Below are 72,089 nucleotides of genomic sequence, written 5' to 3' on the forward strand. Positions count from 1 at the left end.
CAATACAAACATGTTTACATTGACTAATAGAATAATCATATTATTGCTGCTTTTCCCTGGCAGATGGGTCACTGTGCACGCTGGGACTCGATTTCATCTCTTCCATCTGTTCAATCAGTCCCCTGTATTTACCGCCTATGTAAACTGCTTTGAGCAATTTCCTTTCCTGCAAATCAACCTCCCACTTCTTAGAATTTTCTACTAATGCGGCCCCTACTTTGTCCATACGGCTATCAATGATATCTGCTAATAAGCTATATAAAATGCTTTTCCATGTCCAATACAGTGCCAGGTTGTAGTTTCCAAAAAAACTTCAAACCTCTTCGATATTTTGATGTTGCAGACATTATACCCACACATTCTGCCAACTTTCTATAATCTGCCAGAAACCTGATTAGGGTTTTGCAATTTTTTCCGTCTTCCATAAGATCCTTTGCTTGCTTGATTGACTTTCGATTGGCTACAAACACGATCTCAGGCTTTGCTGTAGAAAGTTCACATTGGCCAAAACTTCTCTGTATTCAGAAATGAACTTGAAAATGAACCAGTGAAGTTTAGTTAAAATACTAGTGAGAACCAGCCGAATAGTCATCGCTCACCTCTTCTGAAGGTGTGTCGTCGTCCTCTTCACAGGTCTCGACCCCGTGAGGCGCGTGACCATTTCCAAAGGCACGTATATGGTGTCTCAACGAGCATTTGTGCTTGAAATCGGAATCACGTGCAGAACCAGTGACGGCAAAATGCCTTGCTGCATTTGCGCCACGCAAAGGGCTTTATGCAGTGCTTGCGCTTGTAGTGAGTCTGCTGCATTAGGAAGTCCCTGAGGGGTTTTGAACAGGGGTGGTGTATGTTGTTTTTCAACCCTGTGAACAGCAATAACTAGGGACTCATCTCATTCCAATCAAATTTTGAACAGTAATTATCTCATTCTAATCAAAATTTTGAACATATGTTATTTATTATTTAATGCGTTATTTATTATTTTAACATATGTTATATATGTTATATGTTATTTATTATTTAATGGGAAAAACAAGAGAATAGGTGAACATATGTTAAAAGGAGATGAAAAAAAGTAGACAATGCCTAGCCTGATAGATTTCAAAAAAGACACTTTTGGTGTAAATATATTTATTGTTAAAACTATTTTTTTTTTTTTTTTTTTTTTTTTTTTTGATTTGGCTTTTTAAGTAGATTTTATTGGTCAATTTTGTATAAAATCCAATAAAAATTTGTTGGAATTGAAAGTTTAAGTTATGTTACTCCTAAGAGGTCACAGGTTCAAAACCAGAAGGGGGTAGAGTATGTATGCCTTCGTAGACTTAGCAGTCAAATCGCTGCGCGGAGGTGGGTCCCTTGTCCCACAAACAAGGGGGTCTCATACACCAATTTGGTGTCTGGCTTGGCTGTGACCTTAAAAATGGATATTATTATTATTATTATTATTACTATATGAGTTTTCAATAGTATTTCAAGGCGTTCAATCCATTTATATATTGAAAAATGCAATTTAAAAAATGAAAAGTTACAATTTGAGGAAGAATTGTATCATTGCATTATTTTATTGGTGTGTTTTTTGCAGTAGCTCAGAAGATGTGCAATTCTTTCCATGCTCAATATGAAATTGAAACTAAGTGCACACATATGGTAAGTTACTCAAAATAGAAATAGGTAATTCATTTCATACTCAACATGGAGTGTATGTGTGTGTGTGTATATATATATATATATATATATATATATTGACTCTGAATTTATAAAGTGGTGAGAGTGATCAAAACTCTTCAAATTTTACACTTCAAGGGATTTGATTTTGACACTCAAATTAATACTAATTTATATTCAAACAAATCAATCTTCTTATTATTATCTCCCTTAAATTAAAAAATAATAATAACTAACTTTATATTCATAATGTTTATTAATAAATTGACAAATAAATAATATAATATAAAAAGAAGTCCACATGGGGTAGCTCAACCGGCAAGGGCCGTGGAAATGAAGTCTTACCGAACCGGAAGTCTTGGGTTTAAATCTTGGGCTACCCCTTCCCCGTAGAGGGGTACATAATGGACATGTAAATCGGAGAGTCCCGCCCCAGCTTACAAAAAAAATATATATATAATATAAAAAGAAGAAACATATATATGAATAATCTCGCTCTTTTTATATATAGATATATTATTAAAAATATAATTATATAATTAATTAAATAAATTATAAATCTATTTAAAAAGAAATATTAACTACTTTGCAGTGTTATTTTTATTTAATAATTTTTTAATTTTCATCTTCATTTACAATATAAAATCTAATTAATATTCTATTTATTTAAAAAACTATTTTACACAGTAATATTGACTTCAATCTAATTTTCATTCTTATATTAAAATGTAAAATAAATATTAACTTTCTATTTATTTAAGATACTATTTTATATGGATATCAATCTAATTTCCATTCTTATATTAAAATATAAATATTATTTTATATTAATATCAATCTAATTTTCATTCTTATATTAAAATGTAATATTTAATAATTTAATGATAATTAAATTCAAATGTCTATTTATATTAAAATGTAATATTTAATAATTTAATGATAATTAAATTCAAATGTCTATGATCAATATTGCACAACACATATCTCATAAATTTAATAATTTCCATCAACCTATTTTTAATTTACAATATAATAAATTTAATAATTTTCATCAACCTAATTTTAATTTACAATATAAACTCTAATTAATTTTTTATTTATTTAAAAAACTATTTTATTCACCTCAATCTAATTTTCATTAATATATTAAAATGTAAGTTTATTTTGTGCAGCGCATTTCAAATCGTATTGTTACTATTTATTAAGGTTGTGTTTTCTTTATTAATTTATATTTTTATTAAAATGAATTAATGTAATATCCTCTTTGTAAATATTTTATTTGCTATAGTTGAAAGGAAAAGAAACAAACTGATGGATGATGGTACTATATGCTGTATAAATTGATATTTTATTATGAGTAAATGAATGAAATGAATTCCTGGTCACAGGAATATTATGTAACTTCTGAGGAGGGAAGTTATGTTCTTTTTTCTTTTTTCTTTTTTTTAAACAAATAAAAAGAAACAGTTGAGAACCCTAACTACCTCCCTCTCCACGGTGGGTGACTTCCGAGGAAAGGAAGGAAAGGGGATATTGTGCGGTAGAAGACCGATAGAGGGAAGGAGAAAGGGAGCTTGCCAAGTCTGGTGAGGACCAGATGGTAAGGGCGCAGAGCGCAACCAAATGTCAAGCACTGTTTGTCCTTGAGTGAGCCAGGGAGAGATTGATCTCGAAGGACAGTCTCATGGTCGGGTGGTTGGCTAAGAAAGCAGAGGTGATTATTTCTTGGAATTACTTTTGGAAAGAAAAATCAGGTACGAAATGTTGACCTGAATTTCATTAATATTTATAGGGGACTGAAGAATTCTTTTTGTAAATCAGTCTTAATAGAGAACTTCAATTAATAGTTGTATTAAATTGAAAATTAACTTCTGTGAGTTAGTATCTTCAAGGTCATTAACTAGAGTCATAGTGAACCCGAGGGTTTAGACATTGGGGTCGTGGGCAGGGTTTACCATGTATAGAATCATAATAACATTCCAAAGTTTTCATATCTAATTAAAAGTGGTTACGGGTTTAGCAATAGCCAACGCCAGGTTTCCACAAGTGTAGGTACAAACAAAGTAAAAATTTGTGGTAAGGAACGTACCTCGATATATACATATATTGAAACACTGCCATGCAATGGAAACCAAACAGAAAAGATATTGTCCACATTAATAATTACATTTAAACAGTGTAGCAACAAAACTATGCATGACATAGAAAACCAGGAGGGTAGTAATTAATCCATTCTTGAAACTATTTCACTTGTAACATTGAACAACAATTGACGTTCTCAGAACCAAAGATATTTTCTATGAATGATATAAATAAAGACCTACTGCGAATAGATCCACGGTGTGCTGTAGCCAAGGCTGAGCTACAGTGCCGTGGGACCACCATTCAAGAGTAGCATTTGAACCTGACTAGGCTAGGCAACAACCCTTAGGCGGCCAGGACTCATACCTTGGTATTACAAACCCTCAGGTAAGATATTTTAAACAACAAACCCTAAGGAACCAAATAAAGGATCTAGCAGAGAGTTATTATGCCTATGGCACTAAGAGGGTTCGAGACCGAAACCCAATATATGATGCATTCACAGAACTGTGCAATTAAAGATAGATAATAAATCATAGTTTTAAAGTCTACCGCTGGTCGAACTCGACCTTCAAGGAAGAAAACTTCACTTTTCATCTATCACAAAATGTAGATTCAGAGCATGCAGCAAGAGAGAAGCATGTCGTTGCATGATTATGTACAGCTGTGCCGTAATTCCAAGGGCTAGTCAAGAACTAAAGCTATGGCTTATGCCAAAATTCCTATAACAAAGGAGATAGAATTATACATGAAAAACCCGAGCTTGGCCTTATGAACTTTCATATGTCTTGACAGAGCCACAATCAAAGGATACCCCTTTGCTAACCTTCCATATATGAATAAACGAAGAATTTCCATTCGAGGGCTCGGCCGAAGGAAATGTGCATACCTGTAACCCTGGACCCTGTGCAAGGAAGGTTATCCTTAGTTTAGAGTAGGCATCCAAACTGAAGCCAAACAACCATACCATGAAACAAAAGAAGAAGATTGCGTCAGTATGGTAAATTAGAAAAATTGTGACAGTTTAGAAGAGGAAAACATCTGCAATTAGTCGAAAGTTTACCTGAGTAGGGTGGAGCCATCGTATGCCAGACTCATCCTTCAGGGTTGCAACAGACTATCACCCTCGAGACCTGAACACTACAAACAAAGGAGGGACGAGGTCACAGTTAACACAGAACTAGGGCAATGCTAGCCTGGAAAAGGAAAAATCTCATAGAACAATTTCACCGCAAAATTTGATTACTTGAGGGGGGCCGTAGACCCGAAATCGCCAGCAGTGAACTAGAACTGAGAGGTCGACACTTTGGATAGCATGGATTGAGCTGACTAGAGCTGGCTCTGCGAGGAGCAACCTCTCCAAATGAGCTCCACCACCCTAGACCGATGCATAGGATGAAAACCCAGAAGTTTGCAATGGTCGATGGATAGCAGGGAGAGACCTCCACCGTCGATGATGGCGGGACTACCCACGGCGATGGGACTCAATCTTCCAGTCACGTACCGGACGGACAACCAGATTAATGGCGCCTTATCTCTGCCATGTGAAGGCGGATGAGCTATCAGACGTCTTGGTGTCGCATGGATAGCGATTGCATGTCACCCAAGCGACAGAGTAATGAGCCTCAAAGCTTTTACATTGGGACTGGGGAAAAACCATAATCGCATACAAACATGCACCAAAAATTAAACATTAGGATTTCCCATTAAGGTTAGAGTTATGTCAATGGGTCATGTGAGCTGGTGAGAGTAACACTTACCATAAAAAAAAAGTTTTTTTTACCCGGGTTAGAGTCGTTACAATTGGTATCAGAGCCCAGTTTCAAAAAATGTGGCCTTTGGGAGTGTATCCTCATATTAAAATAAGCAAGGATAGATAAAAGTAACAACATTTTATTCCAGCTTAATTTTACGAGTTATGTTGTTTTAAAAAAAAAAACAGTTAAAGAATTAATCATCCTTCTGTCACTTTCCTTAGGTTGAGTACAAGGAAACAACAGACTACCAAGATGAGAAGAGCAGATAATGTCTCACACAGGTTTCCGGTTGGTCAAGGGCCTCTAACAGGTCCTGAAAATAACCCAGAATTATGGGTGTAACTTGGAGAGTAGGCCCGCAGTACGAATCGCGCAATACTTGAGACCATATAGGAGTTGAAGAATTAAATGGCCCGTCTACGTGAAGATAATGCAAGGTTAACTTTAGAGTAGGAAAGGTTTATCAAAATCCTATCTGACAAGCAAAACCAGCAACCACTGAACCCAAGTGCGGGGCAGCAAATGGAATCTGAGGAGCAGGTTCACCATACAGGACCCAAAGGGACAGAAGGAAGGGAAGAAGAACAAGAGGAAAGATATGATAATTTTTCCGAGCAGCACACCTCCAAAAGGCAATGGATAGAGTTGCAAGGGGAATTCCGCAAGATTAAACCGCCGCATTTTGATGAAGAATTGGAGGAAGCTGCTGAAGCATGGTTGATTAATATGAATAAATATTTCCATCTATACGAGTATGACCACAACCTCAAAGTACGATTGGCCATTTTCCAATTGCAGGGAAAAGCCACCCTGTGGTGGGAAGAAGTTAAAATTGTAAAAGGTGTAAGCGAGTAGAATATTACTTGGGAAAAATTTCAGAGGTATTTTAAAGAAAGATACTTGACTGAGCGTTTATATGACGAAAAGGCTAGGGAATTCCATGACTTGCAATTGGGACAGCAAACTATGGATGAATTTACTACTCGCTTTACTTCCTTACTGCGTTATGTGCCTTATATTCGAGAGGAAAAGGCAAAAGTACATAGGTTTGTCAGTAGTTTACCCCTGAGCATGAGGGAAAGAATTGAGTTTGACAATCCAAAGACCATGGATGAATTAATACGTAAAGCCAGGATCTGTTACCAGCAAAGTAAACAAAAGGGAGAAATTTTGGGTAAGAAATGGAATGATAAGAGAAGTAGCAAAATGACTGTAAACAGTAAAGGGAATCGTGGTAGCAGTAACAAGAGTCTCGCTAAGGGACATAACAACATAAATTTACAGAACAATTCGTTGAGATCAAAGCCTGCTAATGAGTCCAGAATCAGCGAACAACCAGGAAAGATGGATAGTGATGGGACAGCTAGACCCCCAGTGCAATGTTGGGGCTGTGGTGGGCCTCACTACGTTAAAAACTGCCCACAGCGAAAGAGGACCGAACAGGTTTCCCAAATCCACGAAGCATCTACATTCGGTGACGTAGGACGCAGCCTACCAAGAATTAATGCGGCCCTAGAATATCGTCAGGCAGAGTACCAGCCGACCATGGTGGAATTCGAAGGTAAAATATCAGACCTTACTGTAACTGTTTTAATTGACCCCAGAGCCACATTAAGTTACATTAGTCCTAAGATTGTGGAGCAATGTAAATTGCAAACTGTTAAAGTAAGGAACCCATGGTTAGTACAACTGGCTACAGGGGCCAAGCAAAGAGTACTTGCTAAGGTCGATAACTGTCCCTTAAAGATAGCAGGACAGTCAATAAAGGCAGATTTCAATGTACTTCCCCTCGGTTCCTATGATGTCCTTATTGGTATGGATTGGCTAGAAAAACACTGGTCCCTAGTCAACTGCAAAACAAAGACTATCTATTATAGAGATGAACTTGGTGTGAGGCAGGAGCTACAGGGGATTAAGTGGTCAGTGTAGACTCGGCCAATAACTGCCTCTCAACTAGCGAAATGCATTAGAAAGGGGTGTCAGATGTAAGCCATCCAAGTGGGCTATGCTAACTCGAAAGATAAAATAGCCACATTGGACAACATCCCTGTGATACAAGAATTTGCTGATGTGTTTCCAGAGGAGATTCCCGGACTGCCACCTAAGAGGGATATAGACTTTACTATCGAGTTGATACCAGGGGCAGCACCGGTATCTCGGGCACCTTACAGAATGAGTACACCTAAGTTGACAGAGTTAAAAATGTAGTTATAGGAACTGCTAGACAAAAATTACATTCGCCCAAGTGTGTCTCCTTGGGGGGCTCCATTGTTGTTTGTTAAGAAAAAGGACGGGACCCTTCGCATGTGCATAGATTATCGTCAGTTGAATAAATTGACCATCAAAAACAAGTATCCTTTGCCCTGGATCGATGAACTCTTTGATCAAGTGAAAGGAGCAACAATATTTTCCAAGATCGATTTGCGATCAGGTTATCACCAAATCCGGATTAAGGAGGAAGACATAGCCAAGACTACTTTTAGAACAAGGTATGGACATTACGAGTTTGTGGTGCTACCCTTTGGGTTAACTAATGCCCCAACAACTTTTATGTGTTTAATGAACAACATATTTCATCAATATTTGGACAGATTTGTGTTGATCTTTATTGACGATATAATGATATATTCCCGTACCATGGAAGAGCATAAGGAGCACCTCAGATTAGTGTTGCAAACCCTCCGGGAACTCCAGTTATATGCCAAGTTTAGCAAGTGCGACTTCTTCAAGGAAGAAATACAGTACTTGGGCCATATAACCACGAAGGAAGGGATCGTAGTAGATCTCGAAAAGATAAGGACTATAATGGAATGGCGAGTACCAAAGGACATGGACGACATCAGATCTTTCATGGGATTAGCCGATTATTACAGATGATTTGTGGAGGGATTCTCAAGAGTAGCATATCCTATCACTTCCTTATAGAAAAAAGGGAGATCCTTCAGATGGACCCCGGAATGTCAAAGAAGTTTTGAGCAACTGAAGCACCTGCTCACCACTGCCCCCATTTTAAGGATAGCTAATTCTAACAAAGAGTATGTGGTGTGCACTGATGTAAGCAAAGAAGGTGTAGGAGGTGTGCTGATGCAAGAAGGGAAGGTAATTGCTTACAAATCTAGGAAACTGAAGGAACATGAGCATAAATATTCTGCCTATGATTTGGAATTGGCAGCCGTCATTCACGCCTTGAAAATGTGGCGACATTACCTTATGGGAAGGAAATTTTTATTATTAACAGACCACCACAGTCTAACCAATTATTTCAGTCAACCCACCCTAAATTCTAGGCAAGCACGGTGGGTGGATTTCCTAGGTGGTTTTGATTTTGAGATCAAACATTTGAAAGGAAAAGAGAATCGGGTGGCACACGCTCTAAGTCAAAAGTTACAAAGTTTATATGAAATTTCATCTAGCGAGTGGAGAAGCCCCTTTTTCGAGATGATTCAAAGGGCAGCAGAGCAGGATATGATGTATCAGCAAATAAAACAACAAGTACAACACTCTACCAACAGAGGAAAACGACAGGATTACATTGTGGATACAGTTGGAATGCTGTGTTACAAGGGAAGACTGTATGTGCCTAATCAAAACAACATTCAGAATTTAATTTTGGATGAATTTCATAGAATTCATTATGCTGGGCACCCAGGATATCAGAAAATGGTCATAGCACTTCAGAAAGAATACTATTGGCTGGGTATGAAGAAGAATGTGGCTGAGTATTTGGCATGGTGTCTGGAGTGCCAGTAGATTAAGGCAGAACATCAACACCCGGCGGGGTTGTTGCAGCCATTACCCATTCTGGAATGGAAGTGGGAAACCATTTCTATGGACTTTATAACAGGGCTGCTAGAGACAAGGAAGAATAATGATTCTATCATGGTGGTGGTAGACAAATTAAGTAAAGTAGTGAATTTTATACCCGTGCATTCCACCTATATGGCGGTACAGATTGCCCATATTTTTATGCAAAACATATTTAGATTGCATGGGCTACCCAGGACAAGAATCTCAGACCGTGATGTGAAGTTCATGTCAGTTTTCTGGAAAACATTATTTACAGAATTAAGGATGCAGCTGAATTTCAGTACAGCATATCACCCCCAAACCAATGGACAAACGGAGTGGGTAAACCAGGTGGTGGAAGACATGTTAAGGGCATATGTGATGCAGCAACCCACTAAGTGGGAGGAGTATCTACACTTGGTTGAATTTGCATACAATAACGGCTATCATACCTCCCTACAAATGAGCCCCTTTGAGGTTTTGTACGGGAGGAAGTGTCACACCCCCTCAAACTGGGGTGTACTAGAAGATAAATTAATGTTAGGGCCGGAAATGCTCAAGGAAATGGAGGATATGGTTAAAAAGGTACGGTATAACTTAAAAGATGCTCAGGATAGGCAGAAGAACTTTGCTGACCGGAAGAGGAGTTTTAAAGAATACCAAGTTGGTGATCATCTGTATGTGAGGATTCAGGCAAAAAAGAGTACATTGCAATGGAGCGGGAGTGCCAATTTGGCACCCTGATATTGTGGGACATTCCAGATTTTAGCAAGAATTAGGCCAATGGCTTACCAGCTTGCCTTGCCAAGTCACATATGAGTCCACAATGTCTTCCATGTCTCTGTATTAAAAAAATATGTGTATGATCCTAAACATGTGATCAAATGGCAGGATGTACATGTGATAATTATTTTCGGTAGACCAGCATAAAGATTTTCTTTTAAAAGAAACTAATTTAAGATGTTGCATGTTGCAGGTCGAACTGGAAGGAGAAATCTTGGTCGAGCCGGTGAACATTCTCTACCGGAGAGAAGTGCTACTGCGGAAGCCAGCTATTACCCAAATTAAAGTGCAATGGAAACACTTTGGGCTTGATGAGGCCACTTGGGAGGATGAAGAATTCATGAGACACGCTTACCCAAAGCTGTTTATAACTGAAGGACATCGGGACGATGTCCAACTTCAGGGGGGGAGATGTAATATCCCCAGGATTTTGTAAATATTTTATTTAGAATAGTTAAAAGGAAAAGAAACAAACTGATGAATGATGGTACTATATGTTGTATAAATTGATATTTTATTATGAGTAAATGAATGAAATGAGTTCCTGGTCACGGGAATATTATGTAACTTCTGAGGAGAGAAGTTATGTTGTTTTTTTTTTGTTCTTTTTTTTAAACAAATAAAAGAAACAGTTGACAACCCTAACTGCCTCCCTCTCCACCGTGGGTGACTTCCGAGGAAAGGAAGGAAAGGGGATACTATGCGGTAGAAGACCGACAGAGGGCAGGAGAAAGGGAGCTTGCCAAGTCTGGTGAGGACCGGATGGTAAGGGCGTAGAGCGAAACCAAATTTCAAGGACTGTTTGTCCTTGAGTGAGCCAGGGGGGAGATTGGTCTCGAAGGACAGTCTCATGGTCGGGTGGTTGGCTAACTGCAGAAAGCAGAGGTGATTATTTCTTGGAATTTCAGGTACGAAATGTTGATCTGAATTTCATTAATATTTACAGTGGACTGAAGAATTCTTTCTGTAATCAGTCTTAACAGAGAACTTCAATTAATAGTTGTATTAAATTGAAAATTAACTTCTGTGAGTTAGTATCTTCAAGGTCATTAATTAGAGTCATAGTGAACTTGAGGGTTTATACATTGGGGTCGTGGGCAGGGTTTACCATGTATAGAATCATAATAACATTCCAAAGTTTTCATATCTAATTAAAAGTGGTTACGGGTTTAGCAATAGCCAACGCTGAGTTTCCACAAGTGTAGGTACAAACAAAGTAAAAATCTGTGGTAAGGAACATACCTCGAGATATACATATATTGAAACAGTGCCATGCAATGGAAACCAAATAGAAAAGAGATTGTCCGCATTAATAATTACGTTAAACAGTGTAGCAACAAAACTATGCATGACATAGAAAACCAGGAGGGTAGTAATTAATCCATTCTTGAAACTATTTCACTTGTAACATTGAACAACAATTGACGTTCTTAGAACCAAAGATATTTTCTATGAATGATATAAATAAAGACCTACTGCGAATAGAGCCATGGTGCGCTGTAGCCAAGGCTGAGCTACAGTGTCGTGGGACCACCATTCAAGAGCAGCATCTGAGCTTGACTAGGCTAGGCAGCAACCCTTAGGCGGCCAGGACTCATACCTTGGTATTACAAACATTCAGGTAAGATATTTTAAATAAAAAACCCTAAGGAACCAAATAAAGAATCTAGCAGAGTGTTATTATGCTTGTGGCAGTAAGCGGGTTCGAGACTAAAACCCAATATATGATACATTCATAGAACTGTGCAATTACAGATAGATAATAAATCATAGTTTTAAATTCTACAGCTGGTCGAACCCGACCTTCAAGGAAGAAAACTTCACTTTTCATCTATCACAAAATGTAGATACAGAGCATGCAGCATAGGGACAGTAAAAGAACAAAACATCAATATCTGAATTCAATACCAGCGTATTTTAGTTACATTGCAGTAGCAAGAGAGAAGCATGCCGTGGCATGATTATGTACAGTCGTGCCATAATTCCAAGGGCTGGTCAAGAACTAAAGCTATGGCTTATGCCAAAATTCCTATAACAAAGGAGATAGAACTATACATGAAATACCTGAGCTCGGCCTTATGAACTTTCATATGTCTCAACAGAGCCACAGTCAAAGGATACCCCTTTGATAACCTTCCATATATGAATAAACGAAGACTTTCCATTCGAGGGCTCGGCCGAAGGAAATGTGCATAGCTGGAACCTTGGACTCTGTGTAAGGAAGGTTATCCTTAGTTTAGAGTAGGCATCCAACCTGAAGCCAAACAACCAGACCATGAAACAAAACAAGAAGATTGCATCAGTACGGTAAATTAGAAAAACTGTGACAGTTTAGAAGAGGAGAACATCTGCAATTAGTCGAAAGTTTACCTGAGTAGTGTGGAGCCATCGTATGCCAGACTCATCCTTCAGGGTTGCAACAGACTATCACCCTCGAGACTTGAACACTGCAAACAAAGGAGGGACGATGTCATAGTTAACGTGGAACTAGGGCAATGCTAGCCTAGAAAAGGAAAAATCGCATAGAACAATTTCATCGCAAAAGTTGATTACTTGAGGAGGGCAGTAGACCCGGAATCGCCAACAGTGAACCAGAACTGGGAGGTCGACACTCCGGCCGGCATGGCTTGAGCTGACCAGAGCTAGCTCCGCGAGGAGAAACCTCTCCAAATGAGCTCCACCACCCTAGATCGAGGCATAGGATGAAAACCGGAAGTTTGCGATGGTCGTTCGATAGCAGGGAGAGACCTTCGCCATCGATGATGGCGGGACTACCCACGGCGATGGGACTCAATCTGCCAGTCACATACTGGACAGATAGCTAGATTAATGGCACCTTATCTCTACCATGTGAAGGCGGATGAGCTACCAGACGTCCTAGTGCTGCGTGGACAGCGATATCATGTCACCCAAGCGACAGAGTAATGAGCCTCAAAGCTTTTACATTGGGACTGGGGAAAAGCCATAATCGCATATAAACATGCACCAAAAATTAAACATTAGGATTTCCCATTAAGGTTAGAGTTATGTCAACGGGTCATGTGAGCTGGTGATGGTAACACTTACCATAAAATTTATTTATTTTTTTACCCAGGTTGGAGTCGTTATAATTAATAATTTTTTTTTTTCTTATAAATTTATTTTTCTCTAATCAGTTCAGATTCACCATTACCAATTAAAGTTGAGATTTCGGTTGTCTTCCAATGGACCAAAATTTATAAAATTAAAGTTTTGTGTTCAGTAGGTTTATCAATTAGGTGGAATTATAATTTTTAACCATATTTTTATTAAAGTTAAAAAAAATTAACAAGAAAAAGATTAGGAAATTTTTTTTGGTAGAAATCACATAAGAGAAATTTTTGGCCAAAATGTTTTGAATCAAAAAGCGTGGTTCATCATCAAGACCAATGAAGAGGTAGACACTTTTAAACCAATACGCGTGGTTCATCATAAAAAAAATCAAAAAATTTGATTTTATCAACTTATTTATTTATCCCATTTTCATTAACAACTTAAGATGTACTTTAAATAAATTTTAATGCATATTTTTCAATCATTAACTTTACAACAACAACCCATCCTCGAAGTGTTGCTTCGATGACATCTTTTTTATGCTTAGCAACAACAACTAGGGTTTAACCTTAGCCATTTCAAGTAGATTTGAGCTTGATCAAGGTGATTTTTTCTAGTGTTTTAGAACCCTCATTAACCATGGAATGATTTTCGTCAGTGCTATTAGTGTTTAGAGCCTTTAGAAAACTCAAATTGGACCCTCCACGCCTTTGGGGGGTCACTGATGTGTTCATCCTTTGGATTTGTTTTGCAATAAATGTAGTTATTATTTTAGGGATTTGAAAAACAAATATGCTGATGCTAGTGCATAGATGGAGCACAAAGTTCGATGAATACTGGACCAAAAGCTTGATAATGTGATGGAATGATCACATGGTAATGTTGAGAGAAATTTTAATTTTTTTATTGATGTTTACATTAGGTGTTAGGTCCCTACAATACTAGTGATTATCCCATTACTATTGTAGTTGTATCCTTTATTAATACTGTTGTGCCCCTATTTTCCCCATATTGTTATTATTCAGCTCCATAGAATCCCTCTATTGTTATTTTTGTGCCTTTATATTATTATTGTTAGGTCAGCTGGGTTATATTGTGACTCCTTAGACTCCTATATATAGAAAGGAGGTTTTGTCATTTGAATCATGAAGGAATCATTCATTTGTGTAATGTAAAGGAGGTTTCCCCCTCGAAGAGGCTGAATTCTAAGGCGTTGATCTATCTTTTCTATCTTTTTGTGAGCTGGTTTCATAACATTTGGTATCAGAGCTTTGGATTCTAGGGTTTCGTTGCTCCAAATAGGTCATCGTGGCATTTTTGCTATAACTTTTTTCTGCGACGTTTCAGAAGTGAAAAAAACCCATTTAAGATGAATCACACTGAATCTCAGGTCCAAATTTCAGAGCTTTTCGCACTATATTTGCGGAGATATGATTTGAGGAAGTTGGTCTTTTTGCACACTCCTGAATTACATTCCAAACAGGTGACCTGGGGAAAATCGTCATAACTTTCTCTCTCAGCATCAGATTGAAATTTTGTAAGGAGGTACAGAAAGAGGATGGATTATAGTTTCTTGTATATATTTTTCAGAGCCAAAGGTCGAAACAGGGACACGTGGCATGTCGTACAATTTCGCTCTACTGAATTAGTCTATAATCAGGTCACTGTGGGAGATTTCGTATAAATCTTCCTTGGAGAATCTAATTTGGAACAGAATAGTGGAATTGGAAAGAGGACACAGAGGGTTACTACAGGTCACAATTTCAGAACTGGATGATCTGAAATTACAGAGATACATTAGAGGCAATATCGAGCTCCTACCAAGTGAAAAAAGGTGTGTAGATTTTTTTAAATTTTTGCTTAAGCTTGGTTTGAAAAATTATTTTGAAGGAATTAAAATGGCATAGTAGAGCATTATTATCAGTAACTGATGCCCCGAGGAAAGAAAATGCAAACACCTAGTAAGCAACCTGAAAGTTTTAGCATGACTTATGAAGAAGAGGAAGAAATACTACATGATATATCAAAATTACAAGACCAAGTGCAACAAATGTCACTCTCACAAAAGCTAACGGAAGCTAAGATAAATGGCGTGGAATCTAAGATAAAGGGCGTGGAAGCTTGGAAGCTAAGATGGATGATTTGAAGATAGATTTGAAGACAAACATGGCAGATTTGAAGACAGATTTGACAAATTTTCTACAAGAAATACTTACTAATGGTGAAAGGGTAGTAAAGGAAACTCATGATGCGAGCAAAAGGAATGTGAATCATGATTTCATAGACTCTAATGTTGGATCAAAGACCCACCATATTCCAAAAATCGATATGAGGAAGTTTGATGGCAAGGATCCTGCAACATGGATATTACAGATGGAGCAATTTTTTGATCTCAATAATGTGCAAAACACACAAAAGGTACGTATTGCAATTTTATATTTGGAACCAAATCAGTTTGTATGGCATCAATGGCTTTGCTCTCGTAAACAAATTATCACTTGGGAAATTTTTGCGGAAGAATTGATAGCACATTATGAGGATACAAAAAGAAACACTTTTTTTAGCCAATTGATAAGTCTCAAACAAAAGGTTCAATGATGGAGCACATTGAGGAGTTCCAAAAATTGAACATAAGGGTAAAAAATATTCCAGAGGAGCATAGGATTGATGTGTTCATAGGGACTTTAAAGGTTAATATCCAACATGATGTTCGCCTTTGGGAACCTGATTCATTAGAGAAGGAATTCAGGTTAGCAAGAAAAATGGAAAGCAAAATTATGGCAACCAATAAGCATACCACTCACAACTATAAAGATGGAAGTGTTGTTGTCCCTAGTCTTCCACAACCTATAAGGTTGACACCACAACGATTGGAAGAAAAAAGAGCAAAAGGGGTTTGTTACAGTTGTGATAGAAAATACACTAAAGGTCATAAGTGTGCTGAGAAGAAATTATTCTACATAGATTGTGAAGAGGAAGAATAAAAGGAGCAAGAAAGGTTAAAAGAAGAGGATATACTCCAGGAACAAAGCCTAGATAAAGAAGAAATGAATCCGACCATATCTAGTAATGCATTGGCGGGAATTACCACTCCTCAAACCATCAAGATAGAAGGACAAATCAAGAATAAAAAGGCAATAGTGTTGATTGATTCAGGAAGTACCCACAATTTTATTCATTGAAGGTAGCAAAATAATTGAATTGCTTCCTATATCTAGCACCAGAGTGTCAAGTGATGGTTGGAAATGGAGGAACAATAAATTGCACTGGAAAGTGCCATAATATCAAGCTATCCATGGGAGAATATGTATTGACTAGCCCAATGCTTTCCATTCCAATGGGAGGTGCTAATGTTGTACTAGAAGTGTAATGGCTACAATCCTTGGGTACAATAGCTTTTAATTTTCAAGAACCTTTCATGAAATTTTCTGTGGAAGGAAAGGAAGTTGAATTAAGGGGTATTATAGGGAAACCAGGAAAGATAATCAGCTCTAACGGTATGACAAAGCTTCTAAAAAGGGAACAAAGAGATGTAATTACACAATTATGTTCACTAGATGTTTCCAAATCAAAATCATCTATTTCTCTAGATCTCCAAAAATTCTTGGATAATCATTCCAAGGTATTTGAGACTCCCAAAGGTCTCCCACCTATTCATGGTCATGATCATGCTATTCATCTGATTCCAGGAAGTGTTCCTCCAAACATCAGGTCGTATAGATATCTCTATGCCCAAAAGAGTGAAATTGAACGTATGGTTGCAGAAATGCTAGAGGCTGGTATAATTCAACCTAGTCAAAGTTCTTTCTCTGCTCCAGTAGTATTGGTGCACAAGAAGGATGGATCATGGTGCATGTGTCCGGATTATAGGGAGCTCAACAAGTTCACTATTAAAGACAAGTTTCCCATTCTTGTCATTGATGAATTACAGAATTCATCAATGCCCCTCAAGCAAGCTAAGAAGGATAATAAATTATCACCAAAGTATTATGGTCTGTACAAGGTGTTGCAAAATATTGGTACTATGGCATACAAATTGGAGCTTCCTGTAGCCTCTCGAGTGCACCCAGTTTTCCATGTTTCATGTTTAAAGAAGGTTATAGGTGACAAGCTCCCAGTTCAAACAATATTTCCAACACTTGACGAGGAAGGAAAAATTATATTGGAACTGGAAGCAGTCACAAAAACAAGAACTCGACAGCTACGAAATCAATCAATTTCAGAGTATCTCATCAAGTGGAAGAACTTATCCGCTGAATATTCCACACGGGAGGATGATAATTTTATATAGAAGCATCCGGAACTACTCAAGTGTTGAGTACAACACTTTTTTGAAGGAAGGGGGCATGTTAGGTCCCAACAATACTAGTGATTACCCCATTACTATTGTAGTTGTATCCCTTATCAATATTGTCGTGCCCCTATTGTCCCCATATTGTTATTACTGTGCCCCATAGAATCCCTCTATTGTTATTTTTGTGCCTTTATATTATTATTGTGTGGTCGGCTGGGTTATATTGTGACTCCTTAGACTCCTATATATAGAAAGGAGGTTTTGTCATTTGAATCATGAAGGAATCATTCATTTGTGTAATGTAAAGGAGGTTTCCCCCTCAAAGTGAGCTTGTTTTTAGAATAAGTTGGAGGAAATATTTCCTAATGTAAACAATTTCAATTTCCCTAATTTTGTGAGAAGGGGAAATAAATCATCTCTTGTGACTCTTGGTTGTCCCATGTTGGCTTTCTTTTTAAAGGAAAGAGTGTTTGAGAAGAAGATGGAGCAAGTAGAGAAGAGGAAGGGAAGAGAAGATCCCGAGAGAGGAGAAGAGAGAGGGAGAGAAGAGAGGAACTTGTTCCTTTGTGCAACTATAGTACTTAGATTGTAAATCACAACACTTTCCATCTGTGTGAACCAGAAGTGGATTTCTGTGTGAATGGCAAAGGGGACTGTAAGTTCTTGTTGTTTGAATGAATCAAAATAGGGTGTTTGAAGCAAATTGCTATCTTATCATGAACTATGTTTAATTGTGGTTTGATTCATGTGTAGTTCTTATCTTTGAATTTTTGTTCTTATTCCATCAAGATATATTAAGAATGTTGAAGCCTCTATATAAATGGTGTGTTGCTCAAAATAGAAATGGATAATTCATTTTATACTCAACATGAAGTTATATATATATATATATATATATATATATATATATATATATATATATATATATATATATATAACCAACATAGAGCTATCTTAACTCCAGATTTATTAAGAGGTAGGAGAGATAAAAAATCTTCAAATTTTACAATTTAAGAAATTTGATCTCTTGACACGTGATAAATGTAGAATTAAGATAAATCTATACTAGTTTATTTTCAAACAAATTAATCTTCTTATTATTATCTCCCTTAAATTAAAAAAATAATAATAACTAACTTTATACCCATAATGTTTATTAATAAAATGACAAGTAAATAATATAATATATGAAAAGGAAAAACATATATGAACAATCTCTATCAAAAATATTTATAATAGCAATTGCATGAGATGTTCCCAAAAACTCTTCAAATTTTACACTTTAAGAAATTTGATCTCTTGAAATGTGATAAATCCCGAATTAAGATAAATCTATACTAGTTTTATTCAAACAAGTTAATATTCTTATTATTATCTCCCTTAAATTAAAAAAATAATAATAATTAACTTTATACCCATAATGTTTATTAATAAAATGACAAGTAAATAATATAATATACTAAAAAGAAAAATATATATGAATAATCTCTATTAGAAATATTTATACTAGCAATTGCACCAGATGTTGCAAAGGAAACACCGTAAGGCATAAATTCAAGAAACATTGTGACATATAAAGAATTATTGAAGATGAAAATTAGTAAACAAAATGTCTTTCAAAAGTAGAAGATAAAGAGAAAGCACTTACATAATGCCAAATTGACAGATTTTCCAACATAGATTGCCTCTTAATCTTCAAAGATGGTCTTTCAAGTTCCAATAGCAAATATTTGATAGATTTTGAAAAAATACAGGTAGTAGATGACATCAGATAAGCTAAATAAAATAATATTAATTCATGAAGAATATGATGGCTATCTTTCCAAATCTAAATTTGCATCACAACCTCACAAATTTCAGACATCATCACATAATAGATGAAAATGAGCCAAACATCAGCTCCCAATTATTCATAAGTTTTGGTGTAAAATCTGCAACTTCGAAAATATCAACATTCATCATTTTCACGAAGTGCCAACATATCACACTTCATTGACCAGAAAGTCGCAATCAATCACAATGTAAAACCCATTTGCCCTAGGCTGAAAGAACCAAACCAATATTGTAGAATAAATAGCATGACATTTATCCTCAGTGTTTATTTAATCAAGAGTTTCTGATGTACCTCAATAGCAATCAGATAAAATTAGATTGTAAGATGGATATTTCCTTTCTCATAGATAAGGAATAAAGAAGAATGGACAGACCAGAATGCACACTCTCATGGTGGAAGCACATCTAGATTAGAACCTTTCAAAAGTTCATTATTTACATGCAGTTGGAAATCTTAAATAGAGCACCCACATAGGAATTTCTTTAGAGAAGGAATGGATCAAGTCCAAGAAAATGTGTCTATGTGTAAACACAATGAAAAGAACATATGCCACTTACTGATATTCTGTCCTTACTAAAGGGAAGTCTGGATTGAAATGGATGGTTTGACAAGGATAAAGGACTATGGACAAGGGGGTTATGCTGAAGAGTGCTTTAAAAAGTGGTAGCAAAACTTGGATCTCAAGGACCTCAAAGGCCTTCCTCTAATAGTATCATGGGGAATTTGGAACGATAGAATTGTTGAAATCTTTGAAGACAGGTATAACTCTTTTTCAATGTGCCTTCCAAGACTAGTCAATCTTCTCAAACTTCAAATCTTTTTCATCAACACCTACACAGAAAAAGTTGATTCGTGCTTCTATGGGAAAATATGGAGCATCGGGATTATTTTGATGGATCTAGTCAAGGTACCCAAAAAAAGGGGAGCCAGAGGTGTTCTCTATCTCAAATTATCAATAAATTTCACTGTATCAGATTTAAAATAGATTTAGGTGAGGATCAAATAACTACACTAAGCTTATTGCCCTAACAATACTCTTAAAACTAGCAGCCCACTGTGGCATTTAAAAAATATAAGTGTTTGGTGACCCATTGTTGTTAGATAATGTACCCCAGGTCATATTCTACTAGGTCGAAGCACACATGGAAGATCTGGGCACCTTCTATTGCAACAACATTACACAAATCCATGCAGCATTAGAATCCGAATAGCATAATGATTTGTAGGTGAGGATGCATCAATAAATAGACAATAAGGGCACACCACAAATTTTAATATTCAAGCAGTAAGGGCACATGCATGGATGTATGCAACAACCATAAATAGAATAGGATAAGTTTATCATTAGACTTCAGGTTAAAGATAAAGTGCGAAAGTTAGATGAGGCAGTTATGTTTTATTTTTCGTAGTCTTTCTGAATTCATTTTTTACAAGTTAGATAGAGTGCCGAGCCAAATATCTATGTAATATATCTATTTTTATCAACCCTAGGTGTCACTTATAACAGAGAGTGAGAGTATGGATCAAAGTTGAAATCAATCACAATGTAAGACCCATTTTCCCTGGGCTGAAAGAACCAAACCAGTATTGTAGAATAAATAGAATGGTATTTACCCTCAGTGTTTATTTAATCGGGAGTTTCTGATGTACCCCAATAGAAATAAAATAAAATTGGTTTGCAAGATGGATGTTTCCTTTCTCCTGGATAAGTAATAAAGAAGAATGGATAGACCAAAATGCAAACTCTCATGGTGGAAGCACATCTAGATCATAACCCTTCAAAATTTCATTATTTACATGTAGTTGGAAATCTTCAATAGAGAATCCACATAAGAATTTCTTTAGAGAAGGAATGGATCAAGTCCAAGAAAATGTGTCTATTTTTAAAAGAGGTGAAAAGAACATAGGCCACTTACTGATATTATGTCCTTACTAAAGGGAAGTCTGGACTGAAATGGATGGTTTGACAAGGATAACTGACTGTGGACAAGGAGGTTATGCTGAAGAGTTCTTTAAAAATTGGTAGAGAAAATTAGATCTCAAAGACCTCAAAGACATTCCTCTAATAGTATCATGGGGAATATGGAAATATAGAAATGTTGAAATCTTTAAAGACATGTATATAACTCTTTTTCAATGTTCCTTCCAAGGTCAATCAATCTTCTCAAACTTCAAATATTTTTCATCAACCCCTACACAGAAAAAGATGTTTCTTGCTCCTATGAACAAATCTGGAACATGGGGATTACTTTGATGGATCTAGTCAAGGTACCCCAAAAAAGGGGAGCCAAAGGTGTTCTCTATCTCAAATTTCCAATAATAACTTCCACTGTATTAGATTTAAAATAGATTTAGGTGAGGATCAAATAGCTAAACCAAGCTTATTTCCCTAAAAATACTCTTAAAACTATCAACCCACAATGGCATTAAAAAAATAAAAGTGTTTGGTGAGTCATTGTTGTTAGATAGTGTACCCCAGATCATCTTCTACTAGGTTGGAGCACACATGGAAGATCTGGGCACCTTCTATTACAACAACATTACAAAATTCCATGCAGTGTTAAATTGCAAACAACATAATGATATGTAGGTGAGAATGCAACAATAAATAGACAGTAAGGGAACATCACAAATTTTAGTATTCCAGCAATAAGGGCACATGCATGCATGTATGCACCAGCCATAAATAGAATAGGATAAGTTTATCATTAGACTTCAGGTTAAAGATAAAGTGCTAAAGTTAGATGAGGCAATTTTGTTTCGCAGTCTTTTTGAATTCATTTTTTATCAGTTAGATAGTGTGCAGATCCATATATCTAAGCAATATATCTATTTTTATGAACCCTAGGTGTCACTTATAAGAGAGAGTGAGAGTATGGATCTATAATAGGGTTAGTTTCATTTCTTACACAAAATAATTTCTAGTGGATTTGTACTCAACAGTATTGGAATAACAGTAACGGGGGATTTTGACATTGATCTATGTGTTCCAATGTATGTATTCCAACTGTGTTATAGATTATAGTGAGATTCAGATTGCAGCTTTGATTAGCCTTTAAATTTAGACAGTGTTAGTTTCCATTAGAAGAATAATATGTTTACAATGTGTTAGACAAATTCAGAATGGTATTAGAGAGGTTTGTTGAAACCTTCTAAAGGTCCTTGAATAGATAGTAGTACTGCTACCTATGAAAGGGAGATGTCGCAACGCTCCAGGGGTTAGATGCTGGGATCCATGCTTAAGAAAAGCATACTGAAGTTGTGATCAGGTTGTCAGGTTCTTTATTAGGCTGCTGATTTGTTTTAAATTTTGTTTATGTGATATTCCAATGTAGAAGTATGGGTACAGTCAATATCAAATACAATGAAAAATTGGAAGGTCTCTCTTAACTTCATCCCATGGAAGTCTCACATAACCAGCCTAGATCCATATTGACTCTAGATCTACCAAGCACTGGGAGGGATCAAATATATTTTCACTCTTAAAGAGGTTTGTACCTCAAGAGATTCAATCCCTCTCAACACTTGATAAATATGGATTTAAGATGGATCATGACCATGGAGGCAGAAGAGCTTGGTATCCCAAAAATAGATATGTAGAAATAAAAAAGATCATGAAAAGAAGATTTAGATCAGGAAGATTTTGGAGGTGCAAGGGGTGCCTCTTTACCTTGAAGTTCAACTAGAAAGCATAGATGGATAATCTAGACATTACCAGAGGGAACATAGTAAGTTGGTGCTCCAACTATTTCCTTTCAAGTAAGCCACCCTCCTAAAAAGTTCCCTAGTTATGTTGCACTAATGTCTTCCATTATTGAAACAAAACCTTCTAGTAACAAAGAGGCAGTAAGGAAGAAAGTACTACAAAATGCTATGATGGAGGAATACATCTCCTTGTAAAGAATGATGGGTAGGAGGTAGTACCTGGACTAGTGTGGAAGTCAGTGTTTGGCTCTAGGCTGTTTTACAAGGTTAAGCACAAAATAGATAACACCATAGAAAAATGCAAAGCTTGGTTTGTGGCTATAAGGTTCTCCCATTAAAAAGGAGTTGTGAGGAGATTTTTTCTCTTGTTTCTAAATATACCTCTATCATATTTACTATGTCTTTCACAAAAATCTTCTAGTGGATTTTATATCAAATTTATGTAAAGACAACATTTCTTAATAGGTTGGCTGAGGAGGTATATGAATAAACCAACCAAGAAGCTTTTAGGTGAATAGACTTGAAACCCATATTTGCAAGTTGAAGAAGGCCTTTTATGGGTTGAAACAACCACCATTTGCATGGCACTCCAAGATCAATGAGTAACTTTCACATTTGGGTTTCACTAAGACAAATGTAGATTCTAATTTTTACTATTTGGTTGATCATTCTAATTTTCTTGTTTTAGTCCTATATGTAGACAATATTACACTCACAGGAAGTTCAAAGAGATTCACAAAATGGTTCAGGGAAAAATTGGCAAGAGAATTTTCCATGAAAGACATTGGCTTGATGCATTACTTGGTGGCTCTAGGGGTGTAGCAAAGTGTAGGTGAAGTGTTCCTTGGATAGAATAAGTATGTAATTGAAATTATTAGAATATTTCAAATGATGGATTGCAAAACCATGGCTACTCCCCTAGTATGCAATTGAAATTTTGAAGATATTTCAAAAGATGTACTGCCAACCCATGACTACTCCCCTGTAGTAAATCCGTTGTACTTTGTTGATTCTAGTTCATATTTGATAAACATTTGTGGACAGGGAACTGATAGGTTTCATCGTGTACTTAGTTAACACAAGGACTACCACTTGTTTTTTAGCCAACACTTTTAGTACATGGTGTAGCCTAGGCAAGTTCATCGGGTTACCACAAAACAAAACCTCTAATACTTGGAAGGGAGCATTGCATTTTGCACTGAGATATGTTAGTGATGGAGAGGTGGCATCGTAAGGTTTTCAAAATTATGATTGGGAAGATAGTGCTGGTGACACAAATAACACTTCAAGGTGCTCTTTCAGTTTAAGTTCAGCTACGATTTCCTGGTTTAATTGTTAACGAAGTACAAACTTATGCAACACTCAGTTCAACATAAGCAGAATATATGGCTACTAGTTCTTCTAGTTGTGAAACCAAACGGTTTTGGAAATTTACTAACATAGTTGAAAAATCAAACTTTGGATACTTTTGTAACAATCAAAATTGTATCAAACTCTCTAAAAATCTAGTTTTTCATGATCAATCTAGACACATTGAGATCAGATAGTATTTTATCAGAGAAAAGAGTTCATAAAGGAGCTATGGTTCTACAACACATTCCAACATATCAGTAGGTACCTAGTATTTTGACTAAACCTTTGGCCAAAGGGAAGTTAAAGATGACTTGGATTGGTGGAGAACACTTTTCTTGATAAGAGGGACTGTTAAATAGTCTTCCTTTGATCATCTTCTACTGGGTTGAAGCACAAATGGAAAATATGGGCACCTTCTGTTACAACAACATTACATAAAGCCATACAACGGTAAATTTCATACAACATAATGATCATATATGATCAATATATGAGGATGCAACATAAAAAGGCATTGTGGGCATATTACTAATTTTAGTATTCCAACAATGAGTGTGCATGCATGAATCAACTATAGATAGAATAACATGAGTTTATCCTTACTCTTCATTTTAGAGATAAGGCACTAAAGTTATATGAGGTAGTTCTATTATATTTTTAATAGTCTTTGTAAATTCATTTTTGTATCTGGTAAATAGAGTGTAGATCCTACTTGTAGCATAATCTCTTGCATGGAGATCCCAAGATCTAAGAAATAGATATATTTTTGTAAACCTAGACACCCACTAAGATCTATAAGAGAAAAGGTTAGGGTACATATCTGTATCAATATTAGAGAGTTTTAGTTTTATTTATGCTACAAAAAATTCTGCATATCAAATTTTCTAGCAGCTTTTTATTCAATGATAATGGAATAACATTAACAGGGGTTCTTGACAGTGATCTACATGTTTTGTGTATGTTTTCTAACTGTGTCTATTTATAGGCTCAAACGAGATTCAGATTATAATTTCTATTAGCCTTTAAATTCAGACTATGCTAGTTTCCTGTGGGAGAAGAATCTGTTTACCAAGTGTTACTAAATTTCATCAGTTGTTAGTAATTAATTGGATGAATGGAAGTAGTAGAAGATGAAATCAAACGTTCTGTCCATTTTTATTTCAGAGTACTTTGAAGATGTCTACAAAGAATTAAATGGTGAAGCAAAAAATTTGAGGAAGGACTATAGCTAGGTGAGGGTTCAAGGTTATGGAGGGAAATCAAGGATTGTCATATCTTATGGGAACATATTTCTCCATCCTTGAATGGGGAACTCTTATGAGAGTCGGTTTTTTTTAAGATGATCCGAGTACCTCAAAAGAAGATTTCTAAATTTTAGAGAAGATATAGGACCCTTCAATCCATATCAATGCTTTCCGCAGGCTCAGAAAAGAATGTATATTTTCATTTTGATATTTCTCGAAGCTTCAAGCATTTACATAATGTATTATTTATACTTAGATGAAATAAAAAACTAAAAATTTGAGGAAAAATATATCAATATCAATCGATATGTAAGCCAATAAATGCACCAAAAAAACACAGATCGAAAAAATATTGCAGTAGCAAAAGATGAAATCAAACGTTCTGTCAGTTTCCATCTCTTTCTTTGTAGGGGAGAATCTGAATCCCAAAGGCAAATGTAAGTCCACTTCTGCTTTTCTACTACCAATGTTTCTCAAGAGTCTCGATCCTTTGACCTGCTACTTCCATTTTTAATGTTTATCCCCTGCCCTGTGTCTGATAAATATATTTCACTCCGTCTTGTGGTGCAAGACATTCGAACCAAAATACGTTACTCTTGAGCTGCCTTTCTTCCTTGCATGCCTATTAAGATTAGCAAGACAGTATTTGTGCATGAGCCAATTAGTCTTTGAGCCTTTGGGTGCCTTCCCAACATAGAATACTAGAGCCTTCTTGACGCCTACGCTTTTCTTCCCTCCTTTAGAAGTGATGGGCTTATCAGCACCAGTAGCTTTCCAGTATCCAGAACCAACCACCCTATTGGGCCTTGACCCATTTGGGTACTTTCTATCCCTGGGAGTGAAGAAGTACCATTCCTTCTCTCCAAACATCGCTTTCTCTATAAACAAGAAAAGAATTGAACAAGCTCTTCGGTAAGCCCTGGATTCTTTTTATTTACACATTCTAGGAATTGGGCTATAAATCTTAGAGAGGAAAAATGAAAAATTACCTAGAAGCTACCATGGATCATATTTGTAGAGGTCCACATTTGTGTTTATTTGAATAGGGAGTGACTGCAAGGTCACTTTCTTGCATAAGTAATGCACCACCAACGCTTCCTCTATAGGAAAGAATCTGAATCCTGGAGGAAAATGTAAGTCTGCTTCTACATTTCTACTGCCCATGCTTCTCAGGAGTCTCAATCCTTTGACCTGCTACTACCTTTTTTAATGTTTATCCCCTACCTTGTGTCTGATAAATACATTTCACTCAGTCTTGAGGTGCAAGCCATAAACAATCTTGCAAGTTTTTCAAAGGATGACTGAGGCCATAGGGTAACAAATTGTAGCTCACAAATAACAATTTTTAATCAATCTGATGGTAGAAACTATTTCTATCGTCTAACATCAAAATCAATAACTCACACCTTTAAAGGTGGCATGAGAGGGGAGTTGGTCTTAGAGGGAAACACCTTACAATGTAATTATAAGAAAATTATATATATAGATAGATAATTAATTAATTAATTAAATAAACTATAAATCTATTTTAAAATAAATATTAACAGCTTTGCATGGTTATTCTTATTTAATAATTTTTAATTTTCATTTACAATATAAAATCTAGTTAATTTTCTATTTGTTTAAAAAACTATTTTACATAGTAATATTGACCTCAATCTCATTTTCATTCATATATTAAAATGTAAGTTTATTTTTTGCAGCGCATCTTCAAATCATACTGTTACTATTTATTAAGCATGTACTTTTTTATATCAATTTATACTTTTATTAAAATGAATTAATAGTACAAAAAATTTATTTTTTTTCTAATCAGGCAAGATTCACCTTCACCAATTAAAGTTGATGATTTTAGTTGTCTTCCAATGGACCAAAATTTATAAAATTAGAGTTTTATGGTTTTATAAAGTTTTATGGTTAAAATTCTTATCAATTAGGTGAAATTATAATTTTTAACAAAATTTTTATTAAAGTTGAAAAAAATTAACAATAAAAAATTAAGAAAAGTCTTCATGTAGAAATCACATAAGATAAATTTTTGGCCAACCATGGCAAAGGCTTAAATAGAGAGCAATATAGAGACCATAATTTCAAGTAATGACTATTTTTGAAAAATAATATTTAAATTATGATATTAATTTATTAATTTGTTAAAAACAAATATTATTAACGACTATATTAAACGACTAGTTTTTGAAAAATAATATTTAAATTATTTAATTTAAATCAAATATTATCAAAAAATCTATTAATGGGAAATATTCGAAAAATATAACTAACAAGAATAAAAAAGATTGATCTTATCCACTTATTTATTTGTCCCATTTTCATTAACAACCTAAAATGTACTTTAAATAAATCTTAATTAATAATTTTCAATCATTGAGAATGAAAAAATAAGAGGGGAGCACGAGCGATGGTAGTGTGAGAAGCTAGAGTTTCTATGGATCCAATATGACTAACCTGCAAACACACTAGACAAAGAAGGGACTGCAGTATCAAGTCTCAGCAGAACCGCTTACAACAACCATGATGTTATAGACAATTTTGTGCCTTACAGCAACAAGCATGAATTGTCAATAATCCAAGGGATCCAAAGTTCCCTAAACATGATGTTCCTACCCCTAGAGGAACAAGGTCAGCAAACCAACTGCTCTCAGATCAGTTCTCCACCTGAAAACACTCAAAAACAAGCAATCCTGAAATCAAAGCAGGTGCTCCACTAGGCTTCTGCGCTAAAACACAACTCCTCCATGGTGTACCTGCGTTGCAAAGCAGGTAGAACAAAGGCCACCTGCGTTGAGCGAGATTGGACAAGTGGCACACTGAGTCATTGCTCCAAAAATGACACTTGGATCAGGGATTTCGCCTTGTGATGAGTCAGAGGCTCTGTTTCTCCAAGTGGAAGCAAAGTTCTCCAAGTGGACTCAAGAACTGAAGATCAACTGAAGAGAGAGAGGACACAAGGCAGCTACACATCAGTTGCAAGCTGACTCATCCTTTCTCAATTCATCTATATATTGAGCTCTCTCCTATGAGCTCAGGAGGCTGGAATTTTGTGCAAAGTAATGATATGCTGTTGGTTTCACTATAGAGCTATTGGGTAATTGCTTGAGGGAGGTGAAGAGGAGAAATTCTTTCTGCTGGGAGGTGTTGCTGGATTGGGGCCTTCAATGGTTGTAACACTCTCAGAACCTTTACTTCTTCATTAATAAAAGATATTGAGGTTCTTCTATATGCTCTTGTTTCAATGATATATTGTGATAATTGTATATTTGGTTTACACTAATCCTTGAACCAGTTATGATTGCATGCTTCTTGTAGTTTCCTTCTTTGTTATTTTGCAGGATCTCATTGTAGCTGGGCCAGCAAAAGAGCAAGCAACCAAAGAGAAGGGTTTGGATTCGACATTAAGCGCAAGGCAACGGTTAGTGCATTTCCTCACTCTCTTTTGCTTTCATAAAGAAGTAAACCTTAAGTAGTTTTCTTTACAGTTGTTGCTGAGGTACTATCACCCTTAGAGTGGGATAGGGTCATCCGAATCAGATACTTTTCCCTACAACAAACTGGCGACTCCGCTGGGGATCGTATCTGTTTGATTGTGTTTGTAGTATTTTGCTATTCATTTCCTGAACAAAAGAGTACCAAATCGAAAAGCTTTTGACTATATCAAAAGCGAAGTAGAGGGCAGCTACTCTAGCTCATTTCTGAGCATGTTCATGATTTGAAGAGCTGATCTACAAGGATCCTTGTAAGCTCTTAGTGATAGCTTTTCACCTTCCTTGTCATCCCTTTGAGTGTGCTTGACTGATTGCTTCTGATTTGAGCAAAAACTGTGCATTTTTGAGAAAATTGTGACCCGGAAACTGGGAAAACGCAACTTTCGTTTTCCAAAGCAGGTAGTACACAGGCTACCTGCTTTGCAACGCAGGTCCCGAAGGGGCTACCTGCGCTGAGAGCCAGACTGGCTGTGCAGCACCTGCATTGGCCCAAATTTTCCTTGTGCTGTTGGGGTTTCCTCCCTTTCTCTTGCCTGTTTTCACTTAGATTTTGCTGTTAGTTGTCAGTCTTGTACCTGTTCTGAAACCAACATTACTTGCCATCATTCTGCCTCTGTTATATAACGAAATTGTACTTGTTCTTTTGTATTTCTTATTTCATTTACAATTTCCCATAACGAAGAGTAAACTAGTCTTGCTTTGGCCTCTTAGATCTGAACCTGTGTTAGGCATTTTGCTGGTCTAAAGAGTTAGCTTGTTTGCTGTCCATAGCTGATTAGTCATTTTACTTTCGTCATTATGGTTTGATTTCATGTATTTCCAGTGATTAAACAAGTAAATCTTAAGGTGTCTTTTGATTTTGGACAAGCTTGTTTACTTTTCGCTTTAAATCGAAATCAAAGTTATATAACAACTTTCTTTTTGTAACCCATCAACATTAAGAAAGGGAAAAGAAAATACATGCATTGTGCATTTTGCATTTGACTGTTTGTATGACGATTTAGGAAATTTTGCATTAGTGTGTGCTCTATGATCTGTGTGAAAAGATTTGCCTTTCTTTTCCCTCAGTAGTTAAGATTTTCAAAGTTGAAAGATTGAAAAGTTTGCTTCTCATCTTAGACTGCATTCAGGAATTTGTTATATACATCTCGTGGTGATCCTTAAAGGCAAACTGCTAAGCAAGATCAACATTAAAATAAATTCAATTTACATAACAACGCTTTGTAACATAACGCAAACATATAGAGGTCTAGGTAGAGACGTGTTCCGGCGTCGTTAAACATAGTGACTGTCGATCTCTACGAAGGTGGGTGATTCCTCCTGAGAGTCGGTGGCACTAATACGGACTTGTGCTCCCACGTACCGTCGCGTATATATTGGGAGACCCCTATAGGAACAAAGCCTTTATCCATAGGAAGCCGTGTCGGCCGCCCTACTGATCGCGATGCAGTGAACACAGCATTCACGAAGATTGACCACCCGTACCGTAAAACGTATTCTGTGGTTTCGCGAAAAGTTTGGCACACCCTCTGCCTAGAACTCCAGAGAAGTTTCTTTTGGCCTTTTTCAAACCCTATAACTGAAAAAGTCCATCTGAGCATTTGTCACTTCGGGCTCGTTAAAACATCGAAGGAGACTAGAGTCATCTTTAGCTTTTTCTCGACTCTTAAAACATGAAAAAGCAAGTTTGTGTCTAAAGCGTCGTTAATAAAATTTATTTTAATCGGAACATAATCACCTGTTATTCCCACGTTGATCTTTCAGTTGAAAAGTATGGAGCCCACCAACCAAGGAAGTAACCTTGGTGGAAGTCCAAATCCCTTCTCCTCTTGGGGAGATGTTGGTGCGCCTCATATGGCCACATTGTCACTTCCAGGATTGACAATTGGCCTACCTGTATGGCTCTTTTCAACTAATGTAGTTCAGATCGCCACTAATCCTGAGCAGTCGAATCAACAGTCAGACCAGTCTAGAACTACCCACCAGCCTTCCACTTCTTATAATTCTTCCTCTGATCCTTCATCTTCACAAGGTAGAGCCGGCAAAAGTCAGCCTCCGATGGAGAAGAAGGAAAAGAAGAAGAGAGAAAAGAAGCAGAAGGGGCCTATGGCGAAGGCGACTGGGGGCAAGCAAAAGACATCTGACAAAAATCCACACACTGCACCGACCGGGCCTAAATCGCCATGTGTCATTTGCAAAGGGACCCACTTCCATCGTGATTGTCCTTGTATTCCCCGGATACTAAGGGACTGGTCCCCAAGGTTGCACAATCCGGTAGCATCAACCTCTGGTAGTCATGTTGATTGCAGTCCGTCAACTAGCGAGAGTGAAGGACGAAGAGGGAGACCAAGATCACCCTGTATGTTGTATGAAGGCGATCATGCCATCCACCGATGTCCATTCTTAGATGAGGCAAAGAGAGTTTTGGAAGATCGTCTGGTTTCACCGTTACGACTTCCTCCTGGATACCAAAAACTCGTGCCTAATCCCTCGATAGTTGAAAATCCAGCTGGCCCGCTCAAATGGTCAGCTGAAGTGTCGGTCATTGAGAATGAACCTACTGAATCCAGACCAGACGAAAGTCTAAAGGTCGAAACGGCAGTTGACCCGGTTCTTCCTTCAGAAGTTTCATCCTCGAATGACACCGTCGTTGAAGATTCATCTTCGAATGACACTCTCACTAAAGAGAATAAGGATGACACCGCCCATATTCTTTTCATCAACACAGACTCTGATGAGCATCAGGGCAATGCGCCCATTCCTTTATCGCAGGAAGGAACATCGTCAGGGTCGTATCCGGCCGTATATTCGGTCCCACCACCAAGCAACCTAGTTGTATCCTTTGATTGGAATCAACTAGGCAGACCCCGGTTACCAGCCAGTATCCCATTCAGAATTATCGTCCAAATCTACAGAATGGTGATGGCTGGAACTATCATTGATGAAGGGGCATCTGTGAGTATCCTTTCCTCTATTGCTTGGAAAGCACTGGGTTTCCCGGCGCTTTTACCTGAGATGAGAAATCTATCAGGTTTTGATAAAGGAACCAGTCGCCCGTTAGGGATTCTCCCCAATGTTCCAATTACATTGAGGGGGAAGACAGTTCATATGAACGTCATGGTCGTCCAGGGACCCTTGGTTTATAACTTACTCCTTGGGCGAGACTATATATATTGCATGGAGGCAATAGTGTCCTCACTCTTTAGAGTCATGTGTTTTCCGCACGAAGGAAGAATGGTCAAGCTCGTAGACCAACTTTCATTTCCAGGATCACGCATCGCAAATAGTCAAATACCATCCCTTAATGGTCTATTCACTCAAGGAATGCCTCCACCCCCGGTTCTACTTCCCGATGAATGCGAGAAATTCGGAAAGAAAGAACTGGGACCCAGGGGGCATGCACCCTGGCCTGCTTTGGGCAGAGGAAACCTTGGGTATAAAGTTAATTTCCGCAGAAGAATGGACTAGTCCGTACCCCGTCCGAAAAAGGAAGAGAGGGTTGTTCTAGGATAAAATTCTTTTGTCAAAGTTATGTGAGCGAAAAGATCGACTCCCTTTGTCTAAAAAAGTAGGCTCTCCTAAGGAGGAGATCCATTTGTGGCGGCAAGTAGCCACCATCTTTGAATGTCAAGCCTCACCCATTAAAACATATGTTTTGAAGGATAAGTAGGGGCAGTCTTCAAAGAAAGAGATGAAATTGCTGCAACAAGTAGTCACCATCCTTAGCAACCTAATGATAGACATCGTCGAAAAGAGAGTTTTGTTTGCGGCAGCAAACAAAACCATTTTTCGGATAATAAGTAAGAGGAAAGAACCTTGAAATTATACTTTATACCTGGGGGCATGCGAACCTTTTGGAGTGCAAGCACGGGACGACTATTTATTTTTTAAATTTTTAGGTCCTCCCTTTAAACCTGTAGGTCTAACCCGTTAAACTCGTAGGATTAGCCGTTTCCAGCTTGCATAAAGAAAGGATGTGGGGAAAAAGTTAAAACTTTCTGAATTGGAGTAGCTAATGAGGTATAGCTCCTTAAATAAGAATACCTCACCTGAGGCATTCCTTGTATTAAGACTGGTATAATCGAGCAGTTTTAGCAATGTTCATGCTCGTTAAAAAATAAACGCAAAGAATCGAGCAGTTTTTGTACAGAGTTCATGCTCGTTAAAAAATAAACATAAATTGTGAGCAATCTTCCCCTACAGTTCAAGCTCACCCAGAAAAAATGAACCGGTAAATAACCTTGAGAAATGTAACCTTTGACTGCCATATTAAAGCCCTTGGTCGTGTTTTTGCAGTTTCACCTCCATCCGTTCATTTGGCTAATCGTTCATCTCCATATGTGTGTTTACCCATTTTGAGGAACAGCTGCGAAGAGTGATTTCACTTAGCCATCCTTATGACACTGCCGTGATTGGAAAATTCCAACCTGTACCTGGAATCTGCTGCTATCCCTGTTTATCACTCGTTCCTCAAAAGACGAGTCTTCTTTGAGCTCTTTTCACTGACTCGAAAAATATGAAAAGTTTGCCGAGTTTTGGCCTTCCATCTCGTTAAAAGGACCGGAAGAGCTATCCCTCCTCTAGATTTTAATCTTTTTGGACCTGAGGGATTATTGCACAAAAAGATCGAGCACTTGTTTTGTTCGGCTCGTTAAAGAAATCGAAAATTCATCCCTTCTGTATTGTTTTATACTTTTTCGGACTTAAGGGATTAGATGACGAAAAAGGAATTCTGGAGTTGACTTTACGTACCTTTTCAGACTCTCTAAAAATGAAAAGGACCGAGTTATCCTTGTCGTTAGACTCGTTAAAATTATTAAATAGCGACAAACTTGTCTTTAGACGAGAACGAGTTTCCCTATCGCTAGGCTCGTTAAAACATAGCGATGGGCTTGCCCGAAGGGCAGGTTATAGAACAAGCATATGTTATCCTCCTCAAGCTTGACAAAAATAAAGAGGTACTGGTCAGCAATGACTGGGGAAAAATTGGGAGAACCTCACAACTTTAATGGTAGCAAGTCACTCTTGAACATGACACTTTGTCCTCCGTATCACATCGGGTTGGGTTGTCTCATTCACCGGTCTCATCACCATGGTCCTCGCCACACCATCCACATTTGGGGTAATGCTACCAATCCATCACATCAGTGTCGTTATATGTTCAAGAGATGTTGTTCTGCAAAGAGTCAACCGTGTCCCATCCACTACCATACATTGTCCTTCATCCATTTCATGACCGCCACCCTGAATCATACATCACAGTTTGTTTTCACCTCATCACAATCATTAGCTCCGTTCCGTGTCACTGATGTGGGATTCATTAAGGCCCTCCTTTGACGGATCGCTCCTTGTCGACATCAGCGCATTATCTAAGGAGTTGATCTAGGAACACCCCCTTTAGTACTTTGAAGCTTGCATGCCTCAATGGCAAGTTTCTCACTTCCGGCGACAGGTATACATCAATGACCTTCGACCAGAAGATTTTGCATGGTGGTCGACGCCAAGTCCTTTTATTCCCACCATGTGAATTGTACTGCCGTACCTTGAGGGTCATCATCCTTATCGGTGATTCCTCTCGCGCTTGTTAACGGTTTACATCATTGACCGGTAATCAAGCGATGTCTTTCCATGTTCGACTTCAAGAAATTCTCACATGGATCGACTTGTACACCGAGTGAAGATCGGAAGAGATTGAAGACCCCGGATCTAGTTTCATCCATCCGGGCTGCGATATATATTCAGGATATAAAGACATTTGATATGTACATCATTACAGCAGATGATCATCCTTCTCAAAGGATGATAATTTCAGCAGAGAATTATCAGTCTACCATCAGACGATCGTCTGTTCTATGTACCAAAATGTATTTATAAAGCTGAGCATGGGAATGCCCGCCTCAGCTAGATCATGAAAAAGTATGAAAAATAATGTATTGTATTGTATCTTATTACAAGACACTTCTCAGCAGATTGAATGAACTTCGGATCCTCTCAATAAAGCATTTCACCCGATAAACGACCTCATACTTTAGGGGGCATCTGTTATAGACAATTTTGTGCCTTACAGCAACAGGCATGAATTGTCAATAATCCAAGGGATCCAAAGTTCCCTAAACATGATGTTCCTACCCCTAGAGGAACAAGGTCAGCAAACCAACAGCTCTCAGATCAGTTCTCCACCTGAAAACACTCAAAAACAAGCAATCCTGAAATCAAAGCAGGTGCTCCACTAGGCTTCTGCGCTGAAACACAACTCCTCCATGGTGTACCTGCGTTGCAAAGCAGGTAGAACAAAGGCCACCTGCGTTGAGCGAGATTGGACAAGTGGCACACTGAGTCATTGCTCCAAAAATGACACTTGGATCAGGGATTTCGCCTTGTGATGAGTCAGAGGCTCTGTTTCTCCAAGTGGAAGCAAAGTTATCCAAGTGGACTCAAGAACTAAAGATCAACTGAAGAGAGAGAGGACACAAGGCAGCTACACATCAGTTGCAAGCTGACTCATCCTTTCTCAATTCATCTATATATTGAGCTCTCTCCTATGAGCTCAGGAGGCTGGAATTTTGTGCAAAGTAATGATATGCTGTTGGTTTCACTATAGAGCTATTGGGTGATTGCTTGAGGGAGGTGAAGAGGAGAAATTCTTTCTGCTGGGAGGTGTTGCTGGATTGGGGCCTTCAATGGTTGTAACACTCTCAGAACCTTTACTTCTTCATTAATAAAAGCTATTGAGGTTCTTCTATATGCTCTTGTTTCAATGATATATTGTGATAATTGTATATTTGGTTTACACTAATCCTTGAACCAGTTATGATTGCATGCTTCTTGTAGTTTCCTTCTTTGTTATTTTGCAGGATCTCATTGTAGCTGGGCCAGCAAAAGAGCAAGGAGCTGGGAGCAAGCAGCCAAAGAGAAGAGTTTGGATTCGACATTAAGCGCAAGGCAACGGTTAGTGCATTTCCTCACTCTCTTTTGCTTTCATAAAGAAGTAAACCTTAAGTAGTTTTCTTTACAGTTGTTGCTGAGGTACTATCACCCTTAGAGTGGGATAGGGTCATCCGAATCGGATACTTTTCCCTACAACACATGAGCAACACAAATGGGGGAGGAAGAGATCCTCTCCTACTGGAATATCGCTATAGGAGAGTCGAGCCAGCACAGATCATCCAATAACATTGGAAGATATAGAAAAGGAACGTCGATATTGGGAGCAAAATGACAAGTGGGTTTGGGAGGAAAATGTTTGCCGAGGGCAACGAAGAAACCAAGATTTGTCATTCCAAACCCCAATAAACTGGAGGAATATCAACGATACATGAAGGATCACGCTCTTATATGCAAGTTTATTGGGGTTTGACCAACAGAGAAGGAGTTGATCAAATGGATCCAACAACAGTGGCAACTGAAAGGGAACATTGATCTCAAGGTAGGGGCGAAAGGGTTCTTCTCAGTAATCTTCTCTAGCCTCAGAGATAAGGAGAAGGTATTCGAGGATGGGCCTTATTTATTTAACAATGTAGGCCTCTTCATCAGACATGTTATAACCTAGATTAGGAAAATATTATGGCATCTCCAATCTTGGGTCGGCTTTTCGGCCTACCAATGGATTTCCGGGATCCATAAATCTTGAAAGGGATAGGTAATTCTATTGAAACCTTCATCAAAGTAACAGACTCAATGAGAAAAGGAAGTTACACCTCTTATGCCAGAATTTATGTGTACATGAATATCACCAAGCCGCTACCAGACTACATAGAACTGGAATACCATGATGAGATATGGAAACAAACCCTAGAATATGAGCATATTCACTTTAGATGCCGTTGTTGCCATGAATATGGCCATCTACACCAAGCTTTCTCGCTAAATAATAATGAGAACCCCGTGGTGAAGAGAAGGGTAGGAGAAATGATGACAAGAGAAGATAGAGAAGGCTTTCAGGAGGTGCAAAGGAGAAAAAGGAACCAAAGGCTGACTTGCAACAAGGGAGCAAGCCAAAATGAGAAAGAGAAGCAAGCCCCTAACTGGTTTGTTGTTCTTCAAGAGGACAAAACGGGGGAGGTAATCCCTAACAATACCATGGAGACAGAAAGCCTGCAAAAGAAGGATCCAGAAGGAAATAAGTCGAAAAGCAAGGAGGTATTAGAAAACACACGAGAGGAGATCACAATGAAAATGATAGAGAAAAACCCAAAGGAGATTGATAACTCGAAAGAATATCTTAGTGCGAAATAACAAGTGATGAAATGTTTACTACAAGCATGGAGACAGTTGGATGAATGCTTCATCCCAGAAGATCAGAAGCAACTCTACAAGGAAATTGTTCAACAATATAAGGCCAAACAGGGCTCAACCATCATAGCCCAACTAGATCACCTAGGGTGTCAAGGTGGTCAAGGACAAGAAACAGGAACCCTAGGTAAAGGGGGAAGAAGCGGGGAAGAAGAACATTGAACGAATCCATCCAGATGGTTGGGGAGCTACTAGTAAACTCTAGAAGAGTAGTTCCATTATCAGAGGTCTTTCAACAACCCTTGAAATTCTTGAAATGATTACTACATCATGGAACATAAGAGGCCTCAATAGCAGAGGAAAACCGAGGAACCTCAAAGAGAGATTGAAAAAAGTTCAACCAAGCATCATGATAATATAGGAAACTAAAATCAGTGAGAGAAAACTGAAATGGATTCTGGAAAATTTTAAATCCTAGTACCAAGTAATGGCCTAGGATGCAAACGACAACGTTGGAGGGTTGGCGATTATGGAATCATGGATAGGTTTGGTTTGAAGACTGGGTCAACCTTCTAAGAATACTATCAGAAAAATTTTGAATTATTGGATCCAAAGAATGGGTGCTACTTAGAGGAGTCTACGAGCCTCATGTCCTGGGGAAAAGAAGAGCATTTCTTCAAAATCTTGCAAAAATAAGAAACCTATACCCGAAAGACCTTTGGGTAGTAGGAGGAGACTTTAATATGATTACCTATCTAGAAGAGAAGAAGGGAGGAATGAGAATAATGGATGTGGACACGGAAGCCTTTGGAGATATCATTTCAGAATTGCATCCAACAATCAATGAAATACACACCTAGAATAAAAGATGAGAAGGGATCCATCAGATTGTTTCATGACTGGATATATTACTAATCTCAGAACAAGTCATAAGTAGAGATATATTCATGGAAGCCTCAATCCTCCTAGATATGGGATCAGACCATTGGCCAATAAGATTGGAAGTGGATCTAAGGGCAAGCCCTAAGAATTGACCTTTTCAGTTTAAAGCCTTTTGGCTAAGAGATCCGGGCCTCCTCACAAGAATAGAGGAATGGTGGATAAAAAGTGAACAAAAAGGGAGGAATTGCATGCATACTTTCCAACTAAAACTCAAGGATCTAAAGAAGAAATTTAGGAAATGGAATAAATAAGAATTTAGACATATTGTGAATGAAAAAAACCAGATCAACAAGCATATGATGGAGGTGCATCAAAAAATCATACAGGAAGGGAGATCTGAAGAGATTGTCAAAGAAGAAGGACAACTAATCAACCAACTGGAGGAAAGAAAAAAATAGGAAGAGATCCCGTGGAAACAGGAATCAAGGGTGAACTGGTTACGGGAAGGTGGACGAAACACTCGATTTTTTCACAAGGCCATGGTCTAACATAGAAAACACAACATAATTTACTCCCTGAAAGACGAGGAGGGGAATCGCAGAGTATAACATGAAGAAATGGAGGAACTCCTGGTAAACCACTTCAAAGATCTTCTCTCAGAACCAGAGGAAAATAGAACGGAAGCGATAAAAAGAATCTCATAGCATATCCTCCACCTCGTAACTCAGGACCATAACCTAGCCCTAATGAGAGCTGCTACACTAGAAGAGGTTAACGATATTGTCAATGGCATGCAGAAAAACAAGACCCTAGGCCTGGATGGGTTCACAACGGAATTCTACCAAGCCACCTATAAATTCATGGAACGAGAAATTATAGAGGTCGTAGAGGAATCCCACTGCAATCAAAAAGTGTTCCTCAACTTGAACTCCACTTTTATTTCTCTTATTCCTAAAACTTTGAAATTTTAAGATCCATAAGGATTTCGCCCTATTGCCTTATGTAACGTTATTTATAAAATCATTGCCACTTTCATCGTAAAATGGCTAAAACCCCTCTTGCAGAATATCATCTCTCCGGAGCATACAAGATTTGTAGAGGGAAGGAAAATCCTGGATGGGCTCATAACCTCTCAAGAAGTAGTTCACTCTCTCAAGGCAAAAAAGCTCACAGTTATCATTTTTAAGCTGGACCTTTCTGAGGCATATGATCAGTGAAGTTGGGTGTATCTGAGTACTATCCTCAAAGCCTATGGTTTCACCCAAAGATGGATAAATTGGATCCTCGCCATGATCTCCTCCCGTGTCATTTCAATTCTGTTGAATTGGACTTCTATCCCCACATTTAATGCAACCTAGGGCCTAAGACAGGGAGATCCATTATCTCATTTTCTATTTATTATTGTGGTAGAAGGATTGGGACGATTTATCAAAAATGAATTTAGAGAATCTCGGATTAGGGGCCTGAGGATTTGGGGTAATGATTTAGCCATCACCCACCAAAAATTTGTGGACTATATCATGCTCTTCTGTCAGGTCTCCCTTAAGGAAGCTCGAAGAATAAAAGAGATTGTCAATACCTTTATGGAGGCCTCTGGGACTAAGATAAATAATGACAAATCTTGTATCTTCTTCTTTAACACTCAGGGAAATGTCAAGACCTATCTTGCCAGGATCTTGGGGTTTAGTACTAGAAACCTCCTTCATAAATACCTTGGTATGCCCCTATCGGACAACTCCCTAAAATTATCATGTTGGCATCAGATCCTTCAAAGTTGTAGGGAATACTAAGTTGTCGAGCTTTTAGATTCCTCATCCTGGCAGGTAGGACTGTCCTTTTTAAAGTAGTGTTGCAATTGATGCCCATCTATCAACTTTCAGGTATGGAAACCCTAAAGGGTTGTGCTCCAAAACGATGGACATTTTCAAAAAGTTTTTGTGGGGAGGGGTGCTACAAGTCAAAAAATGGGCATTGATATCCTGACAGGGGCTGGTGAAAAGAAAAATGGAAGGAGGAATAGGCCTCATAGAACCTTATACATTAAATCAAGTAATGGGCACAAAACTATGGTGGGGATGGATTGGAGGGGGAAGAGACCTATGGAAGCAAATATGGACCATAAAATATAATATGCCTGAGAGAACTGAGGATATTCTGTGATATAGAGACCCCCCCAAAGGATCGGCAATGTCGAACTTGGCAACCCAAAACATGAACCTCATAAACCAGCATTCCTTTTGGGAAATTTGTAATGGAAAAATCACAATATTTTTATGGGAATCTTGGAAATAAAGAGAATGAATGATCGAAAAGAAAGAACTCAGGGACATATATCAATTTACTAGAGACAGGAATATACACTAGGTAGATAAAATGATCTGAAAATCACTTATGTATGATCTCAGTTAATTAATGTAGGTATTACAGACTCATGTGGTGGTGATATGCCTATGTTATTTTAAGCAATGAATTGATAAGATTGTGAAATACATAGGCAATGGAAAACAACAAGAGAAACATAGTAAGCAAATACAAAAACACACCAATTTAATAAGGAGTTCACCCAATACTCCTAGGCTACGTCTCATGGTCCAGCTTTCGGTGGTGGCCTTCTTTATTCTATCCTTAAGCAGAGTTTTTACAATGAGGAGTTCAATCTGAGTCTCATGTAACAGATGATGCTTAGTAGGGTGGTACTTGGATTCCCCACGCAACTAGAGTACACAGACTCCCTCTTACCAAGTCTCGACCTCAACTGGTCTTAATGGGATGAGTCCAATTTGGTATTTAGTTCCTGACAGATATCCTCACAGGGATTGCTTGAACCTCACAAGCCTTCTCTGTTCTGTCTGCTCGATGCTGTCTTAACTTTGTAGGTTAGCTCGACTTCTCTGTTCTCTGCTTCTTGCTTCACTCTCTATTCTATCTCCTCTGTCTTCCCTGTTCTCTGTTTGTTCGTGGCTTAAAGCCAATCTGTCCCTTGACTGTTCGCTTCCTCTTCCATCTCTTCAGATCGCCTGCCGCTGTTCGATTAGAATTCCCGCTTCTATGTCATTGCCACTGTGTAACGTTTCACTGGGAGGTGGCCACTTGTCCCTTCACGGACTAAGCGCTATCTCTTCATCGAACGGTCATTATTTCAGTTACTCTCTGAAATGATTCATCTGCCAGCTCAGTAGTCAAATCAGACTTCAAATATTTATATGCCTCAGCCTATTCCCTTGCCAAATCTGGTCTCCCATCAGGTGCAATCTCTGCCGTGGGCCTCTAGATCCTACGGTTATCGCTTTTATCGCATGGGTGATATGATTGATCGGTAGCCCGCTATGAGAGCGGTTTTCTCTTTCATTCGTCGGAAACACGTCATTTAATGTATGGCATCACTCGGTCCTCCGCCAAACCCACTTACTGCCCGAAATTCCTCCGATATTCCACCAGTTTTGGAGCGCGGGACCCGCCCGTCGATTTTCCCTATTTTCCACATGACCGGGTTCTGGGGATTTTCCTTCTCTGAGGTTTTTATCCTGCGATGCGCGAGCATCAGAAATGGCCTCTGTTTTTTGATCTAGACTTCCCAATTGCTAGTTTGTGCCACTGCGCGGTCTCCATGGGCCAACAGCCAGCGCGCTTTGACCGAGGGTCCTCATTGTTCCGTGCTGGCTACAAACTACCACTGTCTAGAGGTCCTTCCTGATAGCTCATTGTTCACAAGATTCCGGAGCCTGACATAATTTGAAACAGTCATAGAAACTCTGATAATTTTCAAGGATCCATTTCAGATCACGACCTTCCCACTGAAAAAGCTTTTGGACCACCAAAAGTTGGTTTTCAAGCATCAACTAAGTGAAGGTACAATTTTCTCACTTGTCCAATCTCAATCCATTTTGCACTGCTCAGCTTTGAACCCTTGAGCCCAACTCTGAGGTACTCAACATCTCCCTTGCGCGTCGTTCTCACATTCCTGTCCAGAACTGTGTCTTCCTACAATTCATTAAGATATTCAAGTAGCAGGTAATCAATAGAAGGCAATTGACTCTCTTCTTATGGATCTTCAATTAATGAAGGTTCAAATAGTCTCAAGCTGTCTGCATTTACGACTGAGTAGATATGCATGTAAGCTGGTAGATCAAGGAAAAAATCATTCTCACCAATTTGCTCAAGTATCTTGAAAGGTCCATACCTGATAGGATTTAGCTTTTTACCTTCACCTTGCATCCTATCCTTGTTGATATACAACCAGACTTGATCACCAACTTGGAAACTATGCTCCATCTAATGCTTGTCATGCCTTGCCTTGTATTTGGCTTGGCTCTTTTCTAGCTATTCTCGTACTGCCAGGTGAATCTCTTGGATTTGTTCAATGAACCTAGTTGCCTTGTCCACATCATTGTGTCCCTCAACTGTTGTGTCCTTACCAAAGACAAAATACAAGGGTGACCTTCGTGTGAAACCAAAACAGGTCTCAAAAAGAGATATCTGTGTAGAAGAATGTTTGGCTCATTTTTAAGCATGCTGCACATAACACAAATGTTCATCTCAAAGCTTAGGATGCTTGCTACAATATCCCCTAAGCAATTGGATCACTGTCCTATTGACTACTTCTATTTGGCCATCGGTTTGTTGATGGAAATCTGTGCTTTTCTTCAGTTTCGTGTCCATCAGTTCCCACAGACTTGACCAAAACTTTCCCACAAATCGGGTGTCTCGATAAGATATAATGGAAGTGGGTAATCCAAAATGAACCCATACATGTTGAAAGAACAATTTTGCAGTTTGCTCAGCTGTAATCTGTTTATTACAAGGTATCAAAATACACATTTTGATGAACCTATCCACAACAACATATAGATAGTCATAACCTTTCCTATATTTAGGCAGTCCTCCAACAAAGTCCATGGAAACACTTTCCCAAGGATGAGAAGGAACTGGTAATGGAGTGTACAAGCCTAGTTTTCTATTGTTGGGCTTGCTTTTAGCACACATAGTACACCCTCTTACATATCTAGAAACTGTCTCATTCATTTTTGGCCAATAACAAAATCTTTTCAGCTGTGCAACTGTTTTACTTACCCCAAAATGACTTGATATTAGAGAACTATGTGCTTCTCGAATTATCGTTACTCTTTCAGTTTGTGGAATGCATGGCTTCCCACAATGATATAGGAGTCGGTCCTTTACATGATAATCCAATTCTTCTATTCGTTTTCCTTGCCTTAAAGTTGCATATACATATTTAAAGTCTATATCTTGAGCATATTGTTCAATGTAGCTCTCATGTAACACAAAATTATGCTTAAGTATAGTAGATGCATTTATAATGGGCCTAGATAACATATCTGCAACTATATTGTGTATGCCCTTCTTATATTTGATGACTAAATGAAATTGTTGTAGAAAACCCATCCATCTATAGTGTCTTGATTGCTGCAACTTAGTTTGGGAGTGTAGATATTGAAGTGGTTGATGATCAGTATGTATTACTATCTCTTTGCCCGTTAAGTAATGTTTCTACTTTTTCACACTCTGTACTAATGCATATAATTCTTTATCATATGTAGGATAGTTAACTACTGCAGAATTAAATGCCTCAGAATGATAACATATGGGTTTACCGTGCTATATCAACACTACTCCCATGGCATAGTCACTGGCATCTGTTTGGATCTCAAATGGTCTTTGAAGATCAGGCAGTGCTAGTACTAGTGCTGTACTAATCTTTTCTTTCAAGGTGTCGAAGGCTTTCTGTTGTTTGCCTCCCCACTGAAACACCTTGTTCAATCCTGTTAAAGCATGTAAGGGAGCTGCAATTAAGGAAAATTTAGAAATGAATTTTATCCAATATTGTATTTCTCCTAAGAAGCTCCTAACTTCTGTAGCAGATTTGGGTTTAGGCAAGTTTACAATGACTGCCACCTTAGAGGGATCTATCTTCAATTCACCACCCCTACTATATTTCCCAAATAATTCATAGATGTTTTGCCAAATTCACATTTTTAGAGTTTAACATAAAGTTTTTCTCTTTTCAAAACATCTAGTGTCTGCTTAACATGCTTTAAATGTTCTTCCCATGTTTTGCTAAATATTAGAATGTCATCCATTTATACAATAACAAAATCATCAAGAAAAGGTCTGAGTACATCATTCATTATTCTCACGAAAGTAGTAGGAGCATTAGCTAAGCCAAAAGGCATAACCAACCACTCATATAATCCTTGCTTTGTTTTGAAAGAAGTCTTCCATGCATCTTGTTCTACAACTTTGACCTGATGATATCCACTATGCAAGTCTAACTTGGAAAAATAAACAGCTTCTTTCAATTGATCCAATAGATCATATATGCGAGGAAGGGGATAACGATTTTTGATTATTATCTTATTCAGTGCTCGGTAATCAATGCACATTCTCCATGAGCCATCTTTCTTTCTCACCAAAATGATTGGAGATCCACATGGTGATGTGTTAGGTTTGATGAACCCCTTCTTGAGTAACTCCTGCACCTGCTTCTTGATTTCTGCATTCTCTAAAGTGGACAACCTATACATCCCAATGTTAGACAATGGGGCATCTTGCTGCAAGTTAATTTCATGCACTATTTCCTTTTTAGGTGGCAGACCTTTAGGTTTTTGAAACAAGATATCATCCTCTGAAACAACTTTTTCTAAATCAGCTCGCTATTTAGCATTACAACCCTCAAATACATTGGTTTTATTAGGTTTCTTTCCTTTACAACCATCAATAAAAATTGTTTGCATGAATTTATCATTCATTTCATTTTCCCTGAGTTTATGAGAGTGTAATTATTCTTGAGCTTATGAGCTCTTACAAAGTATTCGATTCCATCTTTAATGAGTAGATACTTGTTCTCAGCTCTATAGAAAATAGCTTTTATGTCATACAAGTAAGGACTTCCTAAAACAATTCCACATATATCCAAAGGAATTATGTCTAACTCAACCTCATCTACAAATGCTGACCCAAAAGAAAAATTTAGTTTGCATTGTCTAGTCACTTGTAGTTGTGCTTTATCACTTAACCATCCTAATGGGTATGGTTTCTTGTGAGGTGTAGTCAGTAATCCCAACTTCTTTACAATTTCTTCAGAAATTAAATTTACTTGTGAGCCACTATCAAACAAAGTATCAATCTTTTGATGTTTGGAAATAACTCGAATATGGAAAAGCTCATGCCTTTTTCTCTCATTTTCTTCATCAATAGTAGATTGTGCAAAATTACTAGTAGATGCTTCAGAATTCTTACCTTTTATACCTGTGGCTGCAATGGTTGTTTCATCTCCTGAGTCCAATCCCAAATCTTTCTGAATAGCTGCAACAGTCTTCTTCTTCTTGCCGTCGAACTTCTTAGGTCTCAGCTTCGGATGAAGAATCCAACAGTGCTCATCATCATGCCCATCCTTCTTACGGTGAGTGCATGAAGACTTGCTTTTCTGTGCAGTGTTGGCCTTCCTTGCTTTCCATTTCTATTTTCTTTTCTCCTTATTCTTGCTTGCAGTGGGTTGGGATGATCCCCCAACTTCTGGGTTTCCATTCTTTCCTCTAGTTTCTAGATGCATAGCTTGAATAGGTACCTCATCTATACTAGTGGGATTAAACATGAGGATAGTGTGCCTCATGTAGCTGTGTAGACCACTGATGTACTTCAACAGAGTCTCAGGTGAGTCTAGTGAAATTCCTAGAATCAATGCTCTCTTCCTAAATTCTTGGGTGTAACCTTGTACACTTTGCCCTTTCAATTGTCGAAGAGTTTTCCAGCTCATCATGGCTTGCTACATGTAGGCCAGTGGATAGAATTGCTTTTTAATTGTAGAAACAAATTAACTCTAGACAGAAAGAGTCTTACCACGTCTCTTCATGTCAGCTTGGGTCCTGCCTTCCCACCAAACCAAGGTAGTACCTCCAAGGCGTAGGCTGGCCAGTTGAATCCTACTCTTGTCTGAATCAATACTCTGCAATTTGCAATAAACATCAATTTGTCTAATCCAGTTTTCCAGCTATTCTGCATTCAACTCTCCATCATATATTGGTAAATCAAATTTAACATCTAGTTTAATCAAAGATGCCTTCTTTTTATGATCAGGGCTATTATGAGGTGTGAGAAATCTTTCTTCTTTCCCCTTTCCTTTTGAGTGGTCATGGAGGAGAGACTCTTCTTCTCCTTTATCTTGTTTGGAGCCTGATGAATCTTCATCTTTGTGTTTTCTAAAATCCTTATACATTTCCTCTACCATGGACCTTATGGCCAGTAAACAATCTATAAATTGAGGGTCTGGCCCCAAAAAACCTTCCTTTGACATTTTCTTCCGAGGATACAGTCTTCCAATTTCAGGATTAGTTTTGACCAACTCTCCTTCTCCTAATTTGAGCTTTGATCTAGTTAGCATTCAACAGCTAAATCTAGCACAAGCTTGTCTAACCTTATCAGCCTAGAGCTCTGATACCACTTGATCTAAAAATCACTTATGTATGATCTCAGTTAATTAATGTAGGTCTTATAGACTCATGTTCTGGTGATATGCCTATGTTATTTTAATCAACGGATCAATAAGACTGCGAAATACACAGGAAATGGAAAATAGTAAGAGAAACACAGTAAGCAAATACAAAAACACTACAATTTAATAAGGAGTTCACCCAATCCTCCTAGGCTATGTCTCCTGGTCCAGCTTTCAGTGGTGGCCTTCTTTATTGTGTCTTTAAACAGAGTTTTTACAATGAGGAGCTCAATCTGAGTCTCCTGTAACAGATGATGCTTAGTAGGGTGGTACTTGGATTCCCCAAGCCACTAGAGTACACAGACTCCCCCTTACCAAGTCTTGACCTCAACTGGTCTTAATGGGATGAGTCCAATTTGGTACTCAGTTCTCGATAGATATCCTCATAGGGATTGCTTGAACCTTGCAAGCCTTCTCCGTTCTGTCTGCTCGATGTTGCCTTAGCTCTGTAGGTTAGCTCAACTTCTCTGTTCTCTACTTCTTGCTTCACTCTCTATTCTATCTCCTCTGTCTCCCTTGTTCTCTGTTTGTTTGTGGCTTAAAGCCAATCTGTCGCTTGACTGTTCGCTTCCTCTTCCGTCTCTTCGGATCGCCTGCCGTTGTTCGATTGGAATTCCCTGCTTCTGCGTCATCGCCACTGTGTAAAGTTTCACTGGGAGGTGGCCACTTGTTCCTTCACGAACTGAGCGCCAACTCTTCCTCGAATGGTCGTTATTTCGGTTACTCTGTGAAATGATTCATCCCCTAGCTTAGCAGTCAAATTGGACTTCAAATCGGTATATGCCTCAGCCTATTCTCCTGTCAAATCCGATCTTCCATCGGGTGCAATCTCCACCGTTAGATCTGGGGCCTCCAGATCCTACAGTTATCGTTTTTATCGCACGGGTGATCTGCTTGACTGTTAGCCTATGATGAGAGCAGTTTTCTCTCTCATCCGCTAGACACGCGTCATTCAATGTATGGCATTGCTCAGTCCTCTGCCAAACTTGCTTACCATCTGAAATGCCTTCGATATTCCACCAGTTTTGGAGCGCGGGACCTACCTATCGGTTTTAGCGCTTTTCCCATGGTTTCCTTGTTTTCCACATGACCAGGTGCCGGGGCTTTTCCTTCTCTATGGTTTTTATCCTACGATGATCAGAAATGGCCTCTGTTTTTTGATTTGGACTTCCCAATTGCTAGTTTGTGCCACTGCGTAGTCTCCATGGGCCAAAGGTCAGCGTGCTTTGACTGAGGGTCCTCGTTGTTCCTTGTTGGCTACAAACTGCCACTGTCCAGAGGTCCTTCTTGATAGCTCGTTGTTCACAAGATTCTGGAGTCTGACATAATTTGAAACAGTCATAGAAACTCTAATAATTTTCAAGGATCCATTTCAGATCAAAAATTCTGGAAAGAGGACCAAGGAACCAAAAATTGGAGGAGATGGAAAAAGAAGGAAGATTTATGGTAGGCTACAGAGATTGACCAATGGAACCGCAAAAGGAACCTTTACCATAAAAGAATCATATGAACTCCAAGCAAGACAAGTCTAAGATGAGCAAGGCATCATAAGGAAAAAAAATATGGAAGGGAGGATGGTGGCCTAAGGTATCTCACTTACTTTGGATGGTTTGCAAAGGAAAGATCCTAACCTGGGATCAACTATAGAAAAGGGGTTTCCAGGGGTCGTCCTTCTGCAGGCTCTGTCATGAGAACATAGAAGATATCGAGCATATTCTTAACACATGCCCATTTGCTGAACATAAATGGAGGCAAGTGAAAGGTGTTTTTGAAAGGATGGATCATGATCACCACAACATTAAGGAAACAATCCTCCTTTATTGAAGTTGTAGAAATTCCCATTGTATATCACTTGATAATGCAATATACTAAACCAAAATACTTGATCTACTTCTACAAACAACTATGCGGAAGCTTAATAGAATATGAGCAAGATCAATAGAACACATATAAATGATAAGGAGAAATAAATCACACATAACACAAAAGAAATAACCTGGGGAAAACCTTAGTCTAAAACTCCAACTCTATATTATCATACAAGTGGAAATATAGTCCATATTACAAAAATAATCAGATCACAAGCTATCCCGCTCTCTCTGCAATCCCTCTACTACTCATAGACAGTCAAAGGCTTCTCACAAATCTTCTCCTCTGCCCTCCAAGCCTCCTATCCTTACGCAGTTTTTCCTGGGGTCCAATGCTTCCACAAGTGTGAATTCCCACCTCACACTGCTCACTTGGCTCAGAGATGATTGCACAAACTTTAAGGAGATAAATCCTTCTCCATGGATGAGTTTCCTTCATTGGAAAAATCCATCCAACTGATAGTACACTGTCCCTCCTCTGATCTCAATTGGGTCTCTGTCTGAACTGACATGCATGAGTTAGTTATGAGAGAATATTTAGTTATCTAGAGAGCAACAGTTACATGCCTGCAAGCATTAACTAACTGAACTCACATTAATTCAACAAAATGTTAGAACTAATCTAACTGGATTTGACTCAGTTAACTGAGCCAACTAATTACAACTCAATATCACAACTCAGGCTTATCTCTTTAACTGATGGATAAATTCCTCAATCAATGGAGAAACGGTTGCATGTCCTTACATAGAATTCATGTTTGATTTTCCACAACTAATTAACTCATGGTGAATTAATTATTATTTTACAAACAGCTGCTAAGATCAAATTCAAATTTTATTTCTCAATTTTAGTCCAGGGACTAACTAAAATTGGAATCTATCCCGTACTGCTATTTATAGAAATGCTATTTTTAGCACTTCCATTTTTCATTCCTTGTTGCTATGTCCAACACTGGTACCTGAACTGCTATTTATAGAAGTGCTATTTTTATCACTTCTATTTTTAGCATTTCTTGTTGCTATTTTCAACACTCCCTCTCAATAAGAAAGGCATTCAACTTGAACCTGATCCTGTACCTTTGGAATGTTCTGCATGCAACACTTCTCCCAAGTGTTATTGCTCTAGCAACTCTAGAAACAAAAAAACTCCCAACTGACCTCTCTGTTGGGCTAGAAACATCCTCTTATGCTGAAGCTCCATTTGCTGCTGATAAGTGCTCCCTCTCTGACCTCTGATCTGCTGCAACAATCCATGCATGTCGCACCATTACACACCTCTCTGTGTCATCTTGCACTGGTGCAACACTCTTGTGCCTCTCACATTGTTGCAGCCTACTAGCTCTGCATTGTCTTTGGATTCCTGCACTATAGCTCTCTTTGTCACTCCATCTGCATCTATCTCTACCCACTCAGCCAGTCCTGCTACTCCTCATTGGCGCTCCCGTAGCAAGGTCTAATCAAAGAGTTTGGGTACCTCAATGATCCGGCCCCTCTTCCAGCCTTCTTGGGACTGTCACTCTACATCTCCCCACCTCCTACCTAGAGGTATGGATGCACGTGATACCTTTGCCCACCTGGCTCGAAATTTGCCCCTACTGGAGGTCTCTACATGAGTGGATGCCTCCACTTTATCTCCTCTCAGCTTCCCCAGTTGTGGCTGCTCCACAACCTCCTGAAGCTTCTTCACCAATCGTGGCTCCTCCACAATCGTCTCAGACTTCTTTTAGTGTTGCATGTTGAGAGGTAATGTACTCTCCCTCTCAACCACCAAGTCTCCATCAATTTCCTTGCTCCTCAAGGATTTGCATGCATCTTGAACCTCAAGAGCATATAGGTTCTTGACTCGTGAACTAATCCGCTTCACTTGTCTAGTGGTGATGTGTCGAAGGAAAACCTTTCCCTTACTAAAGACTACATCATAGCCTTTGTCTTCTAGCATTGCGATCGACACCAAATTTCTCTTTAGTCTTGGTACATACTTGACTTCGGTCAATGTAATGCGGTCCCCATGCTCCCTCTAAAAAACAACTGTGCCTTCACTTGAGACACTATACTTTTCATCATTGCCCATCACTATGAGTATCTGGAGAGCTTTCTCCTCCAAAGTAATGAACAACTCTTGTCGTTGGTCATGTGGAAAGAAGCTCCACTGTCAAGAAACCAACCACATCCCACCATGGATGAAACCATGCATACGAACAGGGTGAAATCCAACTCGAACTATGAGGCTAGTGCCTCACCTTCTGATCCTTCCACAGGTCCCTTCTTGGATTTCCTCAGTGGACAATTTGTAGCAAAATGGCCCCCCTCAGGATAACGAAAGCATCACAATTTCGATTTTTCAAACTTCTTCCCACCATGGGAAGAACTAGATTCAAAATGAGAATCCTTCTCGTTCCCCTTCTTTTCATTACTCGCTCAGGCGCAGTTTTCTTCATCCTCCATGGATGATGAACCATCTCTAGTGCTTCTCCTTATCTCCTACTGTATCAGATCCGACCAAAGTCGTTCCCAATCTTGAAGTTTCTCTCTTCCATTAACCGAGTCTTGGTAGCTATGCTAGCTCTTAGGAAGACCGAAGAGAGCAAAACTCACCATGTCATCATCAGTTGTCATGATCCCTACACTTCCAAGCTCATCCCTTCAGGTGGTGAGCTTGTTCAGATACATAGAGATCATGTCGCCCTTTTCACACTTGATCTTCCGAAGCTTGTCTTTCAGTGCCAGCTTCCTCTGATCACTGCTATTTTGATATAGATCTTTCAATGTTTTCCACATCAAAAATGGTGTCTCCTTCCCATGGAGACTCAAGATTATGTGGTCTCAAACTCCCTCCAGAAGAATCCTCCTTGCTCTAGCCACACATTTCCTCCATTCCGCCAATTTAGCAACATTAGTTGGCTTGGGGACTTCTTGATAAATGAAGTCCTTTAGATCATTATCCTCCAATACTGCTTCCATGTGATCCTTCTAGGATATATAATTCGAACTGCCATCAAGGGCATATTTGAGTCTTAAACCATTGAATGCCATAGGTGAAATAGAGATGTGACAAGAACTTGATTTCTATATTCAGGAATCACAAACTTCGAACTTCTCCCTTCTTGTATATTGTTCTCTCCTTGATCACCTTTGCTCCGATACCATGTAGAAATTCCCACTGTAGATCACCTGATAATGCAATATACTAAAGCAAAATACTTGATCTACTTCTACAAACAATTATGAGGAAGCTTAATCAAATATGAGCAAGATCAATAGAACACATATAACTGATAAGGAGAAATCAATCACACATAACACAGAAGAAATAACCTGGGGAAAGCCCGAGCCGAAAACCCCAACTCCATATTATCATACAAGTGGAAATATAGTCCGGATTACAAAAGAATCAGCTCACAAGCTATCCTGCTCTCTCTATAATCCCTTTGCTACTCATAGACAGTTAAAGGCTTCTCAAAAACCTTCTTCTCTGCCCTCCAAGCCTCCTATTTCCTTGTGCAGTTTTTCTTGGGGTCCAGTGCTTCCACAAGTGTGAATTCCCACCTCACACTGCTCACTTGGCTCAGAAATCACTGCACAAACTTGAAGGAGATAAATCCTTCTCCATGGATGAGTTTCCTTTATAGGAAAAATCCATCCAACTGATAGTACATTGTCCCTCCTCTGATCTCAACTGGGTCTCTGTCTAAACTGACATGCATGAGTTATTTATGAGAGAATATTCAGTTATCTAGAGAGCAGCAGTTACATGCATGCAAGCATTAACTAACTGAACTCACATTAATTCAACAAACTGTTAGAACTGATCTAACTGGACTTGACTCAGTTAACTGAGCCAACTAATTACAACTCAATATTACAACTCAGCCTTATCTCTTTAACTGATGGATAAATTCCTCAATCAATGGAGAAACTGTTGCATTTCCTCACATAGACTTCATGTTTGATTTTCCACGACTAATTAACTCATGGTGAATTAATTAATTATTTTACAAACAACTGCTAAGATCAAATTTGAATTTTACTTCTCAATTTTAGTCTAGGGACTGACTAAAATTGGAATCTATCCTGAACTTCTATTTATAGCAATGTTATTTTTAGCACTTCCATTTTTCATTCCTTGTTGCTATGTCCAACACTGGTACCCAAACTTCTATTTATAGCAATGCTATTTTTAGCACTTCTATTTTTAGCATTTCTTGTTGCTATTTTCAACAGAAGCAACATATTCTCAAACCCGGTAGTAAACCGAGCATGGGGACTAGTCTTAGGATTGAATTTATGGGCCATATGGAAAGAGAGGAACCGCAGAGTCTTTAAAAATAAAGCCCCATCTCAAGAACAAGCATGGGAAGGAATAGTTCAGAACATCAGGGAAACAATCTTAACAAAATAGTGGCACCAAGAAGATTGGAAAGTCCCCGCCCCCCAAGAAGCTCAAATTTTACAAAAACTAAATCTATCACCGAAAATGATTGCTCCCATTGCTTGGAGAAAAAACAAGACAGGTTCGATATCCCCGACTCACTTTACTATCCTAGGAGAAGGATCTCAAAAACTCAATTTCGACAGGGCATCAAAAGGGAATCCAGTAGTGGTAGGTCTATGTGGCCTCTTTCAAGACACCCAAGCCAACACTCGGCTAATATATACCAACTCTTGCGGGATAGAAAGCAACAATGAGGTAGAGTTTGTTGTAGCAAGACAAGGACTTCTGATAGCTGTCCGAATGGGGTATTGAAATGTAGTGGTGGAAGGAGACTCAAGTCTGGTCATAAAAACTCTAGAAAAAATGAACAATGGCACCAAATGGGACAAGCTCAGTGAAATTTGGAGGACAACTCACCTCATCTAAGAGATATGGGAATTAATTAAGAAGTTTGATTATATTATGGTCTGGCATGTTAGACAAGAATGGAATAAAGTGGAAAATTTTCTTGCTAACTAGGGATGCGATCAACAAAATTCCGTCATGGAAAATTATGGTCGGTCTAACCATGGGATGCGAGATTCAAAACCCTGGTGGAAATAATGGATCAAGATCATAGGAAAAGGCAGGAAAACGACCTTCCAGAAACATAAGACCCCGATCAGAGTGCATGTTGGTGGTTGAAAATGCCTACGGAAAGTAATGAGCTATACATATGATTTACGTACCACCATCCTCCACATGGTCAAAGTGATGGGTGTGGTGGCCCTTGACATGAGTGCATGCAAGGGTGGTGGGAAAGGTGGCATATACAGGAGTGGAGAGGCAATTTTTATAGAAGAAAATGATAGGTAGGTGGGTAAGGATGGTGGGTTTGCTAAAAGATTAAGGATTTGGAGCAGGGGAAAGGGAAGGTGTCGATACTCACGACATCAAAATTGGAGATGACTTACAATCGATAATAGTTATGTTTCTTGGATATTCGTCTCCTTTGCAATAATGACTTGGTTTGGTTTCTGCTGGGGGAGAGGGGGATAATTGGGAAGGGTAATTGGGGGAAATGCTATGGGAAATGGAGGAGGCATCTGGCTATAATGGTTAGACTATGCGTCTATGTAGTGAGCTTGTTGGGTATCGACCCTACCTTTGGGTGTTTTGACCTTGCATTATCTAGAAATGGGAACCTGGGTGCATCACACCGAGGGCTGAGTGAGGTTGGTCAATGGGGTTTGGTAGGCAGAGGCGTTGAGTTAGAGGATGAGGGAAGCGATGGTTAGTTAATATGTCATATGGGAGCTTGCTCTTGCTACCGAAACCACTATAACTGTTGGGGCACTGTGAGAAATTATCGTGTTAAGAGAATTGTTAGGGCCCTTGAGGGTGGTGCCGGGTATGAAAATGATAGGGGTATTGCTATAAATTACCAGGAAGAGGGGAAAGGTGTTGCAATTCATGGAAGGAAACCTGTCGGGTTGAGGCTAGGCTAACCTGTGTGGCCTTGGCCAGGGATTTTCAACCTTGCGACGTATGAGAGGCACTAGGGATGGAGGGGCGAGATGATAGAAGGGACTTGGAGACTAGCCCTTCCTAAGGACTGAATCTCTGCCCATCTCAGCTCCTGTATTGATAGTAAATGGAAAAAGGAAATGAATGGGGAGGATGAAGGCATCGACAATTCAATTCACGGAAGCAACCAGTGCCATAGTATGTCAAATTTCTCTTGGTTAACAAATATTTGTTGTGAACAGGTTTTAGGCATTGTTGACATGGATCAGTGAGAAAGAGGTCATGGACGTGGAAGACAAGGCCGAAAGCAAAGAAAGGATAAGGACCCGAGCACGTCGGAGCCCCGCAGAGGGAGGAAATCGGTAGCGCATCTCATTAGTGAAGCTGCTAAGGCATATCGTGAGGCACAGATGAAGGCATCTAGAATCTATTAAAGGAATGGGAAGAGGAAATAAATCATGGCAGTGAGACGGAGGAGTATATGGAAAATTGGAGGACACTCATCCTGGATCCTGGGAACACCAGAGGTAGGATAATGAAATTTAAGCATACATTGTACCTTTACTGGCTAATGAAAAGCCTGTTGGGTAAGGCCATGGAACAAATGTATATGGGTATGGCAGTTTCTCTCCAAGGGATGCCAAGCTACAAAGAAGATCTACATAAAATTCAGTTCCAACTCCATAAGTAGGATGTTAGGCTGGACAGAATTGAAAGAAACATTCCATGCATCCTGGAACTGTGAGAGATGTCTAGAGCAACTCTTAAGGACCCTACACCAGTGGAACCAATCTCGGAGGAGTAGAATGGATAGCCAATTTCTCATGTTTACTTTTGTTATATATGCGGTTAGCATTTACTTTTCGTCATGAAAGTATATGTATAGATAGAAATATAGAGTCTGGTCATGATACAGAGACATATATAGCTTGTCTAGAGAGATTGAAACTTTATTTTTTTGGATGGCTTAAAATGAGGATAGGTGGCCAACAGACTTGGTTTCCCATTGGGAAAGTTGAGGCCACCTAGCCAATATATGTGGTGTAAATTTTCATATTATGAATACAAAACGAAAGATCCTATTAATATTAACAAACAAACAAAAAGTTTCAATCATTAACTTTACAACAACAACCTATCCTCAAAGTGTTGCTTGGATGACATCTTTTTTATGCTTAGCAAAAACAACTAGGGTTTAGCCTTAGCCATTTCCAGAGGTACATTTGAGCTTGATCAAGGTGATTTTTTCTAGTGTTCTAGAACTCTCATTAACCATGGAATGGTTTGCTTCTAATACTATTGGTGTTTAGAGCCTTCCGAAAACTTAAATTGGACGCCTTTGGAGGTTCACTAATGTGTTCCTCCTTTGGCTTTGTTTTACAATAAATGTAGTTATTATTTTAGGGATTTGAACAACAAAGATGTTGATGCAGGTGCATAGATGGAGCACAAAGTTCAGTGAAGACTAGACCAAAAGCTAGCTAATGTGATGGGATGGTAACATGGTAATGTTGGGAGAAATTTTAAATGTTTTGTAGATATTTACATTAAGAAGTGAGCTTGTTTTTAGAACAAGTTGGAGGAAACATTTCCTAGTGTAAACATAGTTTCAATATCCCTAATTTTGTGAGAAGGGGAAATAAATCATCTCTTTTGACTCTTGGTTGTACCGTGTTAGCTTTCTTTTTAAAGGAAATACTGTTCGAGAAGAATGTGGAGAAAGTGTAGAAGAGGAAGGGAAGAGAAGATCCCGAGAGAGGAGAAGAGAGAGGGAGAGAAGAGAGGAAAGCATTCCTCTATGCAACTACAATCCTGAGATTGTAAATCACTACACTTTCTATCTGTGTGAACCGGAAAGTGGTTTTCTATGTAAATGACAAAGTGTCATCACCAAAAAATTGATCATCTAGCCTAATTTCCTAGATGGATCGAAGTACACCATGTAAAGCCAATTTTACCATAGTAAAATTGCTTTCACTGTGAGAAATTACTTAATAAACCACCTTTGTTAAATAAAATCCATGAACAATAATTAAACAAATCAAAATTTATTTGATTTTCTTCTAGGAATAGTTATTTCAACCATTGTTTTATTATTATTCCTTGTCAAATTTGACCCAATCATGAAAAATAAACAAATAAATCATAATTTATGTTATTTTTCTCCGAGAATAATTAATTAATCACTAATTAATTATTATTCTTTGATAAATTTGACTAAATCCCTTTGGAATAATTAAATAAATCCTTATTTGTTTAATATTCCTTAACTAATTCCTTGAGATGATAAATAGATCATTTATTTATTTATTATTTCTAAATAAAAGTTTAAATACTTTTTCCCTCCTAAACAAATATAATAAAATATTCCATGTGGTTAGGCCAAGAATGGGATCAATAATATTTTATTATTACTCAGTATTCGAGGATAACTCAATATTTTGTTATAAATAGAAGGGTTTTTCATTCATGATTCAATTTTGATTATTTTGATTGTTGCACTCACTGTTGTAACTCTGATTATTTTCATTGTCACACACCATATTTTTGTTGGGTGTACACATTATAAAGGAGAGATACTCTACAAAAGCTGAAGAAGTTTGAGGATAGCCAAGAACCCATCCCATAGAGGGGACTAGTAACATTTATTTGTTCCCTTCACAAGTGTTATAATAAAATTATTCCTTACATATCTGGTTTCCATTGGATGATTGGAGTTATTACTCTTTCTTTTTGCTATTTAACTATGATTGTAGCATAGATCCGAACTTTGGCAGGTTTTGCTTCTATCAGTTGCTGCAGATCTACAATGTTTAACAACCATTTATATTGTTAATATTGTTTGTCATCCACAATCTTAAGTGGGTTCTTTTCGTACATCTTTGAGAAGAAAACACTACAACACAAAGGGGACTGTAAGTTCTTATTGTGTGAATGAATCAAAATTTGGTGTTTGAACCAAATTGTTGTCTTATTATGAACTATGTTTAGTTGTGGTTTGATTCATGTGTATTTTTTATCTTTAATTTTTTTTTGTTATTCCATCAAGTTATATTAAGGATCTGTGCATTGAAGCCTCCATTGTCGTGTTGTGTACCTTTGTGTCTTGACACTTGTTGTGACAGCTTAAAGCTCAAGAAAGAATTTTTATTTGAATTCTGGAGAATAGTGAGTGTGTGGGTTTTGTGATGTGAAACCCATTAACAAAAATAGAGCACTCTGTTTTTGGTTTTCTTTTAATGCAATCCAAATCCCTTTGCATTTGGTTGCTATGATTGTCAAATTCTAGTTAGCCTTGGAGGAGAGGTAAATTAAGTCATTGATAGTGTTAAGGAGTGTGTTATAGACATTTTTGTGCCTCGCAGCATGGAGCATGAAATGTCGATAATTACAGGGATCCAAAGTCCCTAAACATGTTGTTCTTACCCCTAGAGGAACAAGGTCAGCAAACCACAGCACTTCAGATCAGTTCTCCACCTGAAAACACTCAAAAACAGGCAATTTCAAGATCATGTTAGCTACCCCATTGAGCATCTGCGCTGAATGTCAACTGCTCCACTCTGTACCTGCGCTGAATGTCAAAAGAGCTGAAGGCTACCTACGCTGGGCGAGATTGGCCAAGTGGCACAACCATTCTGCAAGGTGTCAGATGCCCAGGAAGCTTCCAGAAGACACTTGGATCAACAAATTCGCCCTATGATGAGTAAGAGGTACTTGATCTCCATGTGGAAGCAAGGATCTCCAAGTGGACTCAAGAACTGAAGTTTAACTAAAGAGAGAGAGGACACAAGGCAGCTTCATGTCAGTCTCAAGCTGACTCATCCTTTCTCCATTTATCCTATATATAGAGCTCTCTCATGAGGTCTAAGGGAGGCTGGAATTTTGTGCAAAGCAAGGAAGTGCTGTTGGTTTGGGTTTAGAGCTATTGGGTGATTGCTTTGAAGGAGGTGAAGAGGAGATTTCTTGCTGCTGGGAGGTGTTGCTGGATTGGGCCTCTATGGTTGTAACACTCTAAGAACTTTACTTCTTCCATTAATAAAGCATTTGAGGTTCTTCTATATACATGTGTTGCAATGATGTATTGTTGTATTTTTATATTTGATCTATTCTAATCCATGAATCAGTTATGAATGCATGCTTCTTGTAGTTTCCCTCTTTTGCCTTTTTGCAGGATCTTTGTGTAGCTGGGCCCGTGAAAGAGCAAGGAGCTGGGAGCAAGCGGCAAGGAGAGAAGACTGGATCAACACTAGCGAAAGACATCGGTTGGTGGATCTCTTTCTCCTCTCTGTACTTTCATAAAGAAGAAATATCAAATAGCTTTGCTTTCTGTTGTTGCTGAGGTACTATCACCCTTAGAGTAGGGATAGGGTCATTCCGAGTCGGATACTTTTCCCCACAACAAATTGGCGACTCCGCTGGGGAGCGTATCTTGTTGGTTAGTTGTGTTTCTTGCTATTCATTTCATAAACAAAGGGAGTACCGAATCGAACTGCACTTGAATCTTTCAATTGCAAAGTAGAGGGCAGCTACTCTAGCTCAGTTTCTGGGCAAGTTTATGATTTGAAGAGCTGATCCACAAGGACTCTTGAGCTCTTAGTGATAGATTTTCATCCTCCTAATCATCCCTTAGTGTGTACTTGACTGATAGCTTCTGATTTAACCAAAAACTGTGAATTTTTGAGCAAATTGTGACCCGGAAACTGTTGAAAACGCAACTCTCATTCTTCAGTGCAGGCTGTCCAAAGGCAGTCTGCATTTCAACGCAGGTAGCCCCTTCGGGAACTGCGCTGAAGGTCAATCTGACAGACCAGAGCCTGCGCTGAACCAGTTTGGCAGTGTCCTACTGGGGTTTCCCACTGTGTCTTTGCCCTGTTTTCACTGTTGTTTTGCTGCCTGTTGCTTGTCATTGTACCTATCTGAAACCAACTGTCCTTGCCACTATTCCGCCTCGGTTGTATGATGAAACTGTGATTGTTCTTTGTGTATTTCTTGTTTCATTTACAGTTTCCCATAACGAAAAGCGAACTAGTCTTGCTGTGGCCTCTTAGATCCAGAACTGTGATAAGTGTCGCAGTGATCTTAAGAGTTAGTTTGATTGCTGTTCATAGCTGATTGAGTTGTTTGCTTTCGTCATATGGTTTGAATTTATACATTTCCAATGTTGAAACAAGTTAATCTTAAGGTGTCTTTTGATTTTGGACAATCTTGTTTACTTTCACTTGAAATTAGATTCAAAGTTATACAACAACTTTCTTTTTGTAATACATCAACATTAAGAAAGAGAAAAGAAATACCTGCATTGTGCATATGCATTATTGACAGCTTGCATGCTGATTTAAGGAAAAAGTGCATTAGTGTGTGTTCTATGATCTGTGTGAAAAGTTGATGTCTTTCTTTTCCCTCAGTAGTTAAGATTTTCAAAGTTGAAAGATTGAAAAGCTTGCTTCTCATCTTAGATTGCATCTAGGAAGTTGTATATAAATCTCGTGGTGATCCTTAAAGGCAAACTGCTAAGCAAGATCAACATTAAAATGAATTGAATTTACATAACAACGCATTGAAACATAACGCAAACACATAGAGGTCTAAGCTAGAGACGTGTTCTGGCGTCGTTAAACGTGATATCTTAGCGTTGAGTGGTTGGGTGATTCCTCCACGGTGAAGCGATAAGTATCAATACGGACTTGAGCTCCCGCGTACCGTCGCGTATATTGGGAGACCCCTATAGGAAGAAAGCCTTTATCCTTAGGAAGCCGTGTCGGCCGCCCTACTGATCGCGATGCAGTGAACACAGCATTCACGAAGATCGACCACCCGTACCGTAAAACGTATTCTGTGGTTTCGCGAAAGGTTTGGCACACCCTCTGCCTAGATCTCCAGAGCAGTTTCTTTTGGCCTTTTTCAAACTGTATAACTGAAAAAGTCCAACCGAGCATTTGTCACTTCGGGCTCGTTAAAACATCGAAGGAGACTAGAGTCATCTTTAGCTTTTTCTCGACTCTTAAAAAGTGAAAAAGCAAGTTGTGTCTAAAAAGCATCGTTATAAAATTCATTTTAAACGGAACATAATCACCTCTTATTCCCACGTTGATCTGTAGGTTGAGAACATGGAACACCCCAACCAAGGAAGTCCACAAGATGGAAATCCTAGTCCTTTCTCCTCTTGGGGAGAAGTTGGTGCGCCCCATATGGCCACATTGTCGCTTCCAGGACTGACAATTGGCCTGCCAGTTTGGCTTTTCTCAACCAATGTAGTTCAGGCCACCATGGTTCCTGATCAATCGAGTCAACAGTTAGATCAGTCTAGAGCTGCCCACCAGCCTTCTACTTCCAAAAACTCTTCCTCCAATCCTTCATCTTCGCAAGGTAGAGCCGGCGAAAGCCAAGCTCCCATGGAGAAGAAGGAAAAGAAGAAGAGAGAAGAAGAAGAAGGAGCCTAAGGCGACTGGGGGCAAGCAAAAGACATCTGACAAAAATCCACACACAGCACAGACCAGGCCTAAATCGCCATGTGTCATATGTAGAGGAGACCATTTCCATAGAGATTGTCCCTGTATTCCCCGGATACTAAGGGACTGGTCCCCTCGTCTGCGCAATTCGGGAGCATCAACCTCTGATAGTCAGGTTGAATGCTTACCATCAACCAGCGAAAGTGAAGGATCAAGACAAAGGGGAGGAGTAAGATCCCCCTGCAGATTGTGTGAAGGCGATCACGCCATCCACCCTTGTCCCTTCTTAGATGAAGCGAAGAGAGTTTTGGAAGATCGTCCGGTTTCACCGGTAAGACTTCCTCCTGGATACAAAAAACTCGTGCCAAGTCCTTCGTTGGTTGAAAATACAGCTGGCCCGCTCAAGTGGTCAGCTGAGGCGTCAGTCATTGAAAATGAACCTACTGAATCCAGATCGGACGAAAGTCCAAAGGTCGATACGGCAGTTGACCCGGTTCTACCTTCAGAAGTTTCATCGTCAAATGACACCGTCACTGAAGAGTCATCTTCAAGTGACATCCTCACTGAAGAGAATAAGGATGACACCATCCAGATTATTTTCATCAGCACAGACTCTGATGAGCGTCAGGGCAATGCACCCATTCCTTTTGTCGCAGGAAGGAACATCATCAGGGTCATATCTGGCCGTATATTCGGTCCCACCACCAAGCAACCTGGATGTATCCTTTGATTGGAATCAACTAGGCAGACCCCGGTTGCTAGCCAGTATACCATTCAGAATCATTGTCCAGATCTACAAAATGATTATGGCTGGCACTATCATTGATGAAGGGGCATCTGTGAGTATCCTTTCCTCTGTTGCTTGGAAAACACTGGGTTCCCCGGCGCTTTTACCTGAGATAAGAAATCTCTCGGGTTTTGATAAAGGAACCAGTCGACCATTAGGGATCCTCCCCAATGTGCCTGTTACATTGAAAGGGAAGACCGTTCAAATGAACGTGATGGTCGTCCAAGGACCCTTGGATTATAACCTACTCCTTGGACGTGACTATATTTATTGCATGGGAGCGATAGTCTCCTCACTCTTTAGAGTAATGTGTTTTCCACACGAAGGAAGGGTGGTCAAGCTCGTAGACCAACTTTCATTTCCGGGATCACGCATCGCAAATAGTCAAATACCAACCCTGAATGGTCTATTCACTCAAGAAATGTCTCCACCCCCAGTCCTCCTTCCCGATGAGTGCGAGTGATTCAGAAAGATGGACTGGAACCCAGGGGGCATGCATCCTGGTCTGCTTCGGGCAGAAGAAACCCTGGGTATAAGGTAGAATTTCCGCAGAAGAATATGACTAGTCCGTACCCCGTCCGTGGATGGAAGAGGGGTTGTTCTGGAACAAGATTCTTTTGTCAAAGTTAAGTGCTTGACGATTTTTAGTCATTCACCTTTGTCTAAATAGGTAGGCAATACCAAAGAAGGAGATTCCTTTGTGGTAACAAATTGTAACCATCTTTGGGTAAAAGGCAAGCCTCACCCATTAAAACAAATGTTTTAAAGGATAAGTAGGGGCAGCCTCCAAAGAAAGAGATTCCTTTGTTGCGACAAAGGGTAACCATCTTTGAGTAACCTAATGATAGACATCGCCGAAGAAAGAGATTGATTTGCGGCAGCAAATAGAACCGTCTTTGGATAATAAGAAAGAGGCAAGCCTCCCTCAATAACACCAATGTTTTGTCTTTGAGTAGTGTTCTTCTCTTGTCACAAATAGCTGTTCGTTAAAAGTAGGGCCGACGGGAAGACAAGTACCGCGTAAGACCCCTTAAAATAACGAGAAGACAAGTATCGTTAACATTAGATTGGCAAGATGACAAGTAGCTGGGAACACCCAAAGAAAAGCAGAAGTGGGGGAGAGGAGGGGCAGCCTTGAAATTCTATCCTATACCTGGGGGCATGCAAACCTTTTGGAGTGCAAGCTAAGAGCGGTTATTTATCTGTTTTTGGGATTAGTCGTTTCCGAACTTGCATAAAGAAAGGATGAGTTGGAGCATAGCTTTGGTAAGGCGCAAGCTCTATAAAAAATGGAATCTTTCAGGAGACATTCTTATTTTATGACTGGTGTATCGAGCAGTTTTAGCACATAGTTCATGCTCATTAAAAAATAAACGCAAGATCCGAGCAGTTTTAACGCGGTCTTCATGCTCGTTAAAAAATAAATAAAAGCAGTGAGCAATGTTCCCTCCAGAGTTTAAGCTCATTTTTATCTAAAAAAAGAACCTATCCCGGTAAATAACCTTTGTGATCGTAATTTTATCAGCCTTAAAAAGCCTTGGTCGTGTTTGCCCACCACCTCCACCGTCATTTGGCCGATCGTTCACCCCCATATGATTGTTTACCCATTTTGAGGAACAGCTGCGAAGAGTGATTTCACCTAGCCATCCTTGTGACACTGCCGTGATTGGAAAATTCCAACTTGTACCTGGAATCAGTTGCTATCCCTGTTTATCACTCGTTCCTCAAAAGAGGAGTCCTCTTTGAGCTCTTTTCTGACTCGTAAAATATGAAAAGTTTGCCGAGTTTTGGCCTTCCATCTCGTTAAAGGGACCGGAAGAGCTATCCCTCATTTAGACTTTAATCTTTTTGGACCTGAGGGATTATTACACAAAAAGATCGAGCGCTTGTCTTGTTCGGCTCGTTAAAAGTACCGAACATCCATCCCTTCTGTATTGTTTTATACTTTTTCGGACTTAAGGGATTAGATGACGAAAAAGGAATTTTGGAGTTAACGTTCTGTACCTTTTCAGACTCTCTAAAAATGAAAAGGACCGAGTTTTCCTTGTCGTTAGACTCGTTAAAATGATTAAATAGTGACAAACTTGTCTTTAGACGAGAACGAGTTTCCCTATCGCTAAGCTCGTTAAAACATAGCGATAGGCTTGCCCGATGGGCAGGTTATAGAACAAGCATATGTTATCCTCCTCAAGCTTGACAAAAATAAAGAGGTACTGGTCAGAAATGACTGGGGAAAAATTGGGAGAACCTCAAAGCTTTAATGGTAGCAAGTCGCTCTTGAACATGACACTTTTCCTCCGTACCACATCGGGTTGGGTTGTTTCATTCACCGGTCTTATCACCATGGTCCTTGCCAAACCATCCACCTTTGGGGTAATGATACCGATCCATCGCATCAGTGTCGTTATATGTTCAAGAGAGGTCATTCAGAAAGTGTCAACCGTGTCCCATCCACTACCATACATTATCCTTCATCCGTCCATGATCGCCACCCTGAATCATATGTCACAGTTTGTTTTCACCTCCACTAAAATCGTTAGCTCTGTTCCGTGTCATTGATGTGGGATTCATTAAGGCCCTCCTTTGACTGATCGCTTCTTGTCGACTTCAGCTCATTATCCAAGAAGTTGATCTAGGAACAACCCCTTCAGTACTTTGAAGCTTGCATGCCTCAATGGCAAGTTTCTCACTTCCGGCGACAGGTATACATCAATGACCTTCGACCAGAAGATTTTGCGTGGCGTTCGACGCCAAGTCCTTTATTCACGCCACGTGAATTGTACTGTAGTACCTTGAGGGTCATTTTCATTATTGGTGACTCCTCTCGCGCTTGTTAACGGTTTTCATCATTGACCGGTAATCAAGCGATGTCTTTCCATGTTCGAATTCAGCGCAATTCTCACATGGATCGAATTGTACTTAGAGTGAAGATCGAACGAGTTTGAAGACCCCGGATCTAGTTTCATCCATCCGGGCTGCGATATATATTCAAGAAATATAAAAGCATTTGTCATGTACATCATTGCAGCAGATGATCATCCTATTCAAAGGATGATAATTTCAGTAGAGAATTATCAGTCTACCATCAGATGATCGTCTGTTCTATGTACCAAAATGTATTTATAAAGCTGAGCATGGGAATGCCCGCCTCAGCTAGATCATGAAAATAGAATGAAAAATAATGTATTGTATTGTATTTTATTAGAGGACACCTCTCAGCGCTTGAATGAACTTCGGATCCTCTGGATAAAGCATTTCACCCGATAAACGACCTCATACTTTAGGGGGCAACTGTTATAGACATTTTTGTGCCTCGCAGCATGGAGCATGAAATGTCGATAATTATAGGGATCCAAAGTCCCTAAACATGTTGTTCTTACCCCTAGAGGAACAAGGTCAGCAAACCACAGCACTTCAGATCAGTTCTCCACCTGAAAACACTCAAAAACAAGCAATTTCAAGATCATGTCAGCTGCCCCATTGAGCATCTGCGCTGAATGTCAACTGCTCCACTCTGTACCTGTGATGAATGTCAAAAGAGCTGAAGGCTACCTGCGCTGGGCGAGATTGGCCAAGTGGCACAGCCATTCTGCAAGGTGTCAGATGCCCAGGAAGCTTCCAGAAGACACTTGGATCAGCAAATTCGCCCTATGATGAGTAAGAGGTACTTGATCTCCATGTGGAAGCAAGGATCTCCAAGTGGACTCAAGAATTGAAGTTTAACTGAAGAGAGAGAGGACACAAGGCAGCTTCATGTCAGTCTCAAGATGACTCATCCTTTCTCCATTTATCCTATATATAGAGCTCTCTCAGGAGGTCTAAGGGAGGCTGGAATTTTGTGCAAAGCAAGGAAGTGCTGTTGGTTTGGGTTTAGAGCTATTGGGTGATTGCTTTGAAGGAGGTGAAGAGGAGATTTCTTGCTGCTGGGAGGTGTTGCTGGATTGGGCCTCTATGGTTGTAACACTCTCAGAACTTTACTTCTTCCATTAATAAAGCATTTGAGGTTCTTCTATATACATGTGTTGCAATGATGTATTGTTGTATTTGTATATTTGATCTATTCTAATCCATGAATTAGTTATGAATGCATGCTTCTTGTAGTTTCCCTCTTTTGCCTTTTTGCAGGATCTTTGTGTAGCTGGGCCCGTGAAAGAGCAAGGAGCTGGGAGCAAGCGGCAAGGAGAGAAGACTGGATCAACACTAGCGAAAGACATCGGTTGGTGGATCTCTTTCACCTCTCTGTACTTTCATAAAGAAGAAATATCAAATAGCTTTGCTTTCTGTTGTTGCTGAGGTACTATCACCCTTAGAGTAGGGATAGGGTCATTCCGAGTCGGATACTTTTCCCCACAACAGAGTGACTAAAGGAAATGCATAATCATTTTGGAGAAAGGCTAAGTCATTTCACCTTCTAGGAATTTGAAAATATAGTTTTTGGAGTGCTACGAAATCATTTCGCAGCGCCTACATGATTTTGTAACTACAAAATCATTTTGAAGCGTCTACAATAGAAATTTTTCAGGGCTGCAGGTTGGGTTTTTAGTGCCCATGGAATTTTCCATTACACATATTGGATGAGTTGAATCCCATGTGAATTGGATGAGGTGAGAACAAAGATTGGAAGGTGAGAGAAGAATCTCTCATAGAAAATCCACATTCTTATTTTGACTACATATTTTAAATGATTTACTGAAATTTCAGAATTGGATGAACACAGATTTGTGTTTGTCGAGTATCCTAGGTTATTGGTAGCTAGGGTAACCCGATTTGTCATCAAATGTCATTTGTTATTCTTGTTTGGTGCAAGAAGACCTAGCTTTATCCATTCCAATGGAGAAGGATGGTATTTATTATGCGACTCTTCTTAGTGCCAATGCTTTAATACGTTGGTTTAATGGCTTTTTTGGCCACATTTAGTTGATCTTCATGATTAGATCTCAATCTATTGGAAACCAAAAATGAAAGATCAATCTTTGTTCGCCCTTGTGTAAAAGGCTATTTTATTGTTGATTTTTATCCCTTGGAATATATGAATTTGATATTAAATTCAAGACCTTGGTTTTGGGGAAATTTTAATTTATGAATGAAGCCATGGATTCCTTACTTTGATCCTTTAATCTCAACTCTCATTTTGGCTAGACTCACAAATTATCCCTTGCATTTTTGGCTCCACTCTCTCTTTGAGCCATTGGTAAAGATTTAGGAATATTGTGTTACATAAGACCTAAATAGAGAATTACAAAAAATGTACATATCAACAAATACATGTGGAAATGAATTTCAACAAAGGTTTATTACAAAAATAGTTTTAATAAGTAAAAATTACTCATGAACTAAAAAAACTAGATTATGAAAAACTCTATTTACATCGTAGACCATATTTCCAAATAGGACACCTTGTAGCATAATTCCCTAACGATTAAAGGAAGGATAGGAAGCACCAAAAGGAATCCACCTAGTGGAATGGCTATAAGGAAGAAAATCAAAATTATTTATAAGAACGATTCACCTTATTCAAATGATTTTGAGTGTCCAAAGAGGTTTCCTTGAAAACTAATGGAACATCAGGAGAAAAAAGATTATTTGACATATCATTTGATAACCAATAAGGTTCATTTATTTTGGATCATCCCTTGGATGTGGAATAGAGTAATTTAGAGATATAATATTGGATTCAAAGAAAACTATAGATACTCCAAAAGAAAACCTTCCATCTCAATAAGGCTTGACGCAACATAGATCAACAATTTGTTTTAGATCTCGATCGATATGTACTTAAACAAAGTTTGGAAGATTAGGTTGAAGAAGATGAGACACAAGAACAATTATATCCCTAAATTAAGACTAATTAAGAAATGAAAGAATTGTGAGGACCTCATCAAAGACAAAGGAAGCATGGGAAATGATAGTAAGAAAAAAATATCTAGTCATGTAGCGCAACCAATTGTGACATGAATTCAAGCATGTTATTTAGTTTGACAATGTAGTATTTTTCTGTTTCATTATGTCAATAGTTTGTCATAATTTACTCATGTAAGAGATATCAAGATAAAGAATTTGTGAACCTATGTAATTTATGTACTTATCAGAAAAGGGGATGACAATTTTGTATTAAACCTAAAGATTTTTTATTTATTTAACCTTGCTATGAGTCTTAGCTATAGATTTTGTTAATATAGATATCTCTTAGTTACAATTAAAAAAATAAATAAATTAATCACTAATTCTCATGTGCATGTTTTTGATATATTTTAAACATTATGTCAAGCCTCTCTAGCACAACTGGTTGAGGATAGGCCTCATCAACAAGGCGACCCAGGATCAAACCTCACTGAGGGTGGTTGTGCCTCATGCTAGGGGGAAGAGGCATGCTAAAAAGTCTAGTTAGCTAAGGGCCAGTGTGGCCCAGACAGAGTGCGATCCTTGAGTGACTTTGACGGCTTATATGCCCCTGGGTCATGACTCCTCAAGCCATAGGTGAAGCCTGGAGGATCACAGACAATATATATATATATATATATATATATATATATATATATATATATATATATATATATATATATATATATGTATGTATATGTATATGTATATGTATATGTATATGTATATGTATATGTATATGTATATGTATATGTATATGTACATGTACATGTACATGTACATGTACATATACATGTATATCTATATATATGTATTAAAAATTAATTAAATTTTTTATTTAAGTAAATAGCTTATTCTCATATCAATTATGTTTATCTCGGGGTTTTGGGAGGAATGGTTGGGATCCTCCCCACCTAGGTTCAATTTTGGCAAGTGACAGGATGAGCTTTGATGTAACAACTTCTAACCTTGTTATTGAGAATGAATAGTCCCTCGAGGACAAAAACATGTATATTCATCATATGGAATTTAAAGGAATTTTCCATCTGAAAAATATGAGTAAATAACTTATTCTCATGATCAAACCTTCATGTTGACACCAATACTTTTCATTCACAATAAATATAATTTTCATTAAAATTTTTGCAATGAATCACATCAAAATAAGTCATTTCTCCACAATGAATCAAAATCATATATATATATATATATATATATATATATATATATATATATATAATAAAATATAATGAGAGAGAAGATATTCACATTTTAAAAAGAAGGATGATACTTTTATATGGAAGAAAAAATGCTTTCAATTGTAATGAAGTGCATTATTTGGTTTTATGCATGGCATTAAGGTTAAATGTTACTAAAACACATATTAACTTACTAAAAGAAATCTCAAGAATGAAAACAAGGGAAATTATCTTTCTTGTTGATGTAGATGTTAATAGAACACATATTCACCCTATTACCACAAAATCTAGTAGACCTTGGAGAGGGAAACCCTACAAGATAAAAGCTAGACAGAGTGCTAACAATGGGGTAGAGGCCCAATGCTAGCTCAGCCAAAAACTTATGCTCTTTATGGAATTTCACTGATAGGAGGAGTTTCGGTAGGAGGGAGATCACTTAGAATGGATATGCTAAGTATGAGGAAAAAAGTGATCAAGCTAGAGCTCATTCAAAAGAGAGGCTTAGTAAAGGTACAAGGCTTCAAAGAAGAAAATATCTCTCTAAGAATAGCTCAAGAAAAGATAGCTCGAGATGTATGGTTTTGAGATTTTTCAATGGTAATAGGTAGTCACAAGGTCAAGGCCCAAGAGAAAAGGCTTCTCGAGATATACTTCAACAAGTACTAAGCTCATACAACCTTTAAGAAAGTCCTCAAATTGAGGAGAAAATAAAGTAGGGTTTCCCTCTTAAAGCAACACCTAGGGAAAGAAATTTGAATGGAATCCCACAAATTTTTAGGTTAGGTAGCCTAGACCTATCTCTTTATCAGGCTCTCAAATCACCACAAATCCTCCTTCGTAATTTTTTCCCCTAAGCCTTAGATTTTCGCCTTAGCCTTAAAAGGACTAAATTTGAGAGGAGAAAAATATGGAGAAATTTTAAGGTTGATCACCAAATACTTGGAATAGTACCATTTACTTTGGGAATTTGGAGTAAAGGGTGCTCTGGATAAGCTGAATGTTTTGCTATGGAGGCCAAAACTTAATGCCATAGGTGTCCAAATTCCAACATTTACCCACTCAATGATAAATGGAGTTTTATGGAGAGTTATAAGAATTCCTAAACTTGGAATATTCATTACATGTTATATAATGAATAAAATACGAAATTCTCAGCTAGATAGCCTTTAAAATTAATTTTAAACACGTTAGGATATAAATGATCATAATCTAGAAGTAATAATTCCATACATTAGGAAATTTTAAAATGAGAATATTCAACAATAGGCACTTATAAGATAACATATAGTATATCCATCCATTCATTAAAGAAACAAATCCAAAGATAATCCAAAATAACTTCCATACATCAAAATGTGTTCAAGGAATCTCCAATAGCCAAGAAGGAACAAATACGAGTTTCTCTCAAGTGGTCGAATTATCCAATTGATGATGATGAGAGAATGAAATGATCTCTCTCCAATATATACATATCTTATGATCTCTAATTTTAGCCTAAAGATCCTAAAATCATAAAAAAATAAGTTAATACATGGTGAGGTTACAAGCCAACCTCATAGCCAATGTATAACATAAGAATTAACCCACAAAACAGGTTGAAATGTTGATGTCATGCATGCACATGCCATTTTAGGGCATGTGTTGGGCTCCTCTAGTGCCAAAGTGAGTGTAGAGGGCTCCATAAATCATGATCTATGGGCTATCCTATATATCACCATGAAAATCATCTTGTGGACCTCAGTTTTGTGTTTGAGGTAAAAAAATAGGTCTCATGGGTTGTTGGCAGAACTATTTGAATGAATAATGACCGAGGGTGCATCCTAGGGTGCCAACAAATATTTCCGTGTAGTCTAGCACTTCACCAACATTTTCACTCCCTTGGATCAAAGGAGCATCTCACCCGAGGTGAACTAGAACCATGGAAAGATAGAAGGGGGTCTAGAACTAGATATTATGTAGTCTACACAACCATCCATACATTCCTTCACAACAAGCTAAATTATGCATTTAAAATCTAATAACCAACATACAATTTTTTTTTTTAAAAGGGGGTGAAAAACACATAAACCTTCAATAAAAATCCTATTCTCCTTTTATTATTAAATAAAAATCCTTCAACATAGCTTACAACACATTATAGATTAGTGCGCATATATTACAACTTAAAACAACTATCAAAATACATCATTATATAATCATATATGCCTACAAAAGATATTTCTTTTACATAGCCCAAATCTAATGTGTGCAATGTTGTCTAAAATTATCACTCACTGCTTTGCATCTTCTTTTTTATCTTGAGTTCACTTGATCTGATCTTGGATCCCTCTCTTGCTTGATCCATAGTTTTCCAAAACCTCTAGCCATTGCCTTGGTTTCCCATTGACTGTATCAAAATCAATTCCAACTTTTTCAGTGCGTGCCCTTACTTTCCACTGCGCAAGTCCCACACAAAATATTCTTCTGCTAATTTGATTTTTTAGTGCTCCACTTATGACAAATTTATCCAAAATGTTCTCCACAACTTCTATTCCTTCAAAAACAAAGGACGCAACATGCCCCAATCACAATCCATAACTCGCCCTCGAGTCAATGTGTTGATGCTGCATCTAAACTCTAGGATTGTTGGGTTCTACTCTGATCGGTTATGATACCTTCAAACAAAGGACCCAACTCTAGAAAACTTTGAAGAGTCGACTCCTGAAATGTTGTGAATGCAAAAACAAAGGAGTTACATGAGTTCAAAAGTATAGATACCTTAAAATTTCTTCAACCTTTTGCACACTAAGATCACTGGGTTGCGACTATACAAGATCCTTTATCTGCTTATCAGCTATAGTAGACAACGTGCTCAAAGTGATAAAAAATTTCTGTGCCTCTGAGCAGAGGTTGTAGAGAAAGCATCTAGTTGCCTGCAACACATATTCCAATTGATTAATATGAACATCTAATACATCAAATTGATCCAATATTTGCTTCTTCACTTCCAGATTTGAAGTCATCATTGCTTCCTAAAACAAGTTCTTGACATTCTCACGCAAGGGATCAATAGTTGCACTCTTCTTCACAAAACACCACTGCAATAAGAAATTTGAATCAACATCTGATATGACTCCTTCATAGTTTGTCGGAAAATTTCATAGACATAGGTGGATGTATGAATATTATCAGCTATTTGGTCTCTATAGAGTGTTGATGGATATTATGAGAATTTATGCATGGTAGCGATAGTTTCCTGGAGTGAAATATTTTTGGAAATAATTTTCTTAC

General features: G+C 38.4%; 1 pseudogene; it reads right to left on the bottom strand.

Moving 5' to 3' along the window:
• Positions 1–25,162: 25,162 nt before the first annotated feature.
• On the bottom strand, positions 25,163–26,739 carry LOC149231514 (NAC domain-containing protein 68-like; annotated as a pseudogene).
• Between the last annotated feature and the right edge of the window lie 45,350 nt (positions 26,740–72,089).

This window comes from Pinus tabuliformis, chromosome J (assembly GCF_031772625.1).
Source record: "Pinus tabuliformis cultivar Carrire ecotype Pingquan chromosome J, CPIR1, whole genome shotgun sequence".
Lineage (NCBI taxonomy): Eukaryota > Viridiplantae > Streptophyta > Pinopsida > Pinales > Pinaceae > Pinus > Pinus tabuliformis.